Here is a 72,089-nt window from a genome sequence, read left to right on the forward strand (position 1 = left end):
TGGGGGCTCGAACCTGGGACCTCCTGGAGCGCATGAAACTTTTGGGAAATGGAGATGACTAGCTGCTGTAGGTGTCCGTTCTTATTATTTATTTATTAAAATATATTAAGTGACTCTATTTCCACACTAACTTGTAGCTTTTCTAGTTTAAGCAATCTCACCTAGGCTAAATCAAAGAAACTGACCCAAACAACAAGGTAATTAGCTAAAATGGGTACAACCTAGACTGAAATGGTAAAAATAAAAAATACCAGGTGTTACATTTTATTCACCCTTATAAGAAATTTCTTCCTTAATTAAGAACATACTTAGAACCTCAAAAATTTTACATAAGAAAAATAATATTATAAACAACACGAAAATTCAATTCAACGCACAACTAGCAATTTGCATGAACTCCCCAAAAATCAAAACACAACTTAAAACATGAAACAGCAATAAACCAAAACATCATGCCTCACCAAGCCTGTGACAGCTTAGATTGGGGATTCATCAAAACTGCCTTCACCAAGCTTGGATTTCCTATAAATTTCGTAGACTATATCAAGATATGCGTTACAATTGTGACGCACTCGATCAACATTAATGGTACACCGCATGGATATATCAACCTTGTTTTTCTTTTTTAATAAAATTATTTTTTGCCATGGTTTTTACTCAAATAAAATGTATGCTTTTTCCAGATTTAGTTGTTTATGCTTTACTAGTTGTAGTTAAGTTCCACTGATTTGCGTTTTTTTCTCTCTAAAAGAAATTGACTCGAAACGGGGCATGAGCACATATACATAGATATATATAGAGAGTGACTTATTAATGCAGCGACAAAGAAAACCTATATGTGTGCATTTCATATTCATACCTACTTTCTTTTCCTTCTTAATAGCTGTAAGTTGTGATTTTGACAGTCATTATACGAGTCAATCAAAACAACTGTCTAGATATGGAATTGGAATTCCTCCATACGCATTCCCTGTTCGAATTGGAATTCCTCCATACACTTTGAAAAAGCGGGGGTACAACAACCACACCCAACAATTCGATTAGCAATCTGTATGGACAAACTCCAATATACTTTCTAGAGAATCAATTAGACAGTCGGACTCAATCTAGATAAAAATATATCAAAGAGTTTATATCTCAATCTCTCGATTTGATCTTTACTCAAGCAAATAGAAATCTGCGAGTCTTTATCAAAGAGAGATAACTTGGATGGTACCAAAGACCAATATCCAAGTGTCAATCAATTTAAATCAACGACCAAAAGGTCGGATATTCTAATTGATTGAACAACGCATAACCTGTGATATTTCAATTATATAACAAAATATAATGCGGAAAACAAATAACACAGACACCAGAATTTTTTTAACGAGGAAACCGCAAATGCAGAAAAACCCCGGGACCTAGTCCAGATTGAACATACACTGTATTAAGCCGCTACAGAGATTAGCCTACTCCAAATTAACTTCGGAATGGACTGTAGTTGAACCCCAATCAATCTCACACTGATCCAAGGTACAGTTATGCTCCTACGCCTCTGATCCCAGCAGGACGCAAAGTACTTGATTTCCTTAACCGATCTCACCCACAAATAAGAGTTGTTACGACCCAAAGTCGAAGACTTTAATAAACAAATCTGTATCACACAAAAAAGTCTACGGTAATAAATAAATCCGTCTCCCACGAATATACCTACGAGTTTTGTTCCGTATTTTGATAAATCAAGGTGAACAGGAACCAATCAATATACCGGTCTTATATTCCCGAAGAACAACCTAGTATTATTGATCACCTCACAATAATCTTCATCGATGCAGCGAAAAAAGATATTATGGAATCACAAATGATGAGACGAAGTGTTTGTGATTACTTTTCTATCTTGCCTATCGGAGATATAAAATCTCAAGCCAATTATTTCAATTGTACTCGTACGATAGAAACAACAAGATCAGATCACACAACTACGATAAAAGTAGTATCGGTCTGGATTCACAATCCTAATGAAGTCTTTAAGTCGTTAACCTGGTTTAGAAGAAGAAACCAAAGGTTAAAGGAAAATCGACTCTAGCTATGCAACTAGTATCACACGTAGGTGTAGGGATTAGGTTTCCCAGTTGCTAGAGTTTTCCCTTATATAGTTTTCAAATCAGGGTTTGCAATCAACGTTAGCTTGGTAACAAAGCATTCAATATTCACCGTTAGATGAAAACCTGATTAGATTCAAGCTAATATTTCTCAACCGTTGGATCGAAAACTTAGCTTGTTACATAAAAATGAAATGTCCAATTTTGGGTTTACGAACCGTTCCCAAACATTAACATTTGTTGGTTCAACAATATTTAACCAAATGGTTAGCCATATGATTACTTTCATATCAACCATATTCTTCTTCACCATAACTAGTTCAAATGACTCAAATGAACTAGTTAGATAATTGTTCAATTGCTTAGATCTTATGTAACTACACAAGACACAATCGAAGCAAAACTGGTTTGATTCACTCGAATTGGTTCATGAACTTTATAGCCACGGTTTGCAAAAGCATTCCTTAGTTTAAATAAACATGAGTTCAAGAACAACCGATTTTAGATATAACCCGCTCAAGTTCGCGGACTCGGTTCGCGGACTGGGTTCGCGGACTTAAGCTCATGGAAGGAGTTCACAAACTCCAACAGAAATTCTCGGGTCGAGAACTTCCGCCAGTTCGCGGACTTGGCTCACGCCACTTCCATTTCTCTTGATCAACACAGTTCGCAAACTTTGGTTCAAGGAATAAGGACTTATACATATATGTGTTTCCACAACAATGCTTACATCCTACCAATGGTTATGTAATCTAAATTCTCATTTCAATTATTGAAACATTCTCAGAGGACGGATATAGCCGTTATTCACAGACCATTTTTCGTCAGAGCAATTTTCAAAGTGATTGAAACATAACATGACTTTCGTTACTAGGTAAAGATGAATTCGTCTAAAGCGAAATCTTACCAACACATATTTCGAGAAATAGATAGGCGAGATAAACTCGGCTCGAAATAGCAAATGTGCATAATGAAAGTCTTTATATCAAAACGACTTTTGTCTCAAGAGTAGGAGATAAAATAGATAGACTTTTGAGTGACGGATAAGTTCAAGTCTCCACATACCTTTTAGTCGATGAAGATCCACCAGTTCCTTGAGTAGTCCTTCGTCTTGTATGATGATTTCCATGGAGTTCTTGAGCTCAACTACACTTTCTATCCTAGTCCGAGACCTTTAGCTATGTAGGCTATAAATCAAGACTTATAGTTTTGATCACTAACATTGACAAAACATGCTTGAGATAGCAACGCAAGCGAGTTCGACCGAGCAATGCTCTAACAATCTCCCCCTTTGTCAATTTTAGTGGAAAAACTATTAATACATATGGAATACAAAAAATAAATAAATTAACTTTTGTAGCTCCTATTCCACATGCCTAATCTTCAACATTACTCGAAATCTTCGTCACTTCCAAGTACTCCAATGATCCCAAAGGTTGCAAGTTTAGCATCATCGTTGTTGAAAATCCGTAGCTATAACAACAACAAAAAAAATAGTTCTCAATCATTGTTATACAGCGTCATAGTATCATTACACAGCGTCATAGTATCATTACACAGCGTCAAAGTCCAATTGTATCACAACTTCAACAACAATACTATGTGATATGTATCACTCCCCCTTAGTCAATACTCCATCTCACATGGAAACCACTCCCCTTTACATAATGATCTGAAAACCATATGTATTTGTAGTGTGAACTACATATTAATTTTCCCCCTTTTTGTCAATAAAATTGGCAAAGGTACAAGAACGGGATCCTAATGAAATTTCCGAAAGAGACATTTCTTGACCACAAGAAAGTAAAAATATCAACTTGATATTTAGATGCAATCATAAAGCCGGAGCTAAATGCATTCATCAAGGAGTTTATAAAGATACAAGATAACCCCTATAATATTCCACAGCTGCACTCCCCACAAAGATATGGCAATTAAGCGCAAGTTCAAAAGAACTCTCCCCCATTAAATTTCCTTCCCGAAAGAACAACAAGAGCGACCTTAATTTCGAAATAAAATAAGGATTTCTTTGGACATAACAAATCACATACAAGTATGAATTTGAATCCAAAAAGTTCAATTAGAACCCATGATTAATTTAATCGACAAATGCTCAAACATAAGTGAACTTATGGAGACTTAAAAAATACAATTAGATTAATCACAAGAGAACCCATAATTAATATAATTGAAATACACAACCAAATTAATCACAAAAGTAATCAATTTAATTGGTCATGCTCGACATAAGAAAACTTACGGAGCAACAACTAAATAACCAAACAAGATGATTAACTTAGTTGAAAATTCTCGACATAAAGTACCTCACGGAACAACAACATAGCTAATAAAAAATAATCAACTTGGTTGTTTAATGCTCAACATAAGACACTTTACGGAGCCTCACAGTAATACATAAAATATGGATCAGGGAAGATCAATTACTGCGGAATACACAAGGATTCATTCTATTTTCCATCACTATTTGCACAATGACATACAATAGACATAATCCTTGCAAACAAAAGATTTTAACCTATCTTCCATCAATAATTGACAATATAGGCTTAACTTTTGTATTTGTCAAAAGTTCATTCATTCTTTTATCAATACATGCATATCGACTTATGAAAGACTTTACTTTGGACAAGATATGGGACGGTCAAGTTCACGGACGTAAACACACACATCCCATAAAAATATTGCAATATATAAAACCATAAAGATTAATACTGCAAAAATCATCTTCCAAACAAATTTAGAATTTAAACCAATAAATCTAAAAACATGAAGATGAAAACGTTGGACATAGCCATGTGTAATCACAATAATGGCTATTCCAAACTCTAGTTATTCTTCTAATAAAAACAGAAAATAGAAGATTTACTAGGCAATAATACCTTTGAAGAATTCTTTATCGTACCCGAACTTCTTGTCGTCAACATCCATTGGGACATAAGGTTCATTAAGGTAGGAGTTTATATCAATAAACCTTCTCGGCTGATGTTGTCGAACCAGGGCTTTCTGAATCTTATGAGTCTTATACACAAAATCCTTTATTTGTTGAATCTCCTTTCGCATCTCCTTCAACTCTTCAAGAACACCAGAAAACTTCTGAGAGTTTGAAGGAACGGCTCTTGGATTCCTCACATTCCTTCTTTTTCTTTTCAAGGTAGGAGATAACGGAGATTTTTCTTTTTCCTTCATGATTGATGGCTTAACAATCACATTAACATATTTTCCATCAGAAGACATCATGCTTGGAGTATCCATAACGTATGGGTTTGTGAGAGGAAATCACAAATTAAACTCAACAAGTAGTCTTGAGATAAAAAGAGGTTTTGAGGAAGGAAAAAGGAATGTAGGGTTTTGAAACCTTTAAACAGGTTCGTACACGTCCAACTCACAACCCTGTAAAGAGTCGAATTGTCGATAATAACCCTCATTTGTTGATAGACAGGAAAGAACAAAAAAACTAAGAAAAAGAACGAAAAACTTTTCTTAAATCCTGAGAGGTACAAAATCATTGTCTCTTTTGATCAGGCACATGAGACAAGATTTCCAAAACAACACAATCAAGTTGCGTTGCAGTGAACAACAATTTGTCCACCATTTTCCTATTGAGAGGAATCCTCAGACTTCTGTCTATCAAACCGATTTGACAATACCTTCTCCTCTAACGGTCTTGGTTTGTTCTTGGAAACTAACTTCTTAGATGAATATGAGATCCTACATACCTCAGCGGTCTTCTGAACAAGTTTAAGCTTCCTTGCTAAATGATTTGCTCCTCGTTGAAGCTTGCTGACGTGCCTCAATTGGTGTTTGTACTTGTAACACCTTGAAAGTTCATGACCCTTTAAAGAACAATATGAGCACGTCAAACTAGGATAAAAGTCAGGCTTCTGAGATGTGCACGCAGCTAGACACATGGTGGAACCTGAAACATTACCAATAGGGTTTCCAAGAATTGGGTCAATTTTTTCTTCCAGATTAGTTGGGTTCTCTTCTGAAAGAATATCAAGATTGATGTACGTATTGCTACAATTATCAAAATCAACATTTTTCACCAAAAAATGCAATACTTGATTTCTCGTCTTCATTAGAATCATAGTTGTCAGACATTTCATCAAGAGTTTCCGCAAGACCTTTGTTCCCAGTGTATTTTCTACGAATTGGACACTCATTTGCAAAATGACCAAATCCTTTACACTTAAAGCACTGAGGCATATCCTCATCATCAGTCTCATCTGTTTCCCTGTTTTTAGGAGGAATACAATTATGAGGTTTAACTGATGCCTTAGGCTTATCTCTGGAGAACCGTTAACTTTTATTCAACAGAAGATCCCTAAACTGTCTTGTGATCATCGAGACTGACTTGTCAAGATCTTCATTTGATGAATCTGTCTCAGAGTGATCATCTTCAGAGATATACATTTTTTTACTCTAATCAAGTAATTTAGTGTCCTTGTGTGCGCAAAATCCTTGGTTTTGGATGAATGTTCGTGATCAAAGATCTTAAGCTTCCCAACCAGCATATTTCTGGAAAGATTATCAAGGTTATTTCCCTCAACGATGGCATGCTTCTTAGAATCATATCTAGATGGCAGCGATCTGAGAATTTTCATCACAATGTCCTTTTTAAGGAATAGTCTTACCCAATGCAAAGGATGCATTAACAATTTCAGACACTTTGTGATTAAATTCATCAAATATTTCTTCATCTGCCATACGAAGGTTTTCCCAATCGAAATTAAGGTTTTGAAGCCTAGCTTCCTTTTCACTGGAGTTACCTTCGAATACGGTTTCCAAGATATCCCAAGCTTCTTGCGACTTAGTGCAATTAGTCACATGGTGCTGAAGATTTGGGGTAATGACATGTATAATGGCATTCAAACAGTCGGAGTTTTACTTTGCAGCATTTATCTCGGCAGGGGTATATTCACCAATAGGTTTGGAAACATTTACATCTCCAACTGCCACAATGGGAGGATTATAGCCATTAACGACATATACCCATGATTGAAAATCACGCGCTTGAAGAAAAGCTCGCATAACAATTTTCCACCATAAGTAATTTGAGCCATCGAAGACTGGTGGTACGTTAATAGAGATAGCACCTCTGTCCATAGAGTCAGATCGCTACAAACACAGACTTGTAAGGTCTTAAACGTGTTTGCCTGCTCTGATACCAATTGAAAAAGCGGGGGTACAACAACCACACCCAATAATTCGATTAGCAATCTGTATGGACAAACTCCAATATACTTTCTAGAGAATCAACTAGACAGTCAGACTCAATCTAGATAAAAATATATCAAAGAGTTTATATATCAGTCTCTCGATTTGATCTTTACTCAAGCAAATAGAAACCTGGAGTCTTTATCAAAGAGAGATAACTTGGATGGTACTAAAGACCAATATCCAAGTGTCAATCAATTTAAATCAACAACCAAAAGGTCGGATATTCTAATTGATTGAACAACGCATAACCTGTGATATTTCAATTATATAACAAAATATAATGCGTAAAAGAAATAACACAGACACCGGAATTTTGTTAACGAGGAAACCGAAAATGCATAAAAACCCCGGGACCTAGTCCAGATTGAGTATACATTGTATTAAGCCGCTACAGACACTATCCTACTCCAAATTAACTTCGGTCTGGACTGTAGTTGAACCCCAACCAATCTCACACTGATTCAAGGTACAGTTATGCTCATACGCCTCTGATCCCAGCATGATGCTACGTACTTGATTCCCTAAGCTGATCTCACCCACAACTAAGAGTTGCTACGACCCAAAGTCGAAGACTTTAATAAACAAATCTGTATCACACAGAAAAGTCTGCGGTAATAGATAAATCCGTCTCCCACGAATATACCTCCGAGTTTTGTTCCGTCTTTTGATAAATCAAGGTGAACAGGAACCAATCAATAAACCGGTCTTGTATTCCCGAAGAACAACCTAGTATTATTGATCACCTCACAATAATCTTAATCGACGCAGCGAAAAAAGATATTGTGGAATAACAAACGATGAGACGAAGTGTTTGTGATTACTTTTCTATCTTGCCTATCGGATATATAAAATCTCAAGTCAATTATTTCAATTATACTCGTACGGTAGAAACAGCAAGATCAGATCACACAACTACAAGAAAAGTAGTATCGGTATGGCTTCACAATCCCAATGAAGTCTTTAAGTCGTTAACCTGGTTTAGAAGAAGAAACCAAAGGTTAAAGGAGAATCGACTCTAGCTATGCAACTAGTATCACACGTAAGGTGTGGGGATTAGGTTTCCCAGTTGCTAGAGTTCTCCCTTATATAGTTTAAAACCTGATTAGATTCAAGCTAATATTTCTCAACCATTGGATCAAAAACTTAGCTTGTTACACACAAATGAAATGTCCTATTTTGGGTTTACGAACCGTTCCCAAACATTAACATTTGTTGGTTCAACAATAGTTAACCAAATGGTTAGCCATATGATTACTTTCATATCAACCATATTCTTCTTCACCATAACTAGTTCAAATGACTCAAATGAACTAGTTAGAGAGTTGTTCAATTGCTTAGATCTTATGTAACTACACAAGACACAATCGAAGCAAAAACGGTTTGATTCACTCGAATTGGTTCATGAACTTTATAGCCACGGTTTGCAAAAATATTCCTTAGTTTAAATAAACATGAGTTCAAGAACAACCGGTTTTATATATAACCTGCTCAAGTTCGCGGACTGGGTTCGCGGACTTAAGCTCATGGAAGGAGTTCACAAACTCCAGCAGAAATTCTCGGGTCGAGAACTTCCGCCAGTTCGCGGACTTGACTCATGTCACTTCCATTTCTCTTGATCAACAAACTTCGCAAACTTTGGTTCAAGGAATAAGGACTTATACATATATGTGTTTCCATAACAATTCTTATATCCTACCAATGGTTATGTAATCTAAACTCTCATTTCAATCATTGAAACATTCTTTGAGGACGGATATAACCGTTATTCACAGACCATTTTTCGTTAGAGCAATTTTCAAAGTGATTGAAACATAACATGAATTTCGTCACTAGGTAAAGATGAATTCGGCTAAAGCGAAAGCTTACCAACACATATTTCTAGAAATAGATAGGCGAGATAAACTAGGCTCGAAATAGCAAATGTGCACAATGAAAGTCTATATAACAAAACGACTTTTGTCTCAAGAGTAGGAGATAGAATAGATAGACTTTTGAGTGACAGATAAGTTCAAGTCTCCACATACCTTTTAGTCGATGAAGATCCACCAGTTCCTTGAGTAGTCCTTCGTCTTGTATGATGATTGCCATGGAGTTCTTGAGCTCAACTACACTTTCTATCCTAGTTCGAGACCTTTAGCTATGTAGGCTAGAAATCAAGACTTATAGTTTTGATCACTAACATTGACAAACATGCTTGAGATAGAAAAGCATGCGAGTTCGATCGAGCAATGCTCTAACACACTTTTCCTATTTGTTGTAACTGCATCACCACTACAAGAAGAAATACTTAATCACCACTGTTATTTTCTCTTGATCATAATCACCATAACATTTCTTTTATAAATTTAAGTCAGTATTACTAACATTCACTATCAAACCTTTAAAACTCTCAAAGGTTTGGCTTCTTCCTATAATCCTCAATCTTATACTTATTGCATGTTTGTCACTCTGCATCCCCCGTTAATCAAATAGTTTAACTTGAAATATACATAATGATGGAATTCCCTGAATCATAGAACTACACTCCACACAAACTGAATAATCACATATAATCAGAATAAAACCTTTGATCATTTTAAAGCAAAACATTTGATCATCAATAGTGAATCTATACTCATTACATTTGAGTGAATTCATACTCGTTTAATCTGCTAGCTTGACTTTCCGATCTTGATATTTCTCAACCAATGGCGACTGACAGTCAAGACTCGGTTGATAAATCTAGTGAGAATAAACAAAGTTGTATTTTTATTTTCTTAATCCTCTGGTTCTTGCATTTCGCTTGTTGTTTTTGTTAGAGCATTGCTCGGTCGAACTCGCATGCGTTGCTATCTCAAGCATGTTTGTCAAGTTTAGTTGTCAAAATTATATGTCTTTATTTCTATACTACTTATATCTAAGTCTCGGTTTAGTACAGTAATGTAGTTGAGCTCCAGACTCCATGGCAATCATCTTACGAAGACGAAGAACTACTCAAAGAACCAGTGGAACTTCATCCGACTAAAAGGTATGTGGAGTTTTGAACTTATCTATCACTCAAAAGTCTATCTACTCTATCTCCTACTCTTGAGACAAAGTCGTATAAGTATGGTAGTTTTCATACATACACATTTTCTATTTCGAGCCGAGTTTACTCGCCTATCTTTTTCTCGAAATATGTGTTGGTAAGCTTTCGCTTTAACCACCTTTCATCTTAACCCGTGATGAAAGTCATGATGACGTTTCGATCTTGAAAATAGCTTTGATGACGATAATTGTGAACAACGACTATTATAACATTATAGAAGAATGTTTCAATGATTGAAATGTATAGTTGAGATTACGTAACCAACTATGGATATAAGTATATATAGTGTGTCCGCACATTAGTGTATAAATCCATGTGCCGGAAACCAAGTGTGTGCATATGTGTGCATACGGTATTGGTGAAGGAGACAGGTTGGGTACGCGTACCAGCGGAAGTTTTCGAACCGAAAATTTCTGCTGAGTTTGTAAGTTTGCAAACTGTTAAACCAGTCACCTTAAGTACGCATACCCGTACGCGTACCCACAGAAGTTTTCGGCCAAAAATTTCTGCTGAGTTTCAAAACTCAAATCTGGTAGCTATGGTACACGTACCCGTACGCATACCCAAGCTGGTTATATTTCTCTAATCGGAAGTTCATGAACTTAAACAATAAATCAATAAGGAATGTAATCTTTGCAAACCGTGGCTATATTATTCATGAGTTGATTCAAGTGAATCAAACCGATTTTGTTTCAATTGTGTCTATTCATAAAGACCTAAGCAATTGAACAACTCTTCAACTAGTTCATATGAGTCATTTGACCTAGTTATGTGAAGAAGATGAATATGGTTAATATGGAAGTACTCATATGGCTAACCATTGGTTAACTAACTAAGTGTACACGTTTAGGTACAGTTACTCAATCCTAAATGAAATATATTTCATTTGTGTGTGACAAGCTAAGTTTCGATCTAATGGTTGAAGGATATTAGCTTGGTTAAATCAGGTTTTTCATCTAACGGTGAATATTGAATGCTTTGTTACCAAGGCAAATTGGATTGCAAACCCTGATTTGAAAACTATATAAAGGAGACGTATAGCAACTGGAAAAACTAATCCCCACACCTCCTGTGTGATACTAGTTGGTTTTGCTAGAGTCGATTCTCCTTTAACCTTAGGCTTCTTCTCGAGACCCTGTAGGTTAACGACTGAAAGACTTCATTGGGATTGTGAATCCAGACGAAACTACTTCTCTTGTAGTTGAGCGATCTGATCTTGTCATTTTCTATCATACGAGTTCATTTGAATAATTGACTTGAGATTATATCTCCGATAGGGCAAGATAAAAAGAAATCACAAACATCTTCGTCTCATCGTTTGTGATTCCGCAATATCTAGTTTCGCTACCAAACGATTTAGATTATTGTGAGGTGATTGATAATTCTAGGTTGTTCTTCGGGAATATAAGTCCGGGTTATCAATTGGTTCCTGTTCACCTTGATTTTATCAAAAGACGGAACAAAACTTTTAGGTTTATCTATGGGAGACAGATTTATCTATCATCGTAGACTTTTCTGTGTGATACAAATTTGTTTATTAAAGTCTTCGACTTTGGGTCGTAGCAACTCTTGGTTGTGGGTGAGATCATCTAAGGGAATCATGTGCTAGTATCCTGCTGGGATCAGAGACGTAAGGAGCGCAACTGTACCTTGAATCAGTGTGATATTGATTAGGGTTCAACTACAGTCCAGACCGAAGTTAGTTTGTAGTAGGCTAGTGTCTGTAGCGGCTTAATACAGTGTGGTGTTCAATCTGGACTAGGTCCCAGGGTTTTTCTGCATTTACGATTTCCTCGTTAACAAAATTTCTGGTGTCGGTGTTATTTCTATTCCGCATTATATTTTGTTATATAATTAAAATATCACATGTTGTGCGTTAAGGTCAATCAATTAGAATATCCAACCTTTGGTTGTTGATTTAAATTGATTGACACTTGGATATTGGTCTTTGGTACCATCCAAGTTTATCTCTCTAGTATTTGATAAAGACTCGCAGATTTCCATTTGTTTGAGTATAGATCAAATCGAGAGATTGAGATATTAACTCTTTGATATACTTTTATCTAGATTGAGTCTGACTGTCTAGTTGATTCTATAGAAAGTATATTGGAGTTGGTCCATACAGATTGCTAATCGAAATATTGGGTGAGGTTGTTAAACCCCTGCTTTTTCAATTGGTATCAGAGCAGGCAACCACGTTCAAGACCTCAAAAGTCTGTGTTTGTAGCAATCTGATTCTGTGGACAAAGTAGTATCTCCTATCTACGCATAGTCTATGTCTTCCGATACTTTTAACTATGTCAAATGTCTTGGTCCTTCCTCAAACGATAACTCCTTAGTTGATTCTTCTGAATCCTGAGAAAGAAACGAGACAGTTGACAGAATGTCAGAAGTAGAAAGGAAGGTCACCAGAAATAAAGAAAAGCCAATTGAGACGATTGACTTTCGCAATCATGCTCAAATATTGGATGAATTTGAAAGTCTCTTGGTCGAGAACGTGAACTCTACAAAATCATTTAGTCATTCTCTAATAATATTAAAAAAAATCACTCAGGAAAATATGCTTCAACAAGAGAAGATTAGTATCCTTGAGAATACTGTTAAAGAAGGGACAATTAGAGAAAAACGTTTAATTGAGACACATTCATCAAATCTTAACAACCTTCGTGTTGAAACAGAGAAATTGTTACATCTCTTCACCTTTCCCAACAACAGTCGATCTCCTTAACTAAGGAAAACACTGTAGTGAGAAATTCTTTTATATCACGGGCTGGTTCTCAATGTGAGTTGCCTGTCATAAAGAAAAACTCATCAAAGGAAGTTCTTGCAGAAAATAAACAGCAGGCTTCCAAATGGGACATGGGTTTGAAACATATGCTTTTCAACAATTCTCTTCCACGAAATTGTTCCTTCTGTGGGAAAAGGAATCATAGTGCTAAACATTGTTTTGATAGGAAGAAACAGATCTCCGATCTTCGAAATCTTCTTCTATTTACCGTCAACCAAGTTAATCATCTGACGGCGTAAACAATGGATTTCACTCCCACAGAAAACCTGAACTCTCATAAAAAGATTTTTAATGATCACTCATTTCAGAATCTTTACAAGGATCGTGTTTATTCTCATGGTGCAAACTACACCACAAAAACACAGTTTCCCAGTGTCTATGAGAACATGACTGGTAGATCTAAGTCTGGAAGGTGGAAACCTATCTCATTAAATCCTCTAGAACCAATCTCTAGAGGTCCTAGACTTAGTTATCAAAAATATCCATTTAATGGACTCTCAAAAAGGCTGTAAAAACTTGTTATGGAGTTGAAAACAGTCAAACAGAGGTAAGAAATACAAAAGTCAGACTGTCAGGTGGTATTCCCAAATCGTCTCTCAACACTCATGGTGAGATTATATCTCATCCTACTACCTAACTTTAGGTATTGTCATCCTTGTGTCTAACTTGAGAGTCACTAGGATGTCTGTTTATGAGATGCTCAAGTCTTGGGTCGATTACCATCTGTTCTAGGTCTGATGTCTGTTTTACAGGTTGAGATTTCTGTTTATTATTTTCTCTGTATCTAATGCATCTTTTTTTGCTCTATCTATTCTGGTTAGATACCGAGAACAGTTTGAAAGAGACATTGTGAAAAAATAGTATGTATTTACTCTTGGGTCCTTCTTGATCTTCTGGTATCCGTTTCGAGCTCACAAACGTCCAAGTCTTCTATAGGAAACTCTAGGGTTTTCACCTAAAGGTGTTTATCTCTTGATTGATAACACATATATATACTTCTTCTAGTATGTGTTTATCCCCTTCCCAGAAAATTATTTTTAGGGGAACCTTTGTTGAGCCTCAAGAAGAAGTGAACACTGTGATGGAAGAAGACTTCAAAGGATGGGATTCAACTCAAGATATGATCCTGAAAAAGATCCTTAAAAGAAAAGAGTATAACTCTTGGATAGGAGAATCTGTCAAGGATTTAATTCTCGTTCAGAATGAAGTAAAAAACGAGCTTGCTAACCTTCAATTGCAGATAAACCAACTTATTGATGGACAAGAAAAGATTCTTGATAATCAAAACATCCTGATCAGGAACCAGAAGAAAGTCATCCTTGATTGCGTCAAAGCCAGGCACCTTTCCCGCATCGTTGACCGAAAAACTAATGTTCTAACTCATGAACATGGTGTTTCTATGGTCAAGAAAATAAAGGATACCAGTGATACTTTTTATGATGGACCAATTCAAAGGTCTGAAATCATCAAAGAAAATTGATTTTCTTCTTTTCTAGGAATCTTATTAAGAGAATTTATTCTTGTTTAAGAAGGATACTCACAATAATGGCTATTCCAACGTTTTCATCTTGCAATGTTTTTAGATTTATTTATTTAAATTCTAAAGTGATTTGGAAGATGATGTTTGCAGTATTAATCTTTATGGTTTTATGTATTGCAATATGTTATGGGATATGTGTGTTTGCGTCCGTGAACTATTATTGTCCCATACGATGTCAAAAGTTATCTCTTTCATATGTCGATATGCATATATTGGTACAAGATCGATGAAATTTTAACAAACAAAAGTTAAGCATATTATGTCAATTATTTTATGGAAGATGGGTTAAAGTCTTTTGTTTACAAATATTATGTCTATTGTATGTCATTGTGCAAATAGTGATGAAGATAGAATGAATCTTTGTATATTCCGCAGTATTGATCTTCCCTGATCCATATTTTATGTATATACTGTGCGGCTCCATAAGTTTTCTTATGTGAGCATTTCCAATTAAACAAACCATAGATTCGTTTGTGATTAATTTGGTTGTGTATTCCGATTAAATTAATCATGGGTTCTCTTGTGATTAGTTTGATTGAGAATTTTTGGATACAAAATCATTTCCTTATGGTTTTTGGTGTCCAAAGAAATCCTTCTTTTCTTATAAAAGTAAGGTCGCTCTTATTGTTCTTTCGGGAATGACATCAATTGGGGGAGAGTTCTATTGAACTTGCGCTTAATTTCCATATCTTTGTGGGGAGTGCGGCTGTGGAATATTTTAGGGGTTATGTTGTATATTTATAAACTCCATGATGAATGCATTTAGCTTCGGCTTTATGATTGCATCTAAACAAGTTTATTTGTACTTTTCTTTGGTCTTGAAACATCTCCGTGGAAATTTCATTAGGATCCTGTTTTCGTACCTTTGCCAATTTTATCGACAAAAAGAGGGAGAATTAATATGTAGTTCACACTACAAATACATATGGTTTACGTGCTTTACGGATCATTATGTAAGGGGAAGTGGTTTTCATGTTGAGATGAAAGTATTGACTAAGGGGGAGTGATACATATCACCGTAGTATTGTTGTCGAAGTTGTGATATAAGAACTTTGATACTGTGTAATAATACTATGACACTGTATAACAATGATCGAGAGCTTTTGTTTTCTCATTGTTATGGATACGGATCTTCAACAACTATGATGCTGAATTGAACATCTATGGAATCATGGTAGTACTTGGAAAAGGCGAAGTTTTCGAGTAATGTTGAAGCACCAAGGATATCAAGCATGTGGACGAGAAGCTACGAAGTTTTATTTATTTTGTAATACATATGTATTGATAGTTTTGCCGCTAAAATTGACAAAGGGGGAGATTGTTAGAGCATTGCTCGGTCGAACTCGCATGCGTTTCTATCTCAAGCATGTTTGTAAATTTAGTTGTCAAAACTATATGTCTTGATTTCTAGACTACTTATAGCTAAGTCTCGGTTTAGGACAGTTTAGTGTAGTTGAGCTCCAAACTCCATGGCGATCATCTTACGAAGACGAAGAACTACTCAAGGAACCAGTGGAACTTCATCCGACTGAAAGGTATGTGGAGACTTGAACTTATATATCACTCAAAAGTCTATCTACTCTATCTCCAACTCTTGAGACAAAGTCGTATAAGTATGATAGTTTTCATACATACACATTTGCTATTTCGGGCCGAGTTTACTCGCCTATCTTTTTCTAGAAATATGTGTTGGTAAGATTTCGCTTTAACCACTTTTCATATTAACCCGTGACGAAAGTCATGATGACGTTTCAATCTTAAAAATAGCTTTGATGACGATAGTTGTGAACAACGACTATTATAACATTATAGAAGAATGTTTCAATGATTGAAATGTAGAGTTGAGATTACGTAACCAGTTATGGATATAAGCATATTTAGTGTGTTCGCACATTAGTGTATAAATCCATGTGCCGGAAACCAAGTGTGTGCATATGTGTGCATACGGTATTGGTGAAGGAGACAGGTTGACGCTAACCCGTACGCGTACCAGTGGAAGTTTTCAAACCAAAAATTTCTGCTGAGTTTGTAAGTTTGCAAATTGTTAAACCAGTAACCTTAAGTACGCATACCCACGGAAGTTTTCGACCGAAAATTTCTGCTGAGTTTCTAAATTCAAATCCGGTAGCTATGGTACACGTACCCGTACGGGTACCCAAGCTGGTTATATTTCTCAAACCGGAAGTTCATGAACTTAAACAATAAATCAATAAGGAATGCAATCTTTGCAAACCGTGGCTATATTGTTCATGAATTGATTCAAGTGAATCAAACCGATTTTGTTTCAATTGTGTTTATTCATAAAGACCTAAGCAATTAAACACCTCTACAACTAGTTCGTATGAGTCATTTGAACTAGTTATGTGAAGAAGATGAATATGGTTAATATGGAGGTACTCATATGGCTAACCATTGGTTAACTATTTGTGAACCAACTAAGTGTACACGTTTAGGTACGGTTACTCAAACCTAAATGAAATACATTTCATTTGTGTGTGACAAGCTAAGTTTCAATCTAACGGTTGAAAGATATTAGCTTGGTTAAATCAGGTTTTTCATCTAACGGTGAATATTGAATGCTTTGTTACCAAGGTAACTTGGATTGCAAACCCTGATTTGAAAACTATATAATTGAGACATCTAGCAACTGGAAAAACTAATACCCACACCTCTTGTGTGATACTAGTTGGTTTTGCTAGAGTCGATTCTCCTTTAACCTTAGGTTTCTTCTTGAGACCCTGTAGGTTAACGATTGAAAGACTTCACTGGGATTGTGAAGCCAGACGAAACTACTTCTCTTGTAGTTGAGCGATCTGATCTTGCCATTTTCTATCGTACGAGTTCAATTGAATAATTAACTTGAGATTATATCTCCGATAGGGCAAGATAAAAAGAAATCACAAACATCTTCGTCTCATCGTTTGTAATTCCGCAATATCTAGTTTCGCTACCATACAATTTAGGTTATTGTGAGGTGATTGATAATTCTAGGATGTTCTTCGGGAATATAAGTCTGGGTTATCAATTGGTTCCTGTTCACCTTGATTTTTATCAAAATACGGAACAAAACTCTTAGGTTTATCTGTGCCCGAGACAGATTTATCTATCATCGTAGACTTTTCTGTGTGATACAAATTTGTTTATTAAAGTCTTCGACTTTGGGTCATAGCAACTCTTGGTTGTGGGTGAGATCAGCTAAGGGAATCAAGTGCGTAATATCCTGCTGGGATCAGAGACGTAAGAAGCGCAATTGTACCTTGAATCAGTGTGATATTGATTAGGGTTCAACTACAGTCCAGACCGAAGTTAGTTTGTAGTAGGCTAGTGTTTATAGCGGCTTAATACAGTGTGGTGTTCAATCTGGACTAGGTCCCGGGGTTTTCTGCATTTGCGGTTTCCTCGTTAACAAAATTTCTGGTGTCTGTGTTATTTATATTCCGCATTATATTTTGTTATATAATTGAAATATCACATGTTGTACGTTAAGATCAATAAATTATAATATCCAATCTTTGGTTTTTGATTTAAATTGATTGACACTTGGATATTGTTCTTTGGTACCATCCAAGTTTATCTCTCTAGTATTTGATAAAGACTCGCAGATTTCCATTTGTTTGAGTATAGATCAAATCGAGAGATTGAGATATTAACTCTTTGATATACTTTTATCTAGATTGAGTCCGACTGTCTAGTTGATTCTCTAGAAAGTATATTGGAATTAGTCCATACATATTGCTGATCGAAATATTGGGTGAGGTTGTTAGATCCCCGCTTTTTCAGTTTTCTTTGCTTTATTACTACCTCCGTTTCAAAAAAATAGGCTGGTTTCATGTAAAAATTACACATGAAGCCAGCCTATTGTTTTGAAACGTAGGGAGTATTTTTCTTCTAAACCTATATTTTCTGCATATATAAATACATTTTGATGAGTCCAAATTTGTGCACCCCTTTGAAACCGGGGTGCACATTCCGGCCTCCCTTATTGGATAATTTTTTCGGTCAAAACAAGATTCCAGATTTTATTTTCCGATATTCTCTCTCCGTTTTCTATATGAAACACAAGTTTCCATATAAATAAAAATATTTCCTCTATTTTTTGTTCTTCTCATACTCTGAATAAGTGATTAAACAATCAGTATTCATCACGAAGATGTTTATGTTTAAAATCTAAATTTGCATTTTCTTTTTAGTTTAGCATGAACGTTCGAAACACACATGGTGTTTAAGTGAGTTTTCTTCAAATAGAGATTTATATAACGTAATCAAAGCGATCTTGTTGTGCAAGTAAACATCTGATTCTCCAAAATCATTGGATGTGGAGATGCATTTTGCTGATTCATCATGATAATTGGTCACCACCACAGTTTGTTCAACATACTGCAACGGGTGGAGAAGTAATGGGTTTTCGTTTGTTTCCATTGTTGGTCTCTTTGGATAACGAGGAACAATAGGTCTTTTTTTTTGACATCAGGTTAATGGTAGTTTCGTGGGCATGTGTCATTCTAAGAGAATAAAAAGTTGGATTTGGCTAATGGAGTTGGGATACAATATTTTTCTAATCGGCTTTGTTCTTCTTCTTTCATGTCCACTTCTGATGGACTCTTTTGTAACCTGTAATTAGATTCTTTCTCTACAATTAAATCTCTCTTTCTTCCAATAAAAAAAATGATATTGGGTACAGATATTCGAAGAACAGTTAGATCCTTAGATTACCAAATCAACTCAGATTAGTTGATATTCTTTGGAATCATGAACTTTGCAGATGCTAATGGAGGTTTAAATTACTGCGGTTATTTTTATTTTTTTATATTTTCGATGTACTTTTAAATTGAAAAAGGTAAGAAAATCAAAAGTAAACGCAGTTTTTGAAAACCAGTCGTAGGTAATTGAAAATCCATTATGACAATCAATAGTGTGACCCGTAACGTACACCCCGTTTTTTAGGGGTGCACAAATTTGGACTCATCTGTGATATTGTCAGAATGGATTTTCAATTGATTTGGAGAGGGAGAAAATGTTTGAGGTGTGAGGTAATTTTATGATGTTCCTTCTAATTTGGCTAATTCAAGAACCCACTTCCATGAATACTCATCGCCAATATGTCTATGTATAAAAATATGTTTAAAAGCATTACGATTAGGTTTTTGCTACTACTACCAGTATATTATTTTAGGTTTCTCATATTATAATGATAAATATCTTGTATGAGAAACATCTTACATAATATAAGTCTCATAAAATTACTGTTTATCATATGTGATTCATGTGATACTTTTGTATATTTAATAATATAAAAAAATATGTGATTCATGGATACTTTTTGCATTTCAAAATGTAAAATATTACATATCTATTAATTGTATTTGAATAATCCTTTGTTTTTGTTAGGTTTTTGTTTGTTTTGTTTCTTACTTGGAATCACGATTTAGTTTTTATTGTTATGATTTAGATCGATTATTATCTTGACATATCTAAAGTCTAGGATGATTTTGTTAGAGCACTGCTCGGTCGAACTCGCAAGCGTTGCTATCTCAAGCTTGTTTGTCAAGTTTAGTTGTCAAAACTATAAGTCTTGATTTCTAGTCTACTTATAGCTAAGTCTCGGATTATGATAGAAAGTGTAGTTGAGCATTAGACTTCACGACGTTCATCGATTGAAGATGAAGAACTAATAAGGGGAGCTTGTGGAACTTCATCAAAAAAAGGTATGTGGAGACTTGAACTCATCTATCACTCAAAAGCCTATCTACTCTATCTCCTATTTGAGACAAAAGTCGTATAGCTATATAGACTTCAATTATACACATTTGATATTTCGAGCAGAGTTTAACTCGCTTACATATTTCTCGAAATATGTGTTGGTAAGCTTTCGCATCAAAAGATGATCATGTGAAAATCGCCTGGTAACATCTTACATGATTTGTGTGAGACAGTCATTTGATGTAGACTCAGAATGTTTCGTATTGATCATTCGATCACTTGAAAAATTGCTTTGAAGCTAATAGTTTGTGTGAGACAGCTACTGTCGTCTTCTAAGAATGTTTCAATGATTGAAATGGGAGTTTGGAATAATTAATCATGATTGGATATAGCACAGTATGCGTACTTGTACGCTAACTGTTGCAAGTTATTCCAAGTCCGGGAACCATAGTATGCATACACGTATGCGTACTGGTTGGTTAATGAAATTCCGAGAACTTAGTATGCATTGTTATAGAATAGCTCGGTTGAACCCACCAAGCGTTGGTATGTCAAGTTTGGTTGTCATATTTTAGTGAATCAAAACTCAATTAAAGAGTCGCTTGATTATATACTAGAGACAACTTCGTATAGGTTAGGCTAGAAAGATTAGGATTATGAGACAAACAAGTATTACTCGAAGACTTGAAGATGTGAAGAAGTAACAAGATACATCGACGACATCATCCTTCCTCTTGAGGTTAGTAATATTGTGACTTGAAATGTTTCATTCCTAACGTATCTTTCAAGTCGTGCTATATTGAAAACATAACTGCGAAGCTGTGAATGATTATACTCTAGCAGACATGGTGTTAAGGAATTAGAATATGAAGTATAACGCTTATCTTTTGAACTTCGTATATAAGACATCGACATAATCGTATGAATGCTATTATGATTATGAGTACGGGTAAAGGTGAATATTTCATCCTAGGAAATAATGTTTACATTTGTTTAAAGGAAGTACATTCATGAACTTGTTTTATGAATCGAAAGGCAAATCGCTAGGCTTATTGGTATTGTTATTCATTGCATATCTTTGGATTACCAATATGTGTGAGTTAGTAGAACCGATCATAATTAGTTATGTATCTTGGTAAAACTAGTCAGAATGCCTGACTTATGTATTGATATGACTTTTATTAGTGTAACCGATCCTAAGTAATCACCTAATATGGTATGATCGATATTTGTAATTGGTGTAACTGATCCTGGTAATTGGTATGACCAATCACAAAAGAGTTGTGTAATCGATCCTTGTAATTGGCGCAACCGGTCCTGGTAATTGGTGTAGCCGATCCTAGTGACTAGTGTGACCGATCACAAGTAATACCATGAGAATATGGTAACCGGTCTTGGTAATTGACGTAACCGATCCTGGTAACTGATGTAACCGGTCCCAGTAACCATATTAAGGTAGAACCAATCCTTGTGTTTGGTAGAAAAGTAAACCCATGATTAGTGTATTGATATTTGATCAATCACATAGTTCTTGGAATTCAGATGAACCAATTCTAACTTGTTTGGAAGTGTGGTATAATCGGTTCCAAGATTGTAAATATAAAAAAGTATTTACAAAGAAAAAGATGTCGACATACTTTGAACATGCTCAGTAACTCTTATCTTTTATTGTTCAAAGATATTCCTTAATAACTCAAGGAGATCCCGGACCGAAATAAATTAAGAATCTTTTAATTAAGGTTATTAATTTTATATGCTTTTTATTACCAGTAATTAAATGCATATCTCTGGAAAATAAAAATTGGTAATGTGCATTTACTAATTGGAGATTTTCTAGTGAGATTTCGGTAATATTAGACAGAGCATTTCCAGGAATTATAAAATCCGATTTTGGGCATTTATTGCATATCTTAAGAATAATTCGGTTTTGGAAATTCCTTGGTGTACAAACTTCCTTGGTGTCCAAACTTCCTTGGCCTATAAATACCCAAGTTTGCATTTCGAGCAAACTATCCTAAGAGCCAGAAAAACTACCTTGTTGTGTTGTTACTGGTGGAGCCGTCTATTCGGAGAGGAAAGTATCCTAATTAGACGAAATCTCTTACGACCGCTCGTTTAAAGACTTCTGTTGGATCAAAAAGCTCTACGAGTACCGTTGGAGGGAAACTAGATAATTGCAGTATTATTAGTTTTCGATTTGATTTGATTGACTAACGGTTGTTGAACTTTGATTGCACCTAGTTTGTTTATTCTTAAGAATCTTCTCTTCTGATATAAGATTCACTCAAACTAGATCGAAGTGTTGACGAGATCTTTATAACTGTTTGTAGATCTAAAGACGTCTTGTGATAATCCATTGTTAACAGACTCCGTTCTGTGCGTGATTGATCACCAGAGATTCAAGTTGTGGTGTGCATGTGTTTATTGAAGATTAAAGAAGATTTGAAGACAAAGAAGATTTCTTATTGGTTTCATATCTTTGGTGTGCACAAAACTTGATCGGCTGGGATCCAACTATAATCGGTTTGTCCTTGATAGATTTTATTGATTAATTGCGTAGATCAACATCACTATATAGTATCTTGGTAGATTCTATATTTGATTGCAAAATCTAAACTCTCTTACTTTGGTAGTTGTTGGATAGATAGATTTAAACCCGACAAAGGAGTTTATTGGATTAAACAGAAGAGCCTTTGTCTAACTCATATCACTGAGGTTGAAGAGAGTTGTTACCGAACAGATTTGTTGTTCCTTTACTGTTTGGAATACGATCCAAAGGAATTGTTCCAGTGCGTGCACTTATCGAATGTCGAAAGCGCAGGGATACTGAAGAAACTAGGTGAACTATAGGTTTAGTTGCTTGGTCTCAACTATACGAAGTTAGTTTGATTTTGTATAGCGGCTTAATTCTGAGAGTTATTCAATTCTGGACTAGATCATGGGGTTTTTCTGCATTTGCGGTTTCCTCGTTAACGAAATCTTGATGTGTCATTTACTTTTATAATTGTTGTTATTATAATTTAAAGTAAATTAAACAAACGTTAACTTCGTATTACTTGATAGTGATCCTATAGAGTTTGGTTAAGTTCGAACCTATTATCAAGTAATCACATTTTGATTGTTGTATTGTCTCGATGTCGTATCCATAGACGATCACAGAGAGTGTGAATACCAATTCGTTGTATTGTCTCAACTCAGTCCATAAACGATCACTTTTGATAAGAGGACTTATATGTGGAAAAGTTTAAGATTGTGGTATATTTGGGTACCCTCGTCTTTTCAATTGGTATCAGAGCAGGAAAACGCGAAAAAGATTTAACAATCTGTGTTTGGTGCGATCCAACCTATAAGAATCGAATCTAATGGGTGATTCAGTTAACGTAGAGCAAGAACATGATATACTTCAGAAAGGCTATTTGTTTTCAAAACCTGGTAAACATCTCAGAACTGTTAGTTCACTGGTTGGACACAATTCAGGAAATATTAACCATGATGGGTTAATAAGAAAACAAATACTTGTATCAGACATGTCAGACTCAGATGACAGTGATGAGATTAAATTTTTCATAAAGCTTGCTGAAAAATATAATCTAAAAGATAATATTTATTATTCATCTGTCGAAAGAATCATCAGAGAATCTCTGATAAAAACCAGGTTGCATGAAGAAGATGTCTCTCAAGAAATTATTGAAGTTCATGAACCTCATGACATGATGGAAATCACATCTAGTCTATATCAAGATGAAAATATTACTCCATTTTCTCTTGAAACTGAACCTGAAGGATTTGACAATGATCAAATCAGAAAAAATCTATTAGTTAAGAAAAGGATATGTAATTTCCGGAATCTCTTAGCTAATAAACGACATCCGGATTCTAATAGTCTAATCACTTGCAAGAATCAAGAGAGATGTGTTTGAAGGAATAATCTGATCGCTAATATCTGGTCAAACACTTTTTTATTTGACAAGGATTATCCTACTAACTATGGCAACGTTCAACAGAAATGCACTCAAATAAATGATTTCAAATCATGTTGTTTTGTTGTTGATCAACTATCTAAATCAGAATCAACGAAACAATCTCATCAAAGGTGATGTCATATTCCAAGAGTTTTTTGGAACGATATAAGAGTTCTGCTCAATTCGTGACTCAAAAGAATTCAAGTCACACTTATGATTTCTCTGTTGCATCAGATCACTCAAGTTGTGACTTAATGAAAGAAGACTATTCTTGGAATAGTTTCAGAAAGAAAGATGTCTGAAACCATCATGATAGATCATGTTCCAAAAACGAAGATCAGCAATCAAGTGCTCACTTCAACAATTAAGTTTGTTGATCGGAATTTCCCATCTAGTGCTCGATTAAAATAAAATGGGAAATCTTAAAAGAGCACTGGAATATGAGAAAAGTATATTTTTGTACTCTATCTATCTATATCATGAACATCTAAAGTATTTTTCTAGTTTTGGAATACTTTTTCTATTTTTAGAAGAATACTTCCGATCTTAGGAAAGTTCATGACAAAAATTGGGTAATTTTTTTTTCCGGACCATCTTAATCATACTGTTTCGGAAAACTTTCACTATTATTTCCGAAAGTGTATATTTTCACGAATTTTATCAAATAAAAATACCTTGATTAGGTGTCTCAAAAATTGGAAGCCAAGTTCGATTTGATATGTAAAACATCTAAAGAACCGACTCTTCCCTACTCGTTTAGTCTGCGGTTAAAGATGGGTGAAGATACTATTGATATCAATTCACAATTACAGAAACCTGAAACATGTCTTCTCACTGAGATTAAGTGTTAATACTCAAAGGAACATAAGAGGAATCACATATCACTTGATCTCATGTTCTATTTAATGAGAGATTTTGAGATTGCTCGAGAACAATTGGAAGCTTCTGAAAAGAATGAGAAGTGGCTTGAGTCAAATCTTTTGAAACTGATTGTGGAAGTGAATCTCTTAAAACGGAGACTCGATCTTCTGAAAGAAAAGAGAAGACTCAAGAATCAGTGCACTAAAGAACCTTCGGTGAATAATAAGAGCACTTCTATTATTTCAATTATTGTATAAGGTCTATTTCTGAATAAAACTATTTATGAATAAAATTGTTATTTTATAATTTTTCTTGTGATAGTTTTTCGCTTACATAGCCTGTGCTTGGATGTTAATATTATTGTTATATGTTTATGGGATGTTTGATTTTGGTTTTCTTAACCTTTATATTCAATCTCATATGATGTGTGAACGCTTATAGTTTGTGTGGCTTTTTGATTTCGCGGGATTAAGTTCTATCCCATGTTGGTAGGCTTTATCAAAGGATCATAAGGTGTTCCGATTGAAGATCATATGTGAAAAAGTCACAATATGTTGAAACGATTTGTGTTTAACATAAAAGATATGTGTTTCGGGTTTTCAACTTTTGCTATTGGCACGCATTAGTTAAAACCGATTCAACCTTTCTCTGGTAAAGGTTGCTTTTGTTGTTGTTATTTTGTTCTTGCGAGAGGATGACAACACAATGGGAGAGAGTTCTAACTTGAACTTGCGCTTAATGATATATCTTTATGGGAAGAAGAGGATGCAGAATCCGAGGTAACGAATTTGTTAGTTAATCGTTTTCCTGTTTAAGAAAAGCTTGAGTTTATTGCATATATTTTGCTTTTGCTTAAAATAATTCGCTACAATTGATGTTGATTCCATTATGTGTGTATGGATGTATGTGTGTGTGATTCAATTGTTTTCGGTTAAGAAAAACTGGTTTGATATCTTTCTTTATTGTTTGGTGTCAATTATTTTAGACTTAACGAAATTTCGGTGCAATTGCGGTGCTTTAATGTCTTTGTTTGTTTCAATTGCTTCCGGCTAAGAGAAATAATTGTGCAAGTCAATTTATTTGGTTTGTATGCATTGTTTATGGCTTAACAAAATACGGGATCATTTGTTTAGTCAATTCGATTCCGGATAAGAGAAACTAAGTTAATTCTGATCTTAGTTAGACTTATCAAAGTAAAGGATTCAGTTATTCAAGTCTAATTGAATGCCTTGACAAGAAATATTAGTTAACTAACCTAGTACTTCCCTTGTCTAAAATGTAAGTTCAAGTTAAATTATACTAACCTAGTATTTGCCTTGTCTAAAATGAAATAGTTCTTGTCTGTGTTGTCACGTAGTGCACAATCATTCGAGAAAATCTTCTCCCTTGTTATGAGCACGTGGATGACTAAGATGGTCACGGGCCCACCTAACGACCACAAACTTGAATCCGTTCATTGATTTTCAATAGAATAGAACGAGATTTGTGAGATTCAGGATTCGGAAACGGCATTTTGCTTGCTTTTTCATTGTAATGATGGCAGACATGGGCAAAGCTGAGATTTCACCCTCTTTTGTAAGAAAAAATTTACTTGTAATTTGCCAGAGAGAGTGAAAGGAAGGACTAACAAGAGTGGGACAGTTGTCTTTCATGGTTACCTTTTTTGTGTTGCTCTCTTCTCTCTCTCTCTAAACCTCCTCTCTCTCTAATGGGAGGGACGTTAAGTCCCAAGCGGCCAAGCTAATCCATCTGCTCCAACAATTCTGACTCCGTTATCTTCCCCTTGTGCAGCAGTAGGGGGTTTCCACGGCAACTTTATAGGTTTGTTCAGCTGATCAAACCTTTTTCATTACTTTATCATACTTCGATTTTTTTCGCTCAATGTCTTCTTCCTCTTTCTACTCAAATACCCATCTTGTTTTTCCACTGGTTATGCTAAAAACAAAACAAAAAAAATAGTTTAAAGAATTACTACATTATAGTTCATTATCATAGCATAACTGTGGCATTTTTAGGCACATCTAGAGTGATCAACCTTAAAACCTATTTCTTGCTTTGGATACTATTTTGATCTGGGCATCTGCCTCTAGGTTTGCCCCAACCAAACCTCAATACTTTGTCTTGATTTTTTTTTAAATTATTTTTTTCCTTTTTGATCGCTGGTACCTAATTTGTCCCATCTTAGCTAATAGTCTGTATAAATGTGGGGAAATTTGACTGTCTGATTAGGTGCTTTGGTTGACATTCAATTATGTCATATCCCTCCATCAAGATGTCTGTGGAAAACCAGGGTTTCTTGGAATGGAAAGAGGTGTTTGTTTCACAGGAAAAGGGTAATAGACTAGTTCACTATTACTTGAAAGATTCTGCTGGAGATTCCGTTCTTGCAGTTATAGGTACAGAAAGAAGTGTAAGACACATGGTGTATGTTGCCGAGGATGATTTCTTAAAGGTTTATGGTGCTGACTTGTCCATTACTGATGGCTTTAAATGGAGATCCAGAAGAGAAGTTGTTGATTGGCTCACTTCGTTGCTCTCGAAGCCTCCTCGAGACCGTATAAGTATGTATTATTTCTAGGTTCAGGAGTTTTGTGTTACCTTTTTATTCAGTTCTTTCTGTGTGTTTTCTTGATTGTCTTGAGTTCTGCTGGTACAAGAATTTGTTTGAAATTTGATTTAGAACCTGCTTGATGATGGCAACTATCAGTTTGCAGACATACATGTGCAAGGTGATTGCTGTTCTTAGTAATTGAATAATGGAATGCTACACTTTCATGTGCACCTATTTCATGAACTTGAGCCTGACAAAGTTTTAATGTAATACTTTTGTCATATCTGTGACGCCCCTTTTAATCCTCACTATGTGTAGTCTATCCACTGATTGAGTGAGTTTGGGAGATAATGTGAGTTAACTCTGCTCGTTTCTCATGATCTTATGCATCTAGTTCAGTTGAGTCGAATGCATAAACTAATACAAGAAGTCCCATTTCTTAAACTGTTTCTAGAGGAAATTCAATGTTGGCATATTGGCTGCCATGTATCTGGGCGATTCTAACATAGTCACGTGCCTCAGGTTTGTAACACTGTTGCTGCTTGAACAATGCATTGAAGAACATGTACAAATATTGCTTAAAAGATACAGTAGTGTATTAGTATTGTTGTTTTATGTTCAGGAAGCCATGGTATTAAATGTTCTGTTACACTGGAAATATAAGTGTGAATATCCTTCAAAAGTCACCTAGCTGCTATGTATTTCTTCCCTTCATGTAGACTCAACGTGCTAATTGACTCATGATGTTATAACCCATTTCATTGAGTTATCGTAGTCAAAATTGGTATATACTGATAGACCAGGTGGTTTTCTGTTTTTATAAATCTGAAACATAATATACTCTTATACTTACCACTTGCAGCCGTTGCTTAAGTTAGCCACGATAACACGCTTCTGTGCCACGTGGTTGTTGAAAACTAAAACCTGTTGAAGATAGCTTTGACAATTGCTTATTAATTTGGTTCCCAGGCCTGTATTTGTTATGTGCTAGAATTGGAAGGTCACCATGACACCCTGATCATTAACGTCAAAATCAAATTTAACGACTCCATATTTCATTTCTATAGATGCATTCACTTTTGCACCATTCTGCCTTAAACCAAAATATGTATCTTGTATATAATGTATTATCATGTTGAGTACTCATCCGATAACTTTGTCATTTTATTTGATCGATGATAGACTCCCCTACGCATGATTCTGCACAAGCTTTAGGATCTTCTAGTTTGCCAAAGGAGGTAGCACATGCACTTGGGAGCCATGTACCTGATGATGCGGTATTTATCTTTCATTCATTCCTCACGCCGCTTTTGCTTTTCATCTTTTTGCTTGTTGAATTATAACCATTTTATTTTTATTTATTTTTTCCATTTCAGGGTCATTTCTCAAGAGAGCTTAAAGGGCTTAACTCAGACATTGTATGGTCAGGTGATTCCTGGACATGTGGCAAACAACTCAAGCATTACCCTACATTTTGCAGAAGTGGAACAGTTATAGCCGTAAGTATTGTAACGTTACTTCTTATTATCCAACGATCCTCGTTTGGTACACTTGAATACCTTTTCAATGATGTCCAGATTCATGCATTTGTTCTTATCATGGCAAAAGAAGAAACTCATTATGTGGCATATATAGAGGATATGTATGAAGACAGGAAAGGGCAGAAGAAGGTAAAAGTAAGGTGGTTTCATCACAGTAAAGAAGTCGAGGCTGTGATTCGCGTATCCAAACCTCACCTAAGGGAAGTTTTTATTACTCCTAATTCACAGGTAATCAGTGCTGAATGTGTTGATGGTCGAGCCACAATTTTAACTCCAGATCATTACGATAAATTCTTAACGATTCTTCCACATGCGTCTTTAGAAAGAGTCTATTTATGCTCTAGGCAGTTTAAAAGCAACAAAATCAAGTCCTTTGATCCAACTAAATTAAAGGGATATTTTGAGCAAGCAATCCTGTCTTGTTTAGAAGAAGAGGAAGAATTCGTCAAAGGGAAAAGAATTAAGATGGGATCAAAGAGGATTAGAAGTTCCAGAGGACAACAAAGAGTTTTGACAAACTCACCTGGTGGCAAAGTTTCAGGCCAAAGAAGTGAACCGACATCCTCCGGAGGGGCAATTCAGAACTTGAAACCAGGTTTATCATCTAACAGTAGGCTGCTGATAGCCAAATCTGTTGGGGGACCACGCTCAATCCTTTTGCCCTTCAAAATTGGTGAAAAGATTGAACTGTTGTCTAATGATAGTGGCATAAGGGGCTGCTGGTTCAGGGGTACGATCGTGCAGGCATCACATCAGAAGCAGGTGAAGGTTCAATATGATGATCTGGAGGACGAGGATGAACCAGGAAATGTTTGTGTGAGTATGCAGTGACTTATTTTATAGTTGCCAGTCAGCATGACTAGAAGTATAAAAAAAATGTGAAACAAATTTACTACCATGTGCTTTTGTTGGATCTGCTAGTAGTAATTAAGATATACATATGAAATATTAACTGCTAGTAGTAATTATGTATTAACTGCTAGTAGAAATTTGGATAAACCTGTGAAATATTTCAAGTGGCTAAGCCAAAAAAGGTTTAGAGGACAATATTGTTAACTTAGTTCTTACATTGCAGCATTAGAGACATTCATCAGTAGATCTTGATTGAATTCTAGAAGAAAGTCTTTTTCTTTTCCTTTTTATTTTGTGCAGAAAAACTGATCATGCCAATTTTTCGTACATGTAGGAATGGGTCCCTGCCTTCAGACTAGCACCTCCTGATAAATTGGGAATGAGATGCTTAGAGCGACCGAGGATGCGACCGCGGCCTCCCCAGGATCTCTTGGATATTGTTTTTGAAATTGGTGCTCCAGTGGATGCATGGTGTGGCGATGGCTGGTGGGAAGGAGCATTAGTTGAAACTGAAAATGCTGCAGATGGTGATGTAAAAGTTTATTTCCCTGGTATATTTTTCTTTGCGAAACTTTATGTTTTTTTGCGTGGATAACCTTGTGGGAACTTTAATTGAATATCCATGCCACCATACAATAGATGAAAGCATCACTTGCGTAACGTTTCAGGTGAAAACAGGTTCATGAAAATAGAAAGGAAAAACCTTAGGCGATCTAGGGATTGGGACGGTACCAAGTGGAGAGACATCGGTCCGAATGCAGATATACACTGTGCTGTTGCAGCAGCTCTTCGAGATGGCACAAAGATCCCTGCATGCTCGATTGTAGCTAAGGGAGTCGAGTCTGGTGGCACTGCGATGTCGGACTGTGAATTGCCCAGTGCTTCTAAACTTGATGAAGTCAAAGAGAATAAGCAGGAGTTGGATGTTTCAGCTGGATCCAGTGTCATTCCTGGAAATATGACTGGGGCAATCCCAAATAAGCTGGTGCAGTCTAACGAGAAAGGTAAGAAAAGTGATGGCGACAATGAAAAAAGTGAAATGGAGGTTGATGAAGAGAAGGACATAGTGGATATGAAGGTAGAAGATGCTATGGACATTGATAACGGAGGCCATGGCGAGGGTTGTAATGGTAGAAAGGAAGAAAATAATATTACATGTGATTGTCTGAATGATAAGGTGGATATGAAAGTAGATATTGTTGAGACGGCAAGCCAAAAATGTGACGTTGTAGATTTGGATGGAGATGATGCTTGAACAGATAAGTAAATTATAGTACTTGTAGATAGGATACATAGATGTTGCCAGTGTTAATGGGATAAGTTCATTTTGTTGTCTTATAAGAAGACTTGGAGAGGGCTGTATATAAATTATAGAGAATCTTTTGTAGGCTATGAAATTAATGGGATAGTTCATAGTTAGACTAGAAAGACGGGCTCGGTGATTGTGCTTGTGCCTTCGCAGCCAATTGCGGTGCTAGTAAACTTAAGATATTGTGTAACATGTGTCATAGTACTTTACTGAACTATGAACATAACAGCCCCATTATTATATTGGAAATGAATTAACTTTAGTTATTATGCATTCCATTAGCAGTATAAAATTTTAACAAGCAAGTTACATTTATGTGGTTATGAATCATAATCAGGAACAGGTCAGATGCAGGCAATGAGGATGATCTTACTTGTGCAAGGTGTACGCAGCAGACACTCACAACAAACAATCAAATGGACACATGACACCCTTAAAAGGCTAGGCTAGTACCACCTCATTTAACTCTTCATCACATATCTATGATCCCATTTTAAAAGCATCCTTACATCAGTGTAAATGATTCCTTTCATTTACTTTATCGCTATGTATGACTTGTATTTGTCGAAAATTTGTTACTTGGCTGATCGATGATCTGATGTAAACAGCTAGCTTGTTAATTGTTATCATTGCTCTTGACTTGCTTACACCACTCAAGTTCATAATCTGCTAAGCAAAGGCACCAATTTCCCTGTCTGTACATATTTTGAATAAGCATTGTTTGACATTTGAGAGGCTGTATGTACTGAAAATATGTGTAGTATCCTTCCATTGATTAAAGCATGTCTAGTATACAACAGTGAGAGAATCAAAGTCTTAACCATTCATTTCCATCAATGAAAGTCATATCTAGAAATGGTCTTGCTTCTTCAAAGCTGAATGTTTTCGCCCAGGGTACTCGATTTTCCAAGTTGGCACCCGAACCACGACACTGATATTCCCCGAACAACACAGTACTGCAATAAACCTAAGTTAGGTCCCAATTTCGTTTCCAAATTCGAAAACATGAATACTATGTAGCATTTTGAGAACTTACCTTCTTCTTGATGAGTCTCCCCAGTCACTCCATCCAGTGGGAGCTATAATTCCGTCGAAATCACAGTAAGAATAAACTGCTCTAGAATATTTACCCCAAGCTCTTCCCAAGAGAATGGAGCCTGTTCCATTAACTTTGCAGTTGACAAACGAAAACCCCGAATCTTCATCCGCTGAATTCCTATGATGAGCTGCAATTGCTCCCACACTTCCAGCAGTTGAATGAAGAATACAGTCCTGTTTTCCAAATACCCAACTTCTGCTATTAGAATCAAGAAAATACGTCTTTCTATCTATGACAAACTGAAAGAACTATTCCAATGACCCATTTTTTGTTTATACCTGGTAGAGTGATCTTGCACTGCCGAAAATAAAATCAACTGCTCCTTGAATATAACATTGATAAAAGTAATGTGATCCACTCAAGTCCAACAAAGTATCCTGTGAACCTAAAATGTTAACTCTGAAAAACATAGCTTTATCTCCTGCAACTTTCAACGCCACAGCTTGCATTCCTTGCCCTCCTGGAACTGAAACCACTGTGTTCTGCAAATACACCATAACCTTATCAAGCAATCTGCAATCCAGAAGTATCTAGAGTACAACTCATTTATGAAAGAAATTACCTCAAATGTGATTCCTGTTGCACAAAAGTAATCAGATTGTATATCAACAGTAGCTGTATTGAAAGTTCCAGTTTCATTCCCATTTATATCTCTATCAGAAGCTTTGGTATTCCATGATATTACAGTTTCAGCATTTCTATACGCAATAAACGAAACGTATGGTTTAGTTTTAGGCACTAACACCCTTTCCCTGCAAACAAACCAAAAACCACAAAATGTGAGCAACAACACCTCTGAATAAAGACTTGACCTTGAATGAAGTACAGAAACTTGTTTTCTTGAACATACACAGAGACTAACCTGTAAATTCCTGGAAGAATCCAAATCTTAACTCGTTGATTATTAAAATCTGGAATCAAATCAATCGCACCTTGAACCGTATACGAATCTCCTGATCCATCTTTCGCAACCATGATCACACGACTACTATTATCTCGATCAGTTATTCTCATTCTACCAAAGTAATTCTCAATTCTAATATCTTCCCAAGTAATAAAATTCCCAAATTGCGAAGAAAAACCCAATTGAAAACCGTTCAAAGAAACAAAGAAAAACACCATGAGAAGACTTGAAACTGAGAATGCCATCACCGCCACGACGTTATAATCTGTTTTTCACTCTGTTTTGTTTGCTCTGTTTGGATTGGAGCTAAGGAGGAGATGAGAAAGAAATGAGAAAGTAATAAATGGTGAATGAAGAGGAGCGTATGTTGAGAATGTGAATGTCTGTTGCAGTTCCTTTTGAGGGTTAACTGACGAGAGAGAAAATAAAAACGCATCATATAGAAAGAGAAAGAGTTAGATAGTATGAGGAGGAGAAGTATTAATGGGGAAATTATTGTTATGATTATGTAATTGGGATGTAATGGAGGGAATTGTAAAGGTTAGTCATGAAAAGAGTACTAATTCTAAGAAAATTGATGGAAGAAGGAAAGATTTTGTTTGATTTTGATGATGATGAATGATGAGAGTTTAAAATTGAACGTGGAGAAATTGGTTGTTGATGAGTAGTTATTATCCTCCTTTTTAAGACTCAAATACTCTCTTCTTCAATAGTCATATAGTAGTAGCGGTTATGGTCTCTCGCTTCAGTCTAAGCGTTTTTAGTTTTCCGAAATAACTGCTTACACTGTTCAGAAGTACCTGGTACCGGACACGAAAAGAGTAACCGGAAAGATCCTGACCGTCCAATATTTTCCAAAACTACTCTCTTAAAACCGGCCCCGTCCTTTGATTTGTGCAGCTACAGGCTGCAAGCAAGAGTTGGTACTGCTTCAAATTTAAGAAGAAGGCTATTATTTGGGCGTCATACTCCATTAGAGAGGTTTCACTTGGATATCTGGTGACCAAAAATCTGGTTAAGAGATACTTTTGATTCAATAACAATTTGTCCAAATTACAAAACAATTAAAATTAAAACAAAAACAGAATAAAAACCTAATCTAATCTTCACACTTTCAACCTTTTGACTCCTGCTCTCTTCTTCTTCTCCTCTTTCTCTTCTTCTTCTTCACAGTAAATTTCTATTTTCACATCAATTCATTTCATCGTTTTCGATTAATCGGCGATTTGAAAACCTTAATATCGTTGGATTGAAATCTATATGAAACATGAGGAAGAAGCAAACTGATCCCAGTGATGGTAATCAACATCTCAATCAACCCCAACTTCATCCTCAACTCATTCCACCGATTCAATCAATTGAAGAATCAAGTTTTCAAACTCCTCAACAACAACCCATGGTGTATGTAAGGTAATAATCAAACAAACCCATCTTTTTGTACTCGTTTTTGTGCTTAAATCGAATGAAATCGAAGTAAAATTAGGGTTTGATTTACTTTCTGCTAGTGTTACGTCTGGGTACGGTACTAGATTTTTCAATCATAATTTAGTTTTTGAAGAACTTACGCCTAGGTTTAGTTCAATTCAAGCGTAAACTTTGATTTGCATGTCGTTCACGTCTAGGTTTAGTTGATTTCCATGCGTAATTCCAATTTCACGCCTAGATTTAGTTATTGAATTTTCCCATCGTGAACCTAGGCGTAATTTTAGTTTTACGTTTCGATTGAAATCTAGGCGTAATTCTTCCTGGATGTTTTGAAGAAATTTGAACTTTAGGTTTACGCCTAGTTTCTTTCACACATTTTCCAGGCGTAATTTAGAACGTCTGGGTTTGCTATATGTAGAACCTAGGCGTAATTCTTCCTGGATGTTTTGAAGAATTCAAACTTTGGGTTTACGCCTAGGTTCTTTCACTACACTTCCCAGGCGTAATGTTGGACGTCCAGGTTTTCTATCTGTCGAACCTAGGCGTAATTTATCCTGGATGTTTTGAAGAATTCCAACTTTGGGTTTACGCCTAGGTTCTTGCACAACATTTCCCAGGCGTAAAGATGGACGTCCAGGTTTTCTATATGTCGAGTCTAGGCGTAATTCATCCTGAAAATCTTTTTTTTTTAATAGATTGGCCTGTGTTACTAATTCATCGATACTGATTCTAAAAGATCTATTTCTTGTAACTTGCAGGAATCGTGATAGAGCAAAGCCTAAAAATAATAGAGGAAATAACTTAACACCGAAAGATACTCCTCCACCTCGCCATAAAATTCATTGTGGGGTAGATCATAGAGGTCTCCACGAGGATGCTAAGAAGAAGAAGGATATGATCCAAAGAAGTAGCTCAACATGTCCTGAAATTGAAGATAATTTTTCCAAGATCTAAAAATTGAAGGGGATCAATTTCAACTACCGGTGATATCGGGAGGTACACTCATGATTAGATATACACCAAATCAAGAAGAAGAAGAAGAAGTTGTTGTTCAAGGAAAAGGGAAACAAGTTGTTGTTGCTTCACCTGAAGCTACACCTAAACCTCAAGCGAAGGAAAAAAAAGCCGAGGAAGAAACCTTCACCTAAAGGCAAGCATCCTAAAGGCAAAGACATGTTGTTTCCTAAGAAGAAGAATGGAGCACTTTGGGGTGAGGCGCCCGATAAATATGCGGTCTTATTTGGTTATCCACATTCATGGGCTGCTAAGGTTTGCGAAAGCAGGGTAATAATCTCAAATTTTCTCTTATTTTGCATGATTTTGTTCAACTTTATATATTGTTTATGTGGTATAATTTAGAAATTTAATAAATTTGTTGTTTATATATTCTTTGTAGGATCATGAAATTGCGATAAAGAAACTGAAACATAAAAAGGGTGGTTATTGGCCGTTAGGTGAAGAATGTAAAGAGGTTCGTGATCTTGTATTGGATACAGGGCTAGATAATGGAATTCTCAACCATCAGCATGAGTTTGATTCTATTATTGCATGTGCCTTTAGAGAGCGATATTGGTTAGAAACCGATACTTTTTATCTTCCATTCGGCGAGATGACAATAACGCCGGATGATGTGAAGCAAATCTTGAACTTAAAGATTGAAGGAAAATCTGTTTCTGAAGGTTTTGACAACAATATGAGTTGGGAAGACCTTTATGTCCTTGTTAAAGACACACTTGGATGGGAGCGAGCTGAGACGGAGAAACAGTTTAAGTGGGCTGGTGGAGATAAACCAAATGAAGCAAGAGATGGTCCATCTATACCTGTCAAAAAGATAATGTTGAAGAATCTGAAAGATATGTTTGGAGGAACAAAAAAGGTTGTAGAAGAACGTCATGAGGTGATGGATGAAACAAGAGCTCGTCGTACAACCACCACATACTTATTGCATTCCCTTGGTACCATATTCTTTCCTGATAACTCGGGGAATCGAGTAAATGTCCATTATCTACAATGGTTAAAAGATTTCCAAGAGACCAAAAAGTATGCTTGGGGCACTGCCACCCTCGCTTTTTTACTTGATAGTTTTCGAAAAGCTTCGAGGGTTGGAGCCACCAAACTTGTTGGGAATGTTGATCTTTTTCAGGTAATTTGTCTTTTCTTTTTTTTTTGTTATATATATCTTTTCTGTTTTTGTTTTATATATATATTCTTATTATGTTTATATATAATTTGGTAGGCATGGGTATATGACCACTTTCCGAGCATGAGACATCCTACGACTTGGTTAGATGATGAAATTGGTCGTCCTACAGGAAAAAAGTTTGTATTCACTGGTACCCAAATAAAGCACAAAGAAGAGAAGATATCTTCTTTAAGGTTGGAAATGGATGCTCTCACCGTTGAAGATGTGGTATTTGATCCTTACATAGATTTAAGGAAAGATAAGTTTGGAGAAGAGATTGATCATCGTGTTTTTTCAAGTTTGGAATCCTACAATGGGCCTTTGTTTCATCCTCATGGTTACGTAATGGCCAATCCGCGTCGAGTTTTCCGCCAATATGGTTATGTGCAAGAAAAAGTCACTGAAGAATCGTTCAAATTATTGGCTAATACTTCTTCCGCAAAAGGTGACCATGTCGTGCTCAACTACAGCCCAGAGCCAACTATTGATATTTGGAACGACCGCAGTAATGCACGATACCAAATCCATATGAAGAAGCTCATTCCTGCTCTAGGCACAAAGGAAGCCGAAGAAGGTTATTTGGAATGGTATTACCATTTTGGTCATCCTCATGTGATCAGTTATGATCCGGAAGCGGCGATATATATCCAAAAGGCTATAGAAAAGAAGATGTGTGAAGCCGAGAAGAAAAGTGTGCTTGATATGGATTGGAAGGAGCTATATTTCAAGACGGTAAGTAAAGTTGTTATTTTTCATGATGCCATTTCACATTTCTACTAATATGTTTTAAATAACGCTATATTTGTTTGTACTAATATGTTTCATTTTGATATGTAAAATAGAAAAAGAAATGCCTTCACTTGGCACAAACATTGACTCAATGCGTCAAAAAAGGTGAGGGCCTCACAAGTGCACAAGTAAAGGTTTTCTAACAAAAAGTCAAAGACTTTCCGGATCCAAACAAGGATTACAAGAACTTAGAAAGGGGCACGAAGAGGCGTAGAGATGTGGGTACTAGTCAACGTCAGCCATTACCTAGTAGTTCTGAATCCAATGAAGAGGATATGTATGCTCATGGTCGGGGTCGGGGTCATGGTGGTCGTGACGGTCCTCGTACTCGAGGTGGTAACAAAAGCAACAAAAGAGGTCGTGGTCGTACTCGTAATGAGTAGACATTGTCCTTAAAATCTATCAATATCATAATTGTAGAAGACTATTTTGTTTCTTTTGATTGTTTCTTTGGTTGTTATGAACAAGTTTTCTTTGGTGTGGAAGACTATTTAGTTTCCTTTGCTTGTTTCTTTGGTTGTTATGTACAAGTTTCCATTAGACTGCAATTGCCCTTTGGTTTGTATTAGCTAGAATGAACTCTATTTACGTGTCTTTATGTTTGAGTGAATGCACAAATTAGGTGTTCATTTACGTCCAGGTTTGGGTTAGGCACAACCCAGACGTAATACTGAACAAAATAAGTTTTAGGAGTTTTGCAGGCTTACGTCTAGGTTTGGGGTTCGGAAAACCCAGACGTAAGACTGACAGAAAGTGTTTCTCAGAGTTACGTCCTGGTTTTCTTTCACTAAAACCTGGACGTAACCTTGATAGTAGCATTCTTTGCTTGGTTCCTATGATTACGTCTAGGTTCGTGTTCTCTAAAACCTAGAAGTAAGTCGTTTTTAAAGTGAATTTGTTGTTTTTTTGTCCCTTTTTGGTTTGAAAATAGAGCCATTGGGAACTTGTACTACCTGATTTTTGAAAATAGAGCCGTTGGGAACTTGTACTACCTGAATTTTGAAAATAGAGCCGTTACACATCTTGGTCTTCTTTATATATAAGTTGAACATACATGCCCAACCATCTTATTTTTTCTTATCTAGACACTCCATCTTTAACATCAACCATCTCCACCTAAACTCTTACTCTATTATAGAAAGAAATATACTAGATTATGGCTGAACCTGGTTTTAATTTGGATGAAGATTTGTGTATTTTCCGCAACTATGTACTATGCTATCCAAAAAGAGGAGAAGAACAACGTCAAGGTGGTTTTGTGAGTACAAGTCATTGGAGAACCATTTACGAAAACTTTTGCTCTGAAACCGGTAACCCTTATAACCGTGATGGAATTAAGTTGTATTGTCGTTACAGAACGATAAGGGATCAAGTTAAAGAATTTATGGAATTAGTTCGTATTATTGATCAAATACGACTTAGAGGTGAAACTAATGAACAAGTTTTAGAGTGTGCTATTAAGGAATGAAGAAGGTGAAAAAGGTCAAATTTCCAATACTTACCTCATTTTAACATCCTAAAGGACTTTTATCGCACTCGTAGACCCGAATATTAGTCCTTTTGTAATGAAATTTCTATGTAATGTCATGTGGTTTAATAGGTTGTAATTTCTATATAATGTCATGTGGTTTGATGGGTTGTAATATGGGGTTAGTAATGAAACAAGAAAAAAAAAATCGACAAAATACTTAAGAGAATATCTTCAAAATACATATAATATTGTCACATCTAGACAAAATACCAAAATACGTATGACTCAATTATCACTTCTAGACAAAATCTTTTATTCCTAGTGAGCTATTCAAAATATTTTCACCACCCTTCACGAACTTTTAGTCATCCTCATAATCGTTCATCAATGCAAATGAGACATTACTCCTTGACATTTGTAATGCCTTCCAAAATTCAATACTCTCCTCGAATCTAATACACCAAGACTTGGACCATTCGTTACAATCGAATAATGGAGGTAATGGGCATCCTTCACTCATTTGGAGTCCGGTAAAATGGTTTCCGCATACGTAACCCATCACCACTCTTCTTGTTTTATCCGATTTTTCGTCACATGGTATCCTTGTCGGTGCAAATGTGAAATTCAATGCATTTGAGATATAATGGACAACGCAATTGAACGCATTGGCGAGTAGTTGGCCGTTTATTGGCATGGACATCCAATACTCACTTGTCAAAAATTTATTGCCGAGTAACCGCTTTTCCCATGCGACAAATCTTTCGTTTAACACCGTCCCGGACTCGTCTTTTTCAAATTTCATCATTGGTATGTAATAATCTCGGTGGGCACGTAGTTCCAGTAAACATTTTTGCCTTACATAGTCAACTTGTGAGCAATCCCAATCTTTCGCATCTTCAAAGGGTCCAAGTTGATCAACGAAGACGTGGTAACCACAATTCCCATCTCCATCTACCTCATCTGTGGCCTTAATATAGTCACAAACAAAGTCCGGGAAAAAAGGAAGGTAATTTTCATATATGATATATAAATTCCGGAAATATCGACCTTGTTCATCTTTAGGGGGTGGTTTGTAAGTTGCGTTTGGAATACGAAACCGTACCGTTCCTTTCACTTGAAGGAAATATTCCAACAATCGGACTTTTTCCTATATTTCTTGCTAATTGTTTAACGCCGACTTTACCGCCAAGTTTTTTTCTTGTGCTTCCTTGGGAGGGAACTTCACAACCTTTTCCTTTAACGCCGGCTTTACAGCCAACCTTTGCTCCGCATTCTTTGGAACCTTTTCCTTTAACAACTTCGCTTTTTGCTAGTTGTTTGGAACGAAAGACCGGACCTTTTCCTTTAAAATCAACTTTGCTTGTTGAACTTTCTTGAGAGGGAGGCTCAGGATCTTTTTCTTGTACGTTACGATGACTTGGTTCTCCTTTTTCCATTTGACATCTTCTTCGTTTGTTTCTACCTTGAACATCCTCTTCCATCTCATCCTCCGCTTCATAGGCTTTTCGCAACAACTCATAACCCGAAGGATCTCTTTTCTTTGATTCTTACAACAATTCCCTTGCCGTTTTCCTTACTAAGAAGGCTTCCCCTTTCTCTTCCTCTTAGGAGGTTCCTTCATATTGTTCCTAGTTTGTGGGTATACGAAGTTACTCAAGTTACTCAACCATATTTTCCTTTGCCCCCATGTTAATGTATCATATTTCGCGGCTAGCGCTTTTCCGATGTTGGTATCGGCAAATGTTCCTCCAAAATCTTGATCAACTATTGTTTCATGGAATGATAATTATTGCCAAAAGGGATCAACATCTTGTATCAGAATAACTTTGTCATTGTAATTGGCTATGACATGCCGACATGGGAGGCCCAAACTTGTCATGTTAGGACAAACACACTCTCTTCCGTCATAGTTACCCGCCTCAAATTGTATCACTTCTTTCCTGATCAAATCAATTGCACGATGCGACACTTTATGATTAATTCCATGAAGCCAATCATTGTCTTTCCATTTAGTGTGTCTACTAGATCGGTTTTTTTTCAAAATACTCCCTAACTCTATCGAGATCACGGAGGAAATAGGTGTGCATGGCTTGGAATACCGTAACAAATCCACCATCACCACTATGAAGCTTCTTCTTCAACCAGTTGTGATACGATTCCACCGTACTTGTAGCTTGGTTGCCGAAGTGTCTATATTGGTTTGTGAATGCGGCTATGAAATTCTCTTTGTGCGGATCCAACCAATTGTCCACCAAGTATTTCACCATAGTTGGATAACTTCTCAAACTAGCCAATACCATACGAGATCGTTGTTCATGGTCTTCCACGGTGAGAGAATATGCCATGGCTTCCCAATCCTTTTGGAAACTAGCCCATCTTAGTTCCGCCAACCCGTCATCCTTCTTAAATTTCTCTTTGGATTCCTTTTGTTGATCAACCGGTAGTTTATTTATTCTTTCCATTTGACTTTTCTTTGTTGGACGAATGATGGTCTTACATTTAGTCTCAATGTTATTCCATAGGTGGAACGTGCAAACAAGGTGATGAGCATCCGGGAAAACCCTCTCTATTGCATTCAACAATGCTTGTTCCTTGTCGGTGACAATCACCTTTGGAGTATATCCCTCCACGTAGAATAACTTCACTTGTTGTAGTGCCCACATATAACTCTCTTCAAGCAAATTTTCCAAGAAGCAAAACGCGACACTAAACGGAGAGTTGGTGAAAGTTTGTCCAACAATATTCAACACCGGCATCTCATACTTGTTGGTATTGTACGTGCAATCCATTAAAAGTACTTGATTGGAGCACCGCGCCAATTTTATAAACTCGGGATGAGCCAATATGAGATTCTTTATTTATTCATTCTCATCTTCATTATGGAAAACCGAGTAATTATATTTCTCCCCCGAATGCCTTAATTGTTGCATTTGATTTCTATTTTCCCATTGTTGATTTTTCAATTTTGTTTTGGCGTTGTAGATGGTTGGCAAAGTAGAAATATTCTTTGGGTTGACGAGCTTTATATGACCAAGTATATCAAGAGGTTTCATACGGTTTTCCGTCATGGAACTTACAATGAGTTTTTCTTCATCATTAAACCGCGCCACATAAGGATGGGATAGCAAAGTATCCGGTATGGGATGGTTATGACGACCGCATACAACTTTCTCCAAATACTAATACCACTCCTCACTTTTCTTGTTGTGCTTGAATTGAAGCTTGAACGGGCATTTAGTCTTCTTAGTGAAATTAGTATTATTCCTATTCGTCTTTGGTTCATATACGGTACCCTTTTTCACATGACTTTTACTTTCTCCACTACACTGGCAAACCATTTGAAAGTGGCGGTCATTTGTTGATCCATTACAAACTGTAACACACATAATTAACTTGCCACGTTCTCTAGCCCATTTCTTTGCATCTTCTTTATCTTTCCATCTCTACATGTTCCAAAAACTCAAAGTTAGTAAAGAAAACAAAAACATAGTGAATGAGCAACATATCTTTCCATTAGTTTCAAAAAAGAAAAAAAACATTTACCAAGTCATTCAAATAGTGATGGGATGAATCTTCGGTTAGAATTTCGTTTGCATTAGGTTGAGAAGGCATTGGGCTAGGTGGAAGCAAAATCAGTCAACCAAAATATCACAATATTAGTCAAAAAAAAGAAAGAAAACTAGAATTACGTCCAGGTTATAAGGTACACGGACCCAGACGTTTTAGGCATAGGAAAGGTTGCGGTTAAAAAATTCAACCTCTAACCTAGACGTTTTCAATTACGGTTAGGAACGATGCAAATATAACCTAGACGTTTTCACTTACGTTTGGAAATCCAAAATCCTAACCAAGACGTAAAACAAGTAATAAATACCCATGCAAAAACTACTTACGTTTGGGTTTTGGATGAATTTAACCTAGGCGTAATTCTCAAGTTTTGTCCTATTGGAAACCAGTTATGTTTGGAATTCTTCTAAAGCTAGGCGTAAACAAAACTTACGGTTGGAAACGAAGCAAAACCCTCTTCCAAACCCAGACGTAAAACTTAATTACGGTTGGAACGAAGCCCAACCCAACCGTAATTTGCCATGAAAGTCTAAAAATATCAAATTTATTATCGTTCTTAAGCTAGTTTTCAACGAAATTGAACCCATGGGAGATAGTTTAGAGGTGTACCTGTTGATTTTCAACCATTGGTTCTTCACTTTGTTGATTTATTTGTTCAATTGGTGGAGATTGATCATCACTTTGTGTTAAACCCTCTCTACCATCTAACAAATCATCAATCTCTTGGTCTCCAACATGAGGAATGTAAAACTTGTTTTCTCTATCATACAAAGATTCACCCACCTCGAATTTGTAACTTGTTTCAGCCATTTTTGTTGAGTGAATCAAACAATTTAGGTTTTGAAAAAAATCTCCAATTTTTTCTTTTTCCTCTTCTCTCTAGTTTTTTTCCCACATAAACTTCATCCAAGAATTTACAAATCTATATCAAAATTCATCTTCTTAATTTAATTAGATAATAATTAAATTAATTAAAATTAACTAAATAAATAAGGATTGTTTGGTCATTACACAATTATTTGAGATAAGGGGTTTTTGAAATTACTTACGGGTGATCCGTTTTTGTCCTATTAGGTGACGCCCCTCTAATGGAATGTGACGCCCCAACAATAGCCTTCTTTAAGAAGGAAGGCGTGTAATTAAACCGATTTTCGGCATTGCCCGCCTAGCTCATTTAATCAACAAAGTCATCCATTCTGAATAAATAAATTGAAAGATAATTTCATAATACTTCTTCGTTGATGAGGACAGTCTAAGGATTGTGATAACGCTCACCTTGATGAACGTTTGAAAAGCTTATGATTATTTGGAAAGATGACAGGACGGTGGAGTGATTTATGGTACAATGAGCTACAAATTGTACCATGATGTGAGGCCTATTTGGTTGTGAATGAACTGAGTAATCCAATAACTATAATGATGAGATGACAAGACTTCATATATGTTGTGGTTCCTTTGTGATGACCAAGATACTATGTAAATCATCGGTTCTGTGTGCACATATTTCATCATCAAACACGTGTATATAGGAACATACGTGGAGAGCATGATGACATGTGCCCACAGCTAAGATGCCCATCCCGCCAACGTAGGATCTTTGCCCAAACAAATCTAAGGGTAGAAGTTAAAAAGACGTACCGGTAACACGATGTATTGCGGAGCACCAGATAACTCCCGAAGAGTTACTTTATCTCATCCCCAAAAGAAGCCAAGATCAACGATGGAGAGAAAATGAACTGACATGGATGTGACAGGGGCAGAAGACACTTGCCTGACACGAGCAGGCACCTCAACTACCCGCATTAAACACTCTGAGCAACATACGTGTCGATCAACCCGTGGAACGAACGAAGACGACTCTGCGTGAAACGAAGACCCCCGCGTGATGGACACAAAACACAAGAAGATAAGGTTCCAACGGTCCTCAGAGGTGGGTCCCACACTCTAACCCTATAAATACCCCCTCTCCACCAAGAGTAAGGGGATCGGAAAAATCAGGAGGAAAAGAAGAGAGAAATATTGTGAGTGTAAGTTAGTCCTTTACAATATACAGACCTATGTAAACCCCAAAGTCACTCGAATATCTTTGTAACCATCAAGTACATAGTGAAACAACAACCCCGTGGATGTATGCCTTAGTGCTGAACCACGTAAATCCCAGTCTTATTTACACTTCAGCACTTTATTTTTGCCTAAAGCTCCATGAGTTTTACTTTTATGCTTCGTTTTCTTTATCTTCCCCTGCGTAAACGCCACTCGCGATGTTCTTAGATGAGGCTATGATAAACCCGAAGGTTTTTTGAGCCAAGGAATCAATGCCATTGTATTATCAGCACGAGTCGGTACCTAGAGTGTGAATATTGTTTATGAACATATAGATGCCTTCGTGATTTATGTGTTCACAATTTGGCGCTAGAAACAGGGACTTCGTCCCGGTAAAAGATTTATCTTATCCTGTGATTTCATATTAAATTAGCATATGATTGCTCTATTTCATCAGCTCTAGCAGTATTTACCTTTTGTTAACTTTACTATATTCAAAAACGCACCCGTTATCTTCGATGGTCCTGGCAGTATCTGTCGAAGCAATTTAAACTGGTTAACAGATTTATCGCTTAGATCCTTGGATTTACATTTTTTAGATCTCTTACGGACCTGACTTTCCAGTGGGTCGCTTTCAAAAAAAAATCAAAAAGATCTACGTGCATTTTTAAGGGGATCCTTTCACGTTCCCGCGTACCTTCAATGAACCCGCATTTTTAAAAGTTCTCTGTGGCCCTCGGGCAGTTTTTCCCGGTCTTGAAGTAAGGAATTTTGTAAACTAACCCGATCCGCACGGACATTTCTGTTTCTCGCTGTTTGAAATTCCCTTGTGCAGAAGGAAAACGAAAGCGACAAAAGGACCCACGATGGAAAAGATGCAGGAAGCAGGAAAATCCAAAGTCACGTCAAAGGAAGCACCAAGGACGACCCCGATCATCACCCGGAGCAAGCAGAAAGGAGACAAAGCCAAAATGACCAGTCAAAGGCAGGACACTGCGGAAATCACTTCGCCTATGAACGCTAACTCCGTCGCAGCCGAGACCCTCAGAGCAGCGGCAACAAAGTATAGTACAACAGCGGCTCCCCCAAAGGCTGCGGAAGCCAGCAAAACTTTTGCTACGAATCAATTTCACCAACCAAAAGAAAGGGTGGATGAATCCAGAACACACCAACCCGCGCACCCGCCGACCTTCGGAATGCCATCAACAAACGATCATAATCAAACTGTGCCGGCGGCTCTAACGCCGCAGATGGGCACTTCGCCCGATCTGGAAATGCCAACAATCGAAGCTGAACCTCCCCCACCTTTAGTGCAAACCATCGAAGAAGGCGGCACCATTGTCGTAGTAGCACGAGCTGGGACTCCCAATCAGGGGTCGAACCAATCACATCGATTGATGGCCGAGCTTGAGGAATTTAAGAAGAGCCAGAAAATTTACGCAGATGTTGTAGCTCTGTTGGCCAGAGAAAACCAGGATTTAAAAGACCAGATTGCCTTAAGCACAAAGACAAGCCAACAACTCGATGAAGCAAGTTCAAAGGCACCAGAACCAAACCGAGACCGAAGAGTCATCGTAGCAGCAAATGGAAAAGCGGCAAGGGGTAGTAGCGCATCCGACCCGGATTATAACGACGGAGAGTCAAGCTATCACGAGCAGAAGAGCGTAGGGCACCACCGCGCGATGGAAGAGCTGCGTGATGAAATGATGGCAGAGATCAGGCAGTTAAAAAGTAGACAAGGAGGGGGAAGGTTAGAAGAGGTCATGAGAGAGGCTAACTCCACGCCCTTAAATCATCACCTGGCCAGCACCCCTATTCCACTCAAGTGCCCTGTCCCGACATTTGAATGCTATGACGGATCCAGTGATCCAGCTGCACACATTCGGTATTATAACCGTGTCTTGGCTAGATAGAGTCAAAACGACGCAGTACTCTGTAGATACTTCCCATCGAGCCTGAAGGGATCGGCATTGTCTTGGTTTGATAATCTTCCGCCAGACTCCATCCACTCCTACGACCAACTCGCAGAAAAGTTCTTAAGAACTTACATGTACAACAAGGCTGTTAATACTGGAATGGATAAGCTCTTTTCGCTAGCAATCGGTTATAAGGAAACCACGAGGGAATACACTAACAGATGGCACAAGGTCTGCCAATCCATAGGGAGTGTGGACCCGGTGGTAAGTATCAACTGCTACAAGTGGGGATTAGACCGAATGAGTCCACTATTCGTTCAGATTCATGGAAGCGTACCTAAAACAGAGGGAGATCTTCGAATAATTATTGAAAAGCACGCTCGTATTGAAGAAATCCAGCGTGAAAACCCTAGGGCATACACGCAGAAGTCTCACCGTACCAATTCAGCAGAACAAACCAATGGGGCCAAAAGGAATTGTTCAGCGGAGCGGCCTCACGAAGACAGGAAGGAACGAAGGGACGAATGACGAACAGGCGATCGAAAATTCGAAGATCAAGTTTATACGAAGCTCAATGATAGCTATGCTCAGATCCTGAGAGAGATCAAAGGAAGGGAAAACCTGGAGTGGCCATGGTCTAAGGGAAAGCAGCCCTCGCGAACCGAGAAGTCTAAAGATTATTGTGAATATCACTGCTTCAACGGACACCAGACCGAAAAATGTAAAAACCTCAAAATAATGATCCAAAAATTAATCGATGCTGGCGAGCTCAAACATTACATACGAAAGGATGTCGCCGAGGATAGATCCAAACGAACCAAGCCAGTCCAGCTTCCAGAAGGGAACCGCACAATCAACACCATTTCGTGTTCTGAAGCCACAGGGCCCTCACTTACAGCACAGATAGGAAAGAGGTTACGGAAGCAGTTCGAAGACCGCTGCGAATTGTATAAGATCGATGGGATAGAGGTGGACGAGCACGAAGAGTGGATGGACTCGCCTATTATTTTCGATGCTGAGGATATCGAAGAGGACATGGAAGACCATAACGACCCCCTGGTCCTCACACTACCAATGGCTGGATGTAACCTCAAAAAGATCCTCATAGACGGGGAAAGCTCAGTAAACGTTCTATTCTACGACGCATTCAAACGAATGAAACTCCATGAAGAACAGCTGATGACCTCTTATTACACCATATACGGATTCAATGGTTCACCCACGAAGCCATTAGGAGACATCGTGTTGCAAGTTAACGCCGGACCCATGAAGGTAGAGACACGATTCAGCGTGGTTGACGCCCCATCCCCCTACAACGCCATTATTGGACGAAAGTGGTTACATAAACTCAAGGGAGTGGCGGCAACGTACTACCAATATCTCAGATTCCCTACACCTGAGGGAGTAATGGAAATCAAGGGAGATCGGGTCTCTGCAAGGGAGTGTCAGGCCACTCAGGATCGCATCAACAACGAACAAGAAGAGCAGCGAAAAACCCGAAGAATTAAGAATAAAGAAACCGCGAAAGAGAAGGCCATAGACCTGTTCCTCAAGGAAACTACAGGAAGGGGTTTGACCAAAGATGATAATGTCCTAAACACAGAGACAAGTACTTCAGCAGCCAACGAATGACAGAAACATACTAAATAGCAATCAAAGAACGTCCCAGTTCTCGGGGATCCGAAGCCGGTGTTCACGCCAGTAGAGCCCGTAAAAGAAATCAACATAGGAACGGAAGAAAACCCGAAGATAATCAAAGTAGGGACCATAATGGACGAAAAAAGAGAAGATTCTCTAACCAAATTACTTAAAGAATACGCGGATGTATTCGCCTGGAAATTAGGAGATATGCCTGGGATTGACCCAAAAGTAATCCAACACGAGATGCGCATCAAACCAGGCACACCACCTTTCAGGCAAAAAATAAGAAAAGTTGCACCGGAGTATTATAAGGCCGTGGAAAAAGAACTTCGGAAACTACTAGACGCAGGTTTCATCAAGGAAGTCAAGTACCCTACGTGGATCTCCAATATGGTCGTCGTTCCTAAGAAAAATGGAGGGGTTAGGATATGCATCGATTTTACTAACCTCAACAAGGCATGTCCAAAGGACAGCTATCCCCTGCCAAGCATAGATCAGCTGGTAGAGGCGGTAGAAGGATATGAAGAGATGTCATTCATGGATTGACATTCTGGCTACAACCAAGTAACCCTGGCAGAAGAAGATCAGCCACACACAACGTTTTACACCCCACATGGCCTTTATTGCTACACTAGAATGCCCTTCGGACTTCGCAACGCAGGGGCAACATACCAAAGAATGGTCGATGCTATCTTCAGGCCATGGATTGGTAGTACCTTAGAAGTTTACGTTGACGATATGCTCGTCAAAAGCAAGCTGCGCAAAGATCACCACCAGGATCTGAGAGATATCTTCGAAGCAATGAGAAAACATCACATGAAAGTAAATCCAGAGAAATGTACTTTTGGCGTCACCTCGGGTATCTGGCAAAAAAAAGGGGCATCGAGGTAGACCCAGTAAAGATTCAGGACATAGTAGAAATGCCGTCCCCGAAGAATTTAAAAGAAGTGCAGAAACTCAATGGGTCCATCGCAGCCTTGGGCAGATTTATTGCCCGATCCTCGGACAAATGCAAACATTTCTTCAACATTCTCAAAAAAGGGAGCAAGTTTGAATGGACCGCAGAATGCGAAGAAGCCTTCCAAAAAATCAAAGAACACCTAGCTTCAATTCCGATCTTGCAGAAACCGGATCCTGATGAGGTTTTAGCATTGTACATAGCAGCAACAGAAGACGCAGTCAGCGCAGTGTTGGTCAAAACCAATACGAAGATAGAACAACCTATCTATTACGTCAGTAAGACCCTCAATTCTGCGGAAAGGAACTACAAAAAGATCGAACAGCTTATCCTAGCATTGGTTTGGGCTACTCAAAAGCTGAGAACCTACTTCCTAACTCACTTCATCTGCGTCCCATGCAAAGCACCACTGGAAGCAGTCCTCAAAAGCGCGGGAAAAGTGGGCAGAATAGCCAAGTGGAACACCCACCTGGACCAATTCAACATCATTCATGAAATTCAACATTCTCGAAAATCCCAAGTTTTGGCGGATTTCTTAGCATACCTCCCCCTGGACAACGACGAAGAGATTAAGGGAATACCAGAAGCCGAAGAAGAAAGCAAAGATCCAATGGATATCCTCGAACCCGCGAGTCAAAGACAATGGGAAGTCTTCGTCGACGGTTCCAAAAATAAGGAAGGAGCAGGAATAGGCATTGTCATTACCACCCCAACCGGAGAAAGGATTGTACAGGCACTCAGGTTATAATTCAAAGAGCATACCAACAACATCGTTGAATACGAGGCAGACGTACATGCCCTCTGTGTAATAATAGAAATGGGGGTAACCGATGTAAGACTGACAAGTGATTCGCAGCTTGTCATACGGAAAATAGAGCTCGAGTACAATGTGTACGATGACACCCTCTCAGCTTACATGGCCTTGGTCCAAACATTGGCGTCACAAATTCCGAACATCAAATTCCGGAACTTATGCAGAAAGGATCTCAGGCATGCGGATGCCCTAGCATATATATCATCCATGCTGAAGGATAAAAGCGTCGAAGCTATTAAAATAACAAGGGTATACGAGCCTTCGATTGCATCTCAATTCTCCTTCGCTACCAATCAAGAGACAGTGGAAGAAAATATCGAAGACCAAATAGGAGAAGACATCCATAACGATTTTGACGAAGAAGACATCCTGTCAAGAGAAAATCAAGACGAAGACTTCAACAACGAAGATGATTGGAGAACGGTGATCCATGCGTTTCTCGATAAGGGAAGCTTACCCGCGGATCATAAACAAGCTAGGAAAATAATCTCCAAAGTAGGAAGATATGATCTCCGGGATGGGGTCCTATACAAGAAATCCTTCCTCGGGCCATTACTACGCTGCTTATCCCGAAGAGAGGTGCACCGAATTCTAAACGACATCCATTATGGTGACGCAGGGAATCATAGCGGCATGAGGTCACTAGCCGACAAAGCAAAAACGCAAGGATATTACTGGCCCACAATGATACAGGATGCCGCAAGGATGTCCCGACGGTGTGAAGAATGTCAGCGCTTCGCCAAAAAGATACACGCGCCGGCAACACTGTTAAATTCTGTAGATAGCCCGTGGCCATTTGCGAAATGGGGCATAGATATCGTCGGGCCTTTCGTCGAAGGGTCAAGGAAAAAAAGATTTTTGATAGTAGCCACTGACTACTTCAGTAAATGGGTGGAATCCAAAGACTTAGCCAGGATCAGAGACGTGGACGTGTTTACTTTCATATTCCAAAATATTATTTGCAGATTCGGCATACCAGCGGAAATCGTGTCCGATAATGATAAACAATTACAGGGGGAAAACATAGACATGCTCTTTGACACTTTCAAAATAAGTAAAAACAAGTCCACCCCCATATACCCTCAAAGCAACGGACAAGCGGAAGCTACCAACAAGACCCTCGCCCTTATCCTCAAAAAACAATTAGACGAACATAAGGGGCGATGGTGTGAACAGTTGCATAATGTGTTATGGGCATACAAAACAACAAGAAGATCTGCCACCGGGGAATCCCCGTTTCTCCTCACTTATGGAGCTGAAGCAGTCATCCCGACAGAGATCCTCATGCCAACCACAAAGACCGAAGCATGGGAGAAAAATCTCACAACAGACATGATGTTAGAGAGATTGGACGACCTAAAAGAAAGAAGGGAAGCAGCATTGCAGAAGATGGAAAATTATCAACGAAGACTAGCAAGGGAGTACAACAAAAAGGTCAAGCTTCGGAATTTTGTAGAGGGACAATATGTGTTAAGAACTATCCCACAGTATCAACGAGAAAAGAGATGGGGAAAGTTAGCACCTACGTGGGGAGGACCCTTTGTAATACACGACATTGCGGGAAGCGGTTCCTATTACCTTCGCAATCTGAAAGGCGAGGTCCTCCGACATCCTTGGAATGCTAAGTGGCTTAAACCATATTACCCATAGGAGCAACACAGCTTTGCATCTGCGTGAAGAGTACCAGAAGAAGAAGGCAGTGTGACCGCTCTACATGTTTCTATCTCTGGACGAGGAATTGCAGGCCTCAACCTATCAATCAAACAAGCTTTCCTAAATTCAAGAAATCAACTTATCAACAATATTGGGCAAAGTAGTTAATCTACAATCTCTCAGGGCTCCCCCAACAGTGTCGATAAGTGTAAGACCAGGGGGAAGGCACCCAGCAGAAAGAGATACCCAACCAATCTTAAGGCAACGGGTCGACGAAATGGGTGTATGTAAATTTTTTAACCCCATATCCTAGAACGTTGCCTCGGCCCCCACCGTCTGGGAATCCTCTGGCAAACGGTTCGCCAGCGGGGTGACAGGTCTCAAGCCGATCACGAAGGTACCTCCCTTCGGTATCGCACCCAAACACTTAAAAAAAACTCTTTTGTTTTTAGCGTCTTTCATCACAATGCCTAAAATAAACAACAAACTGATATTGCAGGTATATCAAAAAAATGATCCATTTCATAAAGGTTGGTTACAAAAAGCGGCAAGGCCATGGATTGTAAAATTATACATCAAAAATTTACAAGGAATATACATCAAAAATATTATTTTTACAAAATACTAGCAAAATCTAACGGAAGGATAATGATGTCGCGGTCTCTACTTAGATGATGCCTCCCCATCAGCAGGGTTGTTTCAAAGAGTTGAAGGGACGCTCCCACCAGATGAGGGTCCCGAGGATCCATGCAAGGAAGCAGGCACTGGACGACGCGGATAGCTCTTCACAAGGCCATGCTCGGTCTTAAGGCCAAGCTCAATCTTCTCCAGCATCTTGTTTGTCTCCTCAGCCAATTGACACCGAGCCTTATGCATAATAACTGTCGTCCGCTGTTGGGCTTGGGATAACAAAGAAGATAGACGATTCACTTCTTTAGAAGCTGCACCAACGGCCTCTTCGCGGGACGCCGCCAAACTCTTAAAATCATTAGTCTGTTCTTCCTGCTGCGCTAAGGAAGATTGAGCCTTTTCAAATTTTTCATTTGCAACGCGGAGTTGTCCCTCGAGCTCTGAAAAAGACAACACAAGGGAGTTAGCACAGAAAAGACACAATCACACTCGATGAAATAGAGTTATACCTTCGACACAAGACGAAGCCTCTTCATACTCATTAACAACCGCATCTCGTGCTTCATCAAGATGGTCATATTCCGCGGATAATTTCTTATAATCTAGTTGAAGGTTAGTGAGAGTAAATTGACTGGCATCTAGTTCTGCCTGCTTCATCGAATCCATGTGACGAAGATGGTTGACCTCATTGTTTATCTCTGATACCCCTTTGCCAAGTCTGAACTAGATGGTTGACCTCATCTAGTTCTACCTGAACTAGATGGTTGACCTCATCTAGTTCTACCTGCTTCATCGAATCCAGACGCGCTATTTCAGCGCGAGACGCAGCAAGGGCCTTTCTTAGAGCCCAAACTTCGGCTCGGGCATCGTCCCGTTCTCTAGTAAGACACATCATGCTCTCATTAACTCCCGGAAAAGGAAGGGAGCGAGCCTTTCGTAATTCCTCTTCCAGAAGATGTATCCTAGACTCCAACAATGAAGTTCGCTCACGGGATTCCCGCAGATTCTCCCTTGTCCACAGCAACGTACCATTGAACAAAGTACGGTCATGGTTATACAGATTCTGCATATCAACCATTTGAACATGCCTTTCGCGCCATACCTCAGCCCCCGCGTCCCACTTTTTGGCTTCACTCTTAATTTTCTCGACCAGCTCTTTGATACGAGATTTTTGCCGTGCCCTTTCGTTTCGAAGCCATGTCAACTCGGGGACGCCACCCACTGGAGATAGGGTGGGGAGACTCAGACAGAACAACTAAGGAATATAGAGGAATTACGACGCACTGTGAGGGTAAAAGAGGAAAAAGAATCAAACCTGTGAAAGCAGAAACTTGGCCGCGAGTTTGCTCTAACTCAGCACGAACGACAGCAAGCTCTGAACGAAGCCCAGCCTCCGCTTCACCCAGCCTTTCTTTCTCTTTAAGGCTTCTCTTCAGTTCTTCTATTTCTACCTCGGCCGCAGATAATTCCTTTTCTCTGTGACGAAGCTTAGCCTCCAGCTTCAAAGATTTCGCCTTAAAGAATTGATACAGCACATGGTTACAATGCTCACTCCTCATCATCTACACATCAAAACGGCAAACATTATTACACTGAAGGATTCAATCGTCACGAAGAGATAGGTACGAAGACTTACCTCCAAGACACGCTGCTGAGGAAAACTATATTGGTAACCGTCGGCTATGGACATCATATCCTCGACAGAAGTAGGAGGCTCCGGTACAAGGGTAGCTTCGGGAACACTCAAACTTTTCCCCCACATCTCAGATACCCGCGCCTTGGAAGATAGTTCCATCATCCGACGGGTATAAGCATCGGAATCCTTTTCACCAGCAACCACCGGGGCAGGATGAGGGACAAACAGCAAACCCTTTTTCTTAAGCCAATCCATTATGGCGTCCTCACCCTCAAATGTCAGCGAATGAGGGTAATCCTCAGAAGGCGAATCAACCACGGACTTCCCCTTTGCTGATATTGCCTCATCAACACAAGTTTCGGCATCAACACGCACATCGTGATCACCCGCGCCTCCGTCCTGAACAGCAGCGTCTTCCTTACCAGACCCCCCGAGCACATCCCAATCATCATTGGGGGAAAGTAGAGAGAAGTCTTCAGGAAAATCAAAAGCATCGTCAAGGAGATCCCCTGCGGAATAAACCCGGTCAAACGAGAACTCTTGAGACATGGTGGGGAGAGTTCCCGCAGCATCACCAGCAGGGAGTGACATATCAGCGAGAACACTGCCATCAGCTACCGCGGCATTATTTCCTCCATCCCCTTCAAAACCAGCACCAATATTCTCAACATTAGGGGGGGAAGTATCAGTACGTTCTTCCCCATCAGAAATCTCATCCTCGGCAAACTCTTCGTTTACCGGACTGGTAACTTCTTCATGAACCTCAGCCTCACCCATCACAATGGTAGAAGACTGCTTCGGCCCAATATTTTTCTTCTTTGAAACCTGCAAACCAACACATGTTCCACAGAGTTACTTTCCGAACAGTTACTTTCCACAGAGTTACTTTTCTAACAAGCGCGGCCAGAAACTGAAATATTAGCAGTAGTGGCACTCTTCGGTGGAAGTATAGCACCAGAACCTTCCTCCTCGTCTCCTTCAACGATGTCGAGGGCATAAGGAAAGTTCATACCTGCGAAGTTTAAACGCCAGGGACAGAAATCTCCATAACGAGCCGGAGGAGATTCACGTGGCCTGCTACTCCCAGAAGGACGCCAACCGCATGGAACGGGAATCCAACCGTACTCCCAAGGACCAATAACTTCGATCACAGTAGCGTGCCACTTGTAGTCATGGTCACGCTTGATCCTCTCACGGGCCGGAAAAAGTTTCCGCTGACTAGACCCCTCGGTGCCCGGAACATACTTCAGTTTGGCATCGCTGACCTCACTTAACAGACGAATCTCACCCCGAGGAGCAGCGAGATTCCGAAGTCTAACACTCCACGGTTTATGATTCCTACTATTGACGTAATCGCCAAAAGAGTTGTTGAAGTTTTCAGGAGAGTACCATTCCCTCTCCGCGGGATTTGGAACGTAACATGTCATCGTCGTCTGTCCCTTACTCCGCAGATAACACTCCTTCAGTGCACGAAGATAATTCCCCGATAATTGCGACACGGAACGGCTGTGAGTATTGGTAGAAGAGCCTTCACGACCAGCAAGCACATCGTAATATAAGGAGTCGCCAGACTTGTACAACGGCAGCATAAGACCCGCCTCGAAAGCTCCAACCGTAGTCAACAGATGGAACTCGTCAAACTGATACTTCGAGAGGAGCTCATAAGTAATATCATCTTCAGGGGCATAGAAACGAACCTCGAAGGCTTGAAGCTCATGCTTTTCCTTGAAAACTTCAAGGTCAATATGCTTGAACGTCACTTTCTTCTTGCTGACCGGAACACTGCGTATCACCGGGGTAGCCTCATCCTGTTCCGCGGGGTCGGACGAACCAACAAAAGCCTCGGAAGCTCGTCTTTTCAAAGAAGGATTTTTAGACGATTCAGTTCTTGGGACACAACCTTTGGTGTTCTTCCCTTTGAGAGGAAGTACTGGAGGCGGCGATAGAAGGTGCTGCACAGGCACTACTGAACTCATAGGAGGAACATCAAAAGCAACAGCACGAGAAGGTGTCTGCGCACACCTAACGTCATCACGAGGACGAGAAACCGCACGCTCGGCAGCGTTTCGAGACCCGGAAGGATTTTTTGAAGGACCATCTTTCCTAGGAGGAGAGGCCTTCGCCCCTGAAGAAGAAACTCTGATACCACGGGGATCCATTTGAGACTCTCTGCGCGGAGGGGATCTCGGTAGACTAGAACCCGGAGTTTGATGAGGAAGACGCGGTCGGTCAGACATGGCTGCGAAGAGATACAACATAAACAAGTTAGAAACAAACACAAGGTCATTACCAAAGATCAAAATACCACAAAATCAGCAGTCCATCTCAACATAGCACAGAAACCCTAAAAACCCCAAACTCAAAAGTCCAATCAATACACGTAAAACAATGGCCTCCTTGATTTCCGACGAAGAACAGGGGAAAACTAGCATACAAGCATTAGAAAAGGGTTCTTCATCACAAACAAGGACGACAGCAGCAAAAATGGGAGGCTACAATACGATCAACAACAGAAAATTTACAACCAACACAGCTTAAAACAAAAGGAACAAAGAAAAGAAACCTTACCACCACAAACAACAGTAGGAAGAGGACAACAAACCAGTAACAATGAAGAAGGGAGCGTGATTCATGCTAAGACAGAGGATTTAATGGTCGAAGAACAAAGAATGAAGACTGAGAGATAATGAAACAAACCAGAAACAATGAAGAAGGGAGCGTGATAAATGCTAAGATAGAGAATTTAATGGTTGAAGAACAAAGAATGACAGAGAATGAAATTAATTTTCGAAGGAGAATGAAATTAAATTTTCTCCCCTCCTTAATATACTCGAAAGAAAGAGAAGGAAGTTAAGGGAGGAATGGGAAACGTGCCCATTAAATGAGAAGTTAATGCACGAATACGAAACATGCCCAAGTCTCTAGGAGAAGTTATTAGGAGATAGGAAGAATATGTAACGACTGTTTTCTTCAATGCTCCCACTAAACACTCAAGCCCGAAGAAAAGGGGCAAATTGTGTGCACATATTTCATCATCAAACACGTGTATATATGAACATACGTGGAGAGCATGATGACATGTGCCCACAGCTAAGATGCCCATCCCGCCGACATTGGATCTTTGCCCAAACAAATCTAAGGGCAGAAGTTAAAAATACGTACCGGTAACACGATGTACTGCGGAGCACCAGATAACTCCCGAAGAGTTACTTTATCTCATCCCCAAAAGAAGCCAAGATCAACGGTGGAGAGAAAATGAACTGACATGGATGTGACAGGGGCAGAAGACACTTTCCTGACACGAGCAGGCACCTCAACTACCCGCATTAAACACTCTGAGCAACATACGTGTCGATCAACCCGTGGAACGAACGAAGACGACTCTGCGTGAAACGAAGACCCCCGCGTGATGGACACAAAACACAAGAAGATAAGGTTCCAACGGTCCTCAGAGGTGGGTCCCACACTCTAACCCTATAAATACCCCCTCTCCACCAAGAGTAAGGGGATCGGAAAAATCAGGAGGAGAAGGAGAGAGAAATATTGTGAGTGTAAGTTAGTCCTTTACAATATACAGACCTATGTAAACCCCAAAGTCACTCGACTATCTTTGTAACCATCAAGTACATAGTGAAACAACAACCCCGTGGATGTAGGCCTTAGTGCTGAACCACGTAAATCCCAGTCTTATTTACACTTCAGCACTTTATTTTTGCCTAACGCTCCATGAGTTTTACTTTTATGCTTCGTTTTCTTTATCTTCCCCTTCGTAAACGCCACTCGCGATGTTCTTAGATGAGGCTATGATAAACCCGAAGGTTTTGAGCCAAGGAATCAATGACATTGTATTATCAGCACGAGTCAGGTCACAGGTCAGGCAGTTTCACAGGTTCACAGGTCAGGCAGTTTCACAGGTTCACAGGTCAGGCAGTTTCACAACTAGAAACAATATGAGAATGTTTGGTTTGAAATTTTGAAATTGAGTAGTTCCAAAATTTGTCCCGAATTTTGGAAATAATTGTTTCTTTTTAGTTTTAACTATAGTGTTGCATAGTCTTTGATGTGAAACCATAGGATGTGAGCATATATGCATAGATTGAAAGAGAATATAGATGGAACAAGAGGAGGATAAATAAGATGTAAAAGAAAAATTCACCATACAGAGAGTTAGTGAAGAAAAATGTATTAACTTAAGGCAGTTTCATGGGTTGGCAAATCAAAAGTTTACCAATTTTGCTCCCCGATGAGCAAATCACAAAAACGGATGAACGAATGGGAATTTGTTATTGGTTTGTTCATTTTGGATCATCATGAGCCGCGCATCTACTCATTTTCCCGTGCAGATAAAATTTGTCCACTATCGGATGATACTTGCCCGCCCAATACTTCTATCTCCATAAAATCGTATACTTCCTCCGTCCCTAAATAGATGATTTAGTTCAAGTTTGCACAATTCTTAGGGCAGTTTCTATGGTACTCACCAAATAAAATCAGAGTAAAATGAAAAATCTGATTTTTTATGATACCACCACTATTTATTTTTAATATAAAATCTTTTGTACGATAAAGTTGATATTTAAAATATTATATTTAGGTGAGATAAAATAGGATAACGTGAGGTAAAATACAATAAAATAATAAAGAATAGTAAAATAATTTTCGGGAAACCCAAATTTCACTGAGCGGTTTTGGAAGACCCGCTGGAGATTGAAGAAAATCCTCCCGCGGATTTTGTTGGTCCGTGCGGTTTTAAATGAAACACGTGTTTCTTGTTGTTTCGCAGACAACAAACAAAGAAATTTATTGATCTGGCCACTTGTTTTTCATGTCCGTTGAGTCCATAGTGGAAGCAAAATGAATGAACAAACATGGTGTTTGTTCGTTCCATAGGAATTGCCCTTAAGGAAAGTAGGAAAGAGATGTATTTTTAAGTATTTCTTACAATCATACCTTTATGGATAATAATTAGTAAAATGTGAAAATGATTTATCTCTCAAACTATACTATATTTGTAAAGTTTATACAATTGAAAAGCATTTTAAAACACCAGCATAACGAATATAAATATGGGTATCATATTATACATATTTCTTATATACTATCAGTAATCAATCAAAAGGATAATTATAGAATTATCCCCTTGTTTAGTGATATAGGTCATCTATTAAGGAGTAACACGATAGGATTGCTATCAAGTAAATAGGAATTAACGTTTGTGTATTTTACTTCTAATTATAATTGCGGAAATAGAAAATTAAAAGACACAGCAAGATTTTGTTAACGAGGAAACCGCAAATGCAGAAAAACCTCGGGACCTTGTCCAGAATTGAATACTCTCGGGATTAAGCCGCTATACAAAATCTAAACCAACTTCGTATAGTTGAGACCAAGCAACTAAACCTATAGTTCATCTAGTTCCGTTTGTATCCCTGCGCCTCCAACTTGCAATAAGTCACGCACTTGGAACAATTCCTTTGGTTCGTATTCCAAACAGTAAAGGAACAACAAATATGTTCGGTAACAACTCTTTTCAATCAAGTGATATGAGTTTGACAAAAGGATCTTCTATTTATCCCAATAAACTCCTTTGTCAGGTCCTTAGATCTATCCAGTAACACTACCAAATTAATTGTCAAGATTTTGCAATCAATACTTTTAATCACAAAGAATTGTATTGATGTCGATCTACTCAACTAATCAATCACAAAGATAAACCGATTATAGTTGGATCCTTTTCCAGCCGAAACAAGTATTGTGCACACCAAAGATTATGAATCCAAATCATAAATCTTCTTCGTTTTCAAATCTTCTTAGATCTTCAATAAACACCTGCACATAATCAACTTGAATCTCTTGTGATCAATCACACACAGAACGGAGTCTGTTAACAATGGATTATCACAAGATGTCTTTAGATCTACAAACAGTCTAAAGATCCCCGTCGAAACTTCGATCTAGTTTGAGTGAATCTTATATCAGAAGAGATGATTCACAAGCATAAACAAACTAGGTGCAATCAAAGTTCAACAACCGTTAGTCAATCAAATCAATCGAAAACTGATAATAAACTGCAATTTTCTAGTTTCCCAGCAACGGTACCAATAGAGCTTCTCAATCCCAAAAAAAAGTCTTTAAACCGAACCGCCGTAAGAGATTACGCCTAATTAGGTTACTTTCCTCTCCGAATAGGCGGCTCCACCAGTAACAACACAACTAGATAATTTTGTTGGCTCTGAGGATTAGTTTGCTTGAAATACAAACTTCAATATTTGTAGACCAAGGAAGTTTGGACACCAAGGAATTTCCAAAACCGAAAATGTTCTCAAGATATGCAATATATTTCCAAATTCGGTTTTCATAATTCCTGGAAATGCTCTGTCCAAATATTGACTGAAATCTCAGTAGAAAATCTCCAATTAGTAAATGCACATTACTAATTATTATTTTCTAAAGATATGCATTTTAATTGCTGGAAATTAAAAGCATATAAAACTAAAAACCTTAATTAAAAGATTCTCAATTTATTTCGATAAAAGGTTCGGAATTAACCAAACACAATAGGATTGCTATCAAGTAAATATGAATTAACATTTATGTATTTTACTTCTAATTATAATAAAACAATTATAATTGCAGAAATAGAAAAGTAAAAGACACAACAAGATTTTGTTAACGAGGAAACCGCAAATGCAGAAAAACCCCGGGACCTTGTCCAGAATTGAATACTCTCAGTATTAAGCTTATATACAAAATCTAAACCAACTTCGTATAGTTGAGACCAAGAAACTAAACCTATAGTTCACCTAGTTCTGTTTGTATCCCTGCGCCTCCAACTTGCAGTAAGTCACGCACTTGGAACAATTCCTTTGGTTCGTATTCCAAACAGTAAAGGAACAACAAATCTGTTCGGTAACAACTTTTTTCAATCAAGTGATATGAGTTTGACATAAGGCTCTTCCGTTTATCCCAATAAACTCCTTTGTCAGGTCCTTAGATCTATCCAATAACAACTACCAAAGTAATTTTCAAGATTTTGCAATAAATACTTTTAATCACAAAGAATTGTATTGATGTCGATCTACTCAACTAATCAATCACAAAGATAAACCGATTATAGTTGGATCCTTTTCCAGCCGAAACAAGTATTGTGCACACCAAAGATTATGAATCCAAATCATAAATCTTCTTCGTTTTCAAATCTTCTTAGATCTTCAATAAACACCTGCACATAATCAACTTGAATCTCTTGTGATCAATCACACACAGAACGGAGTCTGTTAACAATGGATTATCACAAGATGTCTTTAGATCTACAAACAGTCTAAAGATCCCTGTCGAAACTTCGATCTAGTTTGAGTGAATATTATATCAGAAAAGAAGATTCTCAAGCATAAACAAACTAGGTGCAATCAAAGTTCAACAACCGTTAGTCAATCAAATCAATCGAAAACTAATAATAAACTACAATTATCTAGTTTCCCGCCAACGGTACTAATAGAGCTTCTCAATCCCAAATAAGTCTTTAAACCGAGCGGTCGTAAGAGATTTCGCCTAATTAGGTTACTTTCCTCTCCGAATAGGTGGCTCCACCAGTAACAACACAACTAGGTAGTTTTGCTGGCTCTGAGGATTAGTTTGCTTGAAATGCAAACTTCAATATTTATAGACCAAGGAAGTTTGGACACCAAGGAATTTCCAAAACCGAAAATATTCTCAAGATATGCAATATATTTCCAAATTCGGTTTTCATAATTCCTAGAAATGCTATGTCCAAATATTGACCGAAATCTCAGTAGAAAATCTCCAATTAGTGAATGCACATTACTAATTTTTATTTTCTAAAGATATGCATTTTAATTGCTGGAAATTAAAAGCATATAAAACTAAAAAACTTAATTAAAAGATTCTCAATTTATTTCTTACTAGGATCGGTTCCCCAATGTCTAGAGTTGTTCATACCAATTACAACAAATCGATCATACCATCTCAGGTGATTACTTAAGATCGGTTTCACTAATAAAAGTCATACCAGTACAAAAGTCAGGCCTTGTGAATAGTTTTACCAAGATACATAAACAAGTTATGAGCGGTTATACTAAACACACATATTGGTAATTCAAAAAGATTTGCAATGAATAACAATACCAATAAGCCTAGCGATTTCCCTTTCGATTCACAAAACAAGTTCATGAATTTACTTCCTTTAAAAGAATGTAAAACAGTTTTTCCTAGGATGAAATCTTCACCCATACCCATACATAATCACAATAGCATTCATATGATTATGTCTATGTCTTATATACGAAGTTCAAAAGATAAGTGTTATACTTCGTATTGTATTCCTTAATATTATGTCTGACTAGAGTATAATCATTCACAGCTTCACAGTTATGTTTTCAATACTTGAAAGATACGATAGGGAATGAAACAGTTCAAGTCAAATATTATTAACCTCAAGTGGAAGGATGATGTCGTCGTTGTAGCTCCTTACTTATTCACATTCTTCAAGTCTTCACGTAATACTTGTAATGTCTCATATCCTAATACTTTCAAGCTAACCTATACGAAGTTGACTCTAGTAAATAATCAAGCGACTCTTTAAATGAGTTTTGATTCACTAAAATGTGACAACCAAACTTGACATACCAACGCTTGGTGGGTTCAACCGAGCTATGCTCTAACACACCTATTTATCGGGGATAATTTTCCTCAATTCCTAAAATATGAGAACTTTGGAGTTTACATTTTAAAAGAATGTCTACCTATACACCAATACGCCAGAATCCATTGGAGATGCTCTAAGCTAAGAGGAGTCAAAGAACGTTGAAAACCTAATTTGCATTACACGGTGAAATTCGAAGTGTTTTTCCTTTTCTCTTTAGAGTAATAGTGGAGTAGATTGTTTTCTTAGTAACCTAGATGGATGGTCGGGGTTTCATCTGGGGATTAATAAGCCTTATACAGTTGAGAGTGTAGTTAAGGGCGGTGATGAATTTAAGATAAACAAAAACTTGTATGGTCGGCTATTTTTGGGTTTGGCATAACCAAGCTTAGTCGGTAATTGAGATAATCAGAGTTTAGGTAAATTTTAATTAGTTCACTTATTCCTGAGTCTTGGATCTTAATAACCAAGTTTGTTGATAAAGTTTAGTTTCTTAAGAGATAAGTTAAGGAAATCCTAAACTTGCAGGACAATAATGTGACTCTTATAAAAGGAGGTCTAGGATATGATTTTTAGCTATGAGTTCTCAAGAAAATTCTCATTAGAGATTTGAGGAATTCATTCCACCTTTTAAGGTGGTGTGAGAGACCATTATGGTGGAATTAATGCATCATTATGGGTTTATGGAGTATTTATCGATGTTGAAATATATGTCGTTATGGAGTATTCGCCTGCAGATGTTTGTACGACATAGTATGTGAGGAAAAGATCATCTTGGTGGCGCTGGAGTAAATTATTGGTACTGGGCAGAAGGCATCTAAGAATTATTTATGCCAGGGTGTGCAGAAAAGATTATCTCATTGTGGTAGATAATGAGGTAAATGTTATCTCGTTTGGGTGAATACACTATTACTTTATAGTTATATAGTGTTTGTGGGAGTTTCTTGTGTTCGGTCACATTGTGGTGAGTCGACGGATTGACTACTCAACTATTGTATAATTCTCAGTTGGTGGTTCTGTAATAAAGAAAAGTTGTAGATGTTTTAGTGGATGTAGACAATATATACACATCGTGTATAATTTTGAACCACGTTAAATTTGTGAGTACTTTACTTGTTGCTTTTGTTATGACTTGCAATATGTGTGGTTCTCTTTATATTTTTCTCATCCTATATTTGTAGTTAGGTTCATAGAGCAATCCGAGAAATCTAGGATTTCTTATTGGCTAGTTTGTTTTCCGCATTATCACCATATGTAGATGGCTCTGAACCCCAACAATTGGTATCAGATCTTTAGGTTGGATAAAAAATTTGAAGAGAGAAGCTTTTTGAGGTTTTCTAGATATTTGGTTAATTTTATCAAGTATGTGGAGGATTTGATTTCATCAGTTAGGTACAAAGCAAAATAAAAAATATTCCTAAAAGAATGAGATATATTTATGATGATCTGCATTCACTTTGGTCAAGATGGTATTTTAGAATTTGTCGTATTTATGGAATTCAAGGTGATCTAGCAGTGATTCTCGATTTGCGAAGTGGTTTTGATGGTTGTGGTTCCCTACACTTGAGATTTGACATGGATACTTAGTGAAGCATAAACCCTTTGTTCCAGAGATGCTTCAAGTAATTTTTCTTTAACCATATTATTAAATTGAATTTAGTAAGGTTAAGTGATTGTGTTCACTTCGTACCATATGAGACTTGTAAATTATTCGAATAGCTATGTATATTGATTTTCCAATAGAGTAGTGTTTGCCTGGAAAGAAATAGTTATGATAAGGAAAGAATATTATATTTGAGATACAAATTTTTGGTTTGTATATTGGTAGAAGTAAAGGTGGAAATATTAGCATGTCAAAGTCTACATTATTGTTTTAGATCAAGGCAAACACTAATTTAGTTATCAATCGTTGTCAGTTGGATCATGTTGATGATTTTCTTTAATATGAAGTTGAAGAATGTGAAGATGAATTCATACTCGTTCTGCCTTAGTTGTTAGTTTCAATAAGGATTTGGGGAAATCTTGAAGTAGGTTTCGGTTTTAGAAGTGTTACCCTTGGCAAGGGTTTGATATGTTCCAGATGTGAAGAGTTTGATTCCAGTCAAGTATTTGAAGCATGCACGCTACCAATAAGTTACAGGACAGTGATCGTTTAATGATATGTTATATTGGTTATGGTAGAGCTATGGTATCTTATTCTTATATGTGAAGTAGTCCTTAGAGTTTGTTTGGGTCTATGTTGAGTTTGACAGTTTGTCTTTGGAAACAACATTATGGAGTTTCCGTCGTGCTGTTTCCAATAAAAAAGATGAATAGTTTGTGATCTTTATCGTCATCGATGATGTTCAATAGAGTTTAGTGCACCATTTGAATTCATCAGAGCTGGTGGAAGTGCAAGACCATATAGAGAAATAGGTTAGTCTTATGTTACAGATACGTTCTTATTTTTGGTAAAGACCCATTGAGAGAGACAAGGTATCACCTAGGCACTTCAAGAGTTTAAAGAATATAGGTACAATACTACAATATGTATGGTGGTGTGCCTATGGAAGCTAGCGTTACTAGTTGGGAAAAAAACGGTGGCATGAATTTGATAGGGCTACAATATTTGCAGCAATGCCAATATTGGAAAGTTTTCTTATAGCAACGCTAATATTGGAGAGTTTTCTTATCTAATACATATATATATATCAATGCTCGGTTGAACCCGTAAGTTTTGCTATCTCAAACTTGTTTTCAATGTTAGATGAACAAAACTATATCTTGATTTCTAGTCTACTAAGTCAAGTCTCGAAGTAGGTTAGAATTTGGTAGTTGAGTATCATACATCATCCTCGAAGACTGAAGATCGACTAAGATATTTGGAGAACTTCATTAATCAGGAATGGAAAGACTAAACCATTATATTTTACTCGCTATCTTACCATTCGATCTTTTGAGACTATGTTGTATGACTTATAGTAGATTTATTGCAAAGAAAATATTTCGATTCAAGATTATCTTGTTAAACATCTCAAAATATGATTCAAACATAGATGTTCAAAGGTCCTAAACAATATTAGTTCGAAATAATTTGTTGTTCAACAATTAATTTGCTGATCAATTGAAAATTTTCCAAGCAAATGATTTTATCATTTGGGAATATTTCAAACATGAAAAGAGAGAAATACAGAACTTCTGTTATTTTGGCTTAGAAAGGTTAGCGAACCACTTCCCAAACCGTAGATATATGAGTTTCAAAAATATAGGGAAACCGGTTCACAAATCACAAGTCTGTTGGGGACTGTTCACGAATCCGGTTCACAAACCGTGGTGAACTGAATTTCTCATGTTTGTGTAAAAGGCTTGCAGTTGGCGAACCCGGCACACGAACCGTGTCCATCTGCATTCTCAATCCGAGTAGGGTTTTCGAACCCGGTTCACGAACCGTAACATCTTGACTCATGAACTTGCCTTACGGTTTACGAAAAAGTTTCACCAACGATCCCAGTAGAATTTAGCAGATGCTCAAAGAATTATTTTTATATATGTTTACCATCGCTATGACTCTCATACACACCTCTAAGATATCATTGATCACTAAAATACTTGTGTATGTGCATCATGATTAAATTCGTAAGTGTTTGAATGAACATCAAATTGCTTTTAGTTCCTAAGGCATACTTGCAGTAGTCATTATACACGGTTCCGTAACCAGACCACTATGTATATTTTTCTAATGTGATTTCAAGAAATTTCTCACATGCTTACTTGAAATCCTAATTAGAGTTTCATCTAAACAGACAAATTGCTTGTTTGATTCTCAAGTTATCATATCTTGAATTCTAAGAAATCCCAAGTCTTAAAAACTATAAATATAGATGCTCTTTCAACTGGGAAAATCCTGACGCTTTATGTCTTAGTTGATAGCTAGAGTCGTCCTATATTGTCTTAGGTTTTCTCTTAGAAATGTAATTAGGTATACAACCAAAATACCTCGTTTCGGGAATTCGTGAAGCCAAGTCCGACTATATTTTTTCTTAATAGTTCGTGTATCTTGATGTTGCTTTTCCGTAATCGAGGTTCTCATAATATTTTTCAGGGAAGATAGATAGTAATTATAAAATTCTCTTTGTTTCATACTTTGTGATTCCTCAAGATAAATATTTGGAAACTATTCTTAATTGATAAGTTGAAGATTATTTTTGACAGGTGATAAAATTTCCAGGCTTCTCACCTAAGTGAATGTAAGTATTCCAGATTTGTGAGGTTTGCTAGATTTGTCTATTGCAAACAGATTTCCAAGCCTTGATCTTTGATCTAAATGGAAATCAAATAGGCTTACCTGTTAGAGGCATATTGGTACCAAAAGTCTTCACTTAGGTTGAAGCAAATCTTAAGTTATAAAGGACGTAAGCTAAGGGAATCAATCGCATAGAGTCTTGCAAGGTTTAAGAGACGTAAGAAGCGCGACTATAACTGAATCACTTGGAAGGTGGATTCGGTCCCAATTATATTCCAGTCGAAGTCTGATAGTAGGCTAGTGTTTGTAGTGGCTTAACACAATTTGATGTTCAAATCTGGACGAGGTTCCGGGGTTTTTCTGCTATATCGGTTTCCTCTTAACAAAACTTTTGGTGTATTATATTTTTCCTTTTCCGCGTTATATATTTTTTATCCTTATAATTGGATTTACACAAGTAGTACGTATTCAATCTTAGTAGATACGTCCATATAATTGTGATCGATTACGAGACTTGAATCTTGTAGAATTCGGATCTTGAAAGATAGATTATAAGTTTATTACTTGGCAGGATTCTAAATTGATTATTTGGATACAACTAGATTGATCTTGGATATTGATTTTTGAGATCGTCCAAGTACTCTTCTTAACAATCAGGTTCACGGACTTCTCAAAAGATATTGATTGATAAGCAGAGTACTTATCAATTAAGATCAGTCTTTAGATATCTATCTTGAGGAATCACAAAGTATGGAAGGAAGAGAACTTTGCGATTACTATCTATCTATCCTGAAAGAGATTACGAGAACCTCGATGACAAAAAAGCAAGATCAGGATTCACGAACTATCAAGGTAAAGATAGTCGGACTTGGATTTACAAATCCCCAAAGCGAAGTCTTTTAGTTGTAGACCTAATTATGTTTCTTAGAGAAAACCTAGGTCAATAGAGGACGACTCTAGAATCAACTAGGACACAAAGTGTTAGGGATTTTCCCAGTTGACAGATATGTTGTATTTATAATTTTAAAGACCAGGGTTAGCTTAGAATTCAATCTAAGATAACTTGAGAATCAAGCAAACACTTTAAGTCTTCAAAATACAATAGAATAGTATACACATAGGTTCGGTTACATACATACAAAGTATTACTCTGAAGACCTGAAGATTCTGATCCAAATTCTTCCAAGTATGAAACTTGATTCGGTAATCTAAAGAAGTTGACTCTAGTAACATAATCAAGTGACTTTGTCTTTTGATACTAAAATATGACAACCAACCTTGACATACCAATGCTTAGCGGGTTCAACCGAGCAATGCTCTAACATGCTTCATACAATCCGTCGTTCAAATTTGGACAAGGTCCCGTGGTTTTTCTGCGGTTGCAGTTTTCCTCGTTAACAAAACTTCTGATGTATTGTGTTTTTCCTTTTCTGCATCATATTGTTTTATCTTTATAATAGGAATAACACAGGTAGTACATAAAAAATTCTAGTAGATAAGTCCATATTAATTGTGATTAATTGCGAGACTCGTTCTTGTAGAATTCGTATCTTGAAAGATAAATAACAAGTTTCATACTTGGAATAATTTGGATTTGATATATGACTGGATTGGTCTTGATTTTTTAGATCGTCCAAGTACTCTTTTATACAATCAAGATCACATACTTTGTTGTATTAACTTTCTGATTGTAAAGAGAAAGATATATAAACTCTATAGACATATTGTTCAAGGAATATTAAGTTGGTCTGCTTGTAATTGTATTAAGTTTTTCCCATACAGGTTACTGAATCAAAAAGTTGGTAGTGTACTTGGTACCCTTTCCTTTTCACACGGTATTTCCATGTCACACTTGTGCCAGAAACTTGCAAGATGCATTTGTGCGTGTATCAATTCAGGTATCAGAGCTATGTTTGGTACACAATTCGAGCGTATTTATTGGATAAAACACATGTATTTCTTTTCCTATTGATCTATCTTTATGTGGGAAAGTAATCATTTCATTGAATTGAGGGTGTTTCATTAGAAATGAGTTCTAATGGTGGTATGATCGAACTACCAGGTACGTTTGATTAGTTAGAGGAATAATGTGATCTTGGTGATATGACCATGCAAAAAGGTTGTGATGACCTAGATATTCTTCTTATTTCTGAAGAATATGACATGCTAGAGTTACTTGAAGGAAGGATATCATATTGGTTCAAAGAATTTGATGAAAGGGTAGGTGCAGTGGAAAACAAGGTGTCTGATGCATCCATGTTGAATTATGAAAGCAATACTGGAGTTGATGAATTGAAGGGGAAATTCAGTGATGTAAATACCGTACTAATAGGCCATGCAAAGCTAATGTCCGAGGAAATAGCAAGCCTTCGAAGGTTAACCAGTAATAAGACGTTTGCATTAGAAATTTTGATTAGGGAAAACTCTAATCGAGTCCCGGAGCATATGGGTTCCAGAACGCTAGAGAAATAGAGAATTTTTTACATGACGTTGTGGCAGATGGAATCATAGTAGAACAAATGGAAATTGTGGTATACCTAGGTGGTGATGCCAAGGTTTGATGGAGAACTATGCTGCATGAAGATGAAGTTGCTAGTTGTGTCAATCCTATATCTTGGAAGACATGAAAGAAATACTGAGAGGTCAGTTCTTTCTGAATAGTGGTGCTTGGTATGTAAAGAAAGTTTAGTAGGCTGAAAATGACCACCGCATGCTTATTCTGATAACTTCTTTGTATTGATGAAAGAATTGCATGGCATGAGTGAAGAAAATCAAATGTTTCAATTTCTATCTGATGCGAGTTCTTGGGTCACTGCCGAACTCAAGAAGCTTAAATTTCAGGATATTCATATGGTGACTTAAGTAGTAAGATGGTTTCTGATTGCCAACAAACTGAAGATGTGCAAAAACTGTGACAAAAAGGGAAAATCTGCTGGCAGTAAGCATAAGCATGAGATGATGGATGAAGAACTATTCCCTTCATCCTGGAAGTATAAGGGAATGCTTCATTTACAAGGGCTTGGATTTCGCTAGCAGTTGTCTACTCAAGGCATAACTTAATACATCAGTTGTGGATGACTATGGTAGTCAATCTAGCAAGACTTATAAAAGCCGGAGTGAAGCTACGAGGAGGAGACCTCGCATCGAAGTAGTGTCTCACTACTAAAAAGGAAGAAACTAAGATAAAATAAGAGGGATTGTTGTTATCTCTAATTGACAACATTAAGTATTGAGAACGTAGTGTTTTCTGAGCTTGTTTTATTTAGCTTTAGTTTCTGGTTGTTGCAAACTCTGTATGTAGAGTTTGGTTGTACAAACTTTTATCTGAGTGTTCAAGTTTGTATAGACTTTGCTTTGGTGTAAGCAATTTGCTTTGTTAATGACGTTTAAGATTTTGAAATAATCAGTGGATCACACATGTAATGGTACATGGTCTAGCTATGTGAAAGTAGCAATGAATGAAGGTGTTTCCATTTATAAAAAACTTCTTGTTTTATTGTCGAAGTAAAACTAACTCATAAGGAGGTTTTGCATATATATCATATAATAGTGAGACCAAATGAAAGCTAATAAGAAAGCATAGGACAAGGATCCCGTGACTCCCCAATTAATTAACCTGTTTAGCTAATAGGATTACAACCTAATTGAAGCATCAAACCTAAAATTATCGATTTTAAGAATCATACTTACATAAAGAAAATCAAAGTAAAACCCCAAACTCTTTGATACAATTTAAATGAAAATCTCTCAAGTGATATGAATATATTAATGTGTCATTTTACAGATAAACAATGAATACATATATATAAAAGATACGTAAAAGAAGACCAACACCGATACATTTAGGGTTTTATTGACGATTCAGTAATTTTTAAGGATCGGGCGACCAACTCAGTAATTCTTCTTCTTCTCGTAATTTTTTTTTCTTGATTTTCGAGTGATTAATTCAGGATATTTTGTTCTGGGAATTCTGGGTTTTCTCTACCAATGATTGGTCTTCATTAATTCAGGTCAATTATCATGATTTCTGATTCTGAAACCATGAATCTTAACCAAAATCATTCAGGAAGTTTAGGTTTAAATTTTGAAGCGCAAGGGAATTCAGTTCCTTCCGTCGTCCTTCCTGATGACCTTTTTGAGGAGGGATTGGATCCATGAAATTTCTAACTTATTGGTAGATTAGATCTACAAAAATTGAAATTTGTCGATGCAGCTGTGATGTTAAGAAGTCAATGGAAACTTGTAGGTGACTGTAAATTTATTCCTCTAGATAAAGGTTTTTTCACCATTAAATTGGATAATGAGCGTGATAGAAAATATATAAAACCTGGTGTATGGGAAGTACTAAATCAAGTTTTATGGGTTAGAAACTGGGTTTCAAATTTTCGTCCAGCTTATCAAAGAAGTTCTAAAGCAATGGTGTGAGTGAGACTTCCTGGTTTGGGTTTAGAATTCTGGAGAAAGAATATTGTGTTCACTATCTGTAAGGAAATTGGTACTCCAATTAAAATTGATGAAGCTACGGCAAAATGTGAGGTTGGGTATTATGCAAATGTTCTGGTAGAAATTGATTTTGCTCAAGCTATTCCCAGTAAAATTTGGAATGACAAAAAATTGGGTGGTTTTTTTCAGGATATTCTAATTCCAAATTGTCCAAAATTTTGTAATACCTGTAAAATTATTGGTCATCTTATTTCTGAATGCAAAATGGAGAAAAGTAAACTTAAAAGTAATAACTCTGGGAATCAAGATAATCCACAAAAGAGAAGTAGTGAAGTTGATTCTCCTCATACTCCTTTTGATATTTGTGATAAATCAGAGGTTATAGATTCTGTGGTGGACCCAATTCAGGAGAAAAGTACTTTACAAAACAAAGTAGTGGAGAAGTTTACCATTGGAGGACAATTCATTGCTCTAATACAAGAGGAAGAAGGCATAGAGGAAGAAAATGAAATGGAATCAGTCATCTTGGAGGTACCTA

At 37.5% G+C, this 72,089-nt stretch overlaps 2 protein-coding genes across 3 annotated transcripts; one reads left to right on the forward strand and one right to left on the reverse strand.

Moving 5' to 3' along the window:
- The first annotated feature begins 26,885 nt into the window (after nt 1-26,885).
- On the forward strand, nt 26,886-31,767 carry LOC113302271. Of its 2 annotated transcripts, XM_026551173.1 has the most exons (8): nt 26,886-27,064; nt 27,473-27,804; nt 28,977-29,071; nt 29,171-29,293; nt 29,372-29,464; nt 29,564-30,151; nt 30,522-30,738; nt 30,856-31,767. In XM_026551173.1, exons 2-8 carry the CDS (start codon nt 27,495-27,497, stop codon nt 31,440-31,442), a joined length of 2,013 nt encoding a protein of 670 aa, XP_026406958.1. In that variant the 5' UTR covers nt 26,886-27,064; nt 27,473-27,494; the 3' UTR covers nt 31,443-31,767. The 2 variants fall into 2 exon arrangements, with proteins under 2 accessions (XP_026406958.1, XP_026406950.1); XM_026551165.1 differs by having other exon boundaries at nt 29,372-30,151.
- A 109-nt stretch (nt 31,768-31,876) lies between these two features.
- LOC113302284 (pectinesterase QRT1-like) lies at nt 31,877-33,743 on the reverse strand. The gene is made up of 5 exons (XM_026551183.1): nt 33,458-33,743; nt 33,158-33,347; nt 32,874-33,077; nt 32,533-32,768; nt 31,877-32,452 (listed from the first exon to the last, which is right to left on the reverse strand). The coding sequence occupies exons 1-5, from the start codon at nt 33,715-33,717 to the stop codon at nt 32,305-32,307; spliced, it is 1,038 nt and encodes a 345-aa protein (XP_026406968.1). The 5' UTR covers nt 33,718-33,743; the 3' UTR covers nt 31,877-32,304.
- Nucleotides 33,744-72,089: the final 38,346 nt, after the last annotated feature.

This window comes from Papaver somniferum, chromosome 1 (genome assembly GCF_003573695.1).
Source record: "Papaver somniferum cultivar HN1 chromosome 1, ASM357369v1, whole genome shotgun sequence".
NCBI classification, from domain to species: Eukaryota; Viridiplantae; Streptophyta; class Magnoliopsida; order Ranunculales; family Papaveraceae; genus Papaver; species Papaver somniferum.

What these genes read in the sequence shown, in the direction of transcription:
- LOC113302271 (XM_026551165.1), top strand. Translation starts at nt 27,495, where the DNA reads ATGTCATATCCCTCCATCAAGATGTCTGTGGAAAACCAGGGTTTCTTG. An exon ending in GCCTCCTCGAGACCGTATAA is followed by an intron (nt 27,805 to 28,976) that starts GTATGTATTATT and finishes GATCGATGATAG; the next exon opens with ACTCCCCTACGCATGATTCT. An exon ending in ATGAACCAGGAAATGTTTGT is followed by an intron (nt 30,152 to 30,521) that starts GTGAGTATGCAG and finishes TCGTACATGTAG; the next exon opens with GAATGGGTCCCTGCCTTCAG.
- LOC113302284 (XM_026551183.1), bottom strand. Translation starts at nt 33,717, where the DNA reads ATGGTGTTTTTCTTTGTTTCTTTGAACGGTTTTCAATTGGGTTTTTCT. An exon ending in CAACAGGAATCACATTTGAG is followed by an intron (nt 33,078 to 33,157) that starts GTAATTTCTTTC and finishes GTGTATTTGCAG; the next exon opens with AACACAGTGGTTTCAGTTCC. An exon ending in GGAGACTCATCAAGAAGAAG is followed by an intron (nt 32,453 to 32,532) that starts GTAAGTTCTCAA and finishes GGTTTATTGCAG; the next exon opens with TACTGTGTTGTTCGGGGAAT.